Here is a 72,089-nt window from a genome sequence, read left to right on the forward strand (position 1 = left end):
CAAAATATTGAAGGAAAAAAATTGCCAGCCAGGAATCAAACCATAACCCTGGCCCTCTGGCCTTCTGGCCCTCTGGCCTTAGCCCTCTAACTCTAGCCCCTAAGCCCTGAGCCCCAAAGCCCCTAAGATCCTAAGCCCGTAGGTCCTAACCCCCAAGGCCCTAAACTCTAACCCTAACCCAAACCCTAACCCCTATACCCTAAAACCTACAACCTAAACACCTACACCCCAAAACACTACACACCAAAACCCTACACTCTAAACCCTATACTCTAAGCCCCAAACCGTAAACCCAAACCTCAAACCCCAAAGCCCAAACCCTAAACCTAACCATAAACCCTAAACCCTAACACCTAACCCTAACCCCTAACCTCTCTAACCCTAACAACCCTAACCCTAACCCTTGAACCCTAACCCTCTAATGCTAACCTGAAACCCTAACCCAGAACCCTAACCCTCTAAACCTAATCCTCTAACCCTAGCCCTAAAACTAACTCCAACCCCCAAACCCAGCCCCAAACTCTAAACCTCAAATCCCTAGCCCTAAACCTAACAATGAGCCTAAGCCTAATCCTATCACTTAACCCTAAACCCTAAACCATAACACTTAAAACCCTAACACCCTTAGCCCTAACACATTTAAACCTAACACCCTAAATGCCAAAACCCTAAATACTAACACCCTTAACCCCAACCCCTAACCCCTAAACTTAAACGCTTAACTATCTAACCCTCTAACCCTAATACCCTAACCCTAAACTCTAACCCCAGCCCCCAGCCCTCACTCTAAGCCTTAAACTCTAAACCTTAAGCCCTAAATCCTAGGCTCTAAGCCCTAAGCCCTAAAAGCTAAGTCCTAAAACCCTAAACTCTAAGCCCTAAGCCCTAAACCTAACCCTCTAACCCTAACCCTAAAACCTTACCCCAAACCCATCCCAAACCCCTAAACCTGAATCCCTAAACCCTAGCCCTAACCCCTAAACCTAAACCTCTAAAGCATACCCCTAATCCTCTAACCCTAAACCTCTAACCCTAACTCTCTAACCCTAACCACAACACCAATCCCAACCTCTGAACCCTGAAACCCTAAACCCCTAACCCTAAGCCTCTGAACCCTAAGCCTAAACCCTCTAACCCTAAACCCTAACATTCACCTCCTCACACCCTCACCTTCTCACTCCCTCACTCTATAATCTTCTCAACGTCTAACCCCCTCACCCTCTAACCCCTCACCCTCTAACTCCCTCAATCTCTAACCCCCAACCCTCTAAACCCCAACCCTCTAACACCCACCCTCTAACCTCAAACCACATATCCTAAACAAACCCAACACCAAACCCAACCCTAAACCTAAACTCTAACCCCTAAAACCTAACCCAAACCCTAATGACTAAACCCCAAAACCCTAAACCCCAAACTGCAACCCCTAACACCTAACCTGTAACTTCAAACTCTAACGTCAAACCCTAAACCTAACCCTAACCCATAACCCCAACCCCAAAACCCTAACCCTAAACTCTAACCCCAAACCCTAAGGACCCTAACTCTAACAACCCTAACCCTAACATCCCTAACCCCAAACCCTAACCCTTTTTGTTAGCAGCCGTAGCACTTAACCACTAGCCACCAGGGTTTCCATGAGCAGTCACAGGAATGGACATATGCACACCCGTGTTCACTGCAACGTTATTCACAGTAGCAAAAAGATGGAAACAACCTAAGTGCTCGTCCACAGAGGAATGGATAAACAAACTACGGTACACACACACAGTGGAACACTACACGACAATAAAGACCAATGATGAATCTCCGAAACATCTCACACCATGGATGAATCTGGGGCGCAGCACACTGACTAAGTCAATCACAAAACGACATATACAGTAAGAGACCACTATCATAAAAACTCATGAAAACATTTACGCACAGAAACAATCCTTGATGTTCACCAGGGAGACGAAGAGTGGGTAGAGAAAAGCTAACTAAACAATAACCAAAAAAACCAAACCCACCGCCGTTGAGTCGATTCCAACTCATAGAGACCCTATAGAACAGATTAGAACTGCCCCATAGAGTTTCCAAGGAGTGCCTGGTGGATTCGAACTGCAGACCTTTGGTTAGCACCGGTGGGTCTTAACCACTACGCCATCAGGGTTTCCAACCAAACAACAGATATGTGGTAACTCTGGCGAAGGAAGAGACGGTACACAAGACTGGGGAATGAACCTCAGCCTCACTCTAACCCTAACCCTAACCCTAAACCACTTGTGCCCTAGCCTAGTAACCCCAGCCCTAACCCCAACCACCTAAAACCTATACCCCTAAACCTAACTCCCAAACCTCTAACCCCCAAACCTGAACCCCTAACACCAAACCCTAACCCCTAACCCTAATCCTCTAACCCTTCTGCATCTCTGGGCCTCTCGACTCTCTGTCTATTTTCTCCCTCCAAATCCTACTAACACTCAGTGGAATTTTGAAGTTTGAGCTGTGCTTTGCTTCTTGGTGTCTCCACCGGTCCCATCAAGGCACTGCATCACTTCTTTGCTCTGCTTCACTATTCAGTTCCAAAACCATGGCTTAGAATCGCCTGACACTGAACTTCAGTGATTCGACGCAAGGCCGCGAGAGGGCGCGCGTACCGCCGGTTCTGTTCTGCCCACCAGGCCCTCCTGGACCTAAGCCGGGACGGACCTGGGTACCGCTCCAGTGGCGACAGCAGAAGCTTTTCTTCCTGAGGGACCCAACGCCCCAGGGCACTCTCTCAACACTCCCATTAATGCTTTGATTATCCTAACCCACTCCTTGTGCGAGACCTAGTGGGTCCTCTACCAGGCCCAGCCTTCACGACCCGCACTCCCCTGCCGTGGTCACGTAGAGGAACCTGCAGGGCCGTGCCCTCCCCGCCAAGCTCTGCCCCTCCACACCCTGATGCCCTGCAGGCCTCTACTAAGTCCCCGCCCAGGGGAGAGTTGTCGCCCCGCACGGGGTGGGGGGACACGAGGGAACATTCGGAAACCACTCCCCAGGCACGAAGCCCGCTGCCCCTATTGAGACCATGTGAGCAGGGCTGCCCCGCCAACTGGAGCCTGCAGGACATCACTCACGTTTGTCAGCTTCTCACCGCCCTCTGGGCTCGGGGTCCCAAGGCAGCCAATCCCCACGGGGGGGGGGGCGGGGGGGCGGTCCGTCCGCAGGGGCTGGAAGATCCGGTTGCCGCCCATGGCCGGAGCGCTTAAAACCCTTATAAACCCTCATAAACGGCCAGCTCCAGACCTTCAAATGTCAGCCCAAGAGACACCTAATCTCCAACCTAAAATAAAAACCACACCTGTTGCCATCGAGTCAATTCTGACTCATAGCGACCCTATAGGACAGAGTAGAACTGCCCCAGAGTTTCCAAGGACCGCCTGGTGGATTCAAACTGCCAACCTTTTGGCTAGCAGCCTCAGCACTTAACCACTACGCCACCAGGGTAACCCACCAAACCCACTGCCACCAGAGTAGAGGTTCCAAATCCCGCCAGTGTGAGGAACCCTCAAATCCCCTCAGCACCAGAGACCGCGTCCACAGCGACCGGTACACAGCGCCGCACAAACGTTTAAGTTAACAAACAACACGGTTGCTCAGGACCCCTTCCTGCTACCCCCACGCCCGCCACCCAGAGGAGGAGCGGGACCCGGCATCCACACTGTTAACAGACACTGAATCGCTGCTGCTTCCACAAGGAGTAGGGTCCCCGCGCCGCTCCACAGATTCCCAGGACCCTTTCCTTTCCCGGTTGGTCGCGGGCCGCGCCGACGCCCCAGCCCCGAGAGTAGACCAGCCGGGCGCGGGCGCGGGGGGCCTCAGCCTCCCAGGCAGAGAGCCCAAAACAGTAAGGGGCAGCGGGGCCTTGGGCGGGGGATCCCTCTCTCCCCATCCCTGGCACCCTACGGAGTCTGGTGGGGGTGGGACGACGAATGGGGGCGAGTGCCCCGCCCTCAGTGTGGAGTCTCACCCCCCCGGGCAAACTCTGGGCCTTGGTTTCCCCCCTGGCACAGGGAGCAGGTGGGGGGCGAGGGGGGGCAGGCGCCCATCCCCCAGTTTGGCCCGCAAACCTGCCCCGGGCAGAGTGGGGACCTTGGCGCAGCCCTGGACACGGCCTTTCTCCCCAAGCCCTTCAAGCCCCCAGGCCTGAGGGCACTCCGCAGCTGGATCCTGCGGCTGGACCCCCCCCCCCGCAAATCCATGGGGATGCAAATTTCGCGGACCAGCTGCGTCTCCCGGGCCAGAGGCTCACCCTGGCAGCCCCTAGAGTGGCTGCGTCCGCCTGCCCCCGCGCCGCGTCTGCCCCCTGGGGATCACTCGGAACGGGGTACGCTGGAGGGGGCAAAAGCTGCTAACCCAACGTCCGGACTCTCCAACCTCTGGAGCCCACAGGGTGCTGGGACTGAGACCTGCCCTCCCGGCTCCTTCCCTCCACGCCTTCGAGGGGCCTGGCTTGTTCAGTCTGGGAGCGGGTCCCTCCAGCCAGCTGCCGGAGTTTCATAACTTTCAGAAAACACAGCAGGGAAAGCAGCATGAACACCATCCTCTCTAAGGCGCGCCATCCGGCCCGGGCCCCTCACCACCCGTCCCAGCGCTTCCTGGAGTGACTGGCTGGACGGCGAGGAACATGGCTGCCGGCCCCGCCCAGCGGCCCGGGTGTGGGGCGGGCGTGGGGGGGTTGGGCCTCCAGAGGGGAGGGTGGGGTCTAGAAGCAAGACAACGCCAAGGTGCCTGGGGTGAGGAGACGGGAGACGTCAGGAGAGGGCCCTCTGGCTTGCAGAGTTAAGTGTTGGAGGTGCAACAGTTAAGTGCTTGGCTAACTGAAAGGTGGGCCGTTGGAACCCACCAGCTCAGGGGTTGAAAAGATCTGGAGATGGGCTCCCATAAAGATTCTAACCAAACAAAATCCAAACCAGTTGCTGTTGAATCAATTGCGACTCATAGTGACCCTATAGGGCAGAGCAGAACTGCCCCACAGAGTTTCTAAGACTATAAGTCTTTACAGAAGCAGACTGCCATGTCTTTCTGCCAAGAAGCAACTGGTGGATTCGAACTGCCCACCCTTTGGTAAGCAGCCGAGCTCTTAACCACAGTGCCACCAGGGCTGTGCCATAAAGACTGCAACCTAGGAAACCTTGTGAGGTAGTTCTAAGTTGTCACACAGGGTTGATATGAGTCAGAATCTCTTGATGGCACACAACCATGATTGTACTAAGAAAAATTCCTCCAAGCATCTGTCTACATGACCCCTGAAGCACACATGCATGCACGCTATCAAAGCAGTGCGGCCAAAGACAGGAAATTGGAATAGAGACATTATAGAGTGGACAGTGAAAAGTGATTTCTGAGGGGCATGCAGCTCAAGCGGAGGAGGTAGCATACAACTAAATGCCCTTCTCCTATTGTTCAATGTTCTTGAGAAAGAATGTGTCCCAGGAATTAACTGTAGCCCAGGATAACTTGAAGACAGCAAATACAGAGGACCGGTCAGGATGCTTCTGCAGTGGTCAGGATGAGGAGTGATGGTGGTAGTGCAGATGGGAACAGTGGGCAGGCTTGAGGTGAACTTTGGAGCTTGAGCTGCCAAGAATTGCTGGTCGATCAGAAGTATGGGATGAGGGGAATGGAGAATCAAAGGAGACTTCTAGAATTCAGGCTACCATGAGAGCATGGTCACCAGAGCCATTCTCTACCATGTGGAAAACCATGGAGGAACAAACTTGAGAAAATGACCAAAAGATTTTTTTCTGGACATGTTAGATTTGGATGTCTGAGGTCATCCAAGTGTGAAGAACAGTTCCCAGCTGTGGATACCACTCTGAGGTAGAGTAGTTTTCCGGGTTCTAAGAATTTGGAGATCATCAGCCTATAGCTGATTTGAAAGCCACTGGTGGTGCAGTGGTTATGCATTTGGCTGCTACCAAAAGGTCTGCAGTTTGAATCTACCAGTCGCTCCTTGGAAACCCTGTGGGGAAGCTCTACTCTGTCCTGTAGGATCCCTGTGAGTGAGAATCCACTCGATAGTGACTTTTTTTTGTTTTGTTTTAATACTAAGCTCAGAAAAGTTGTGTGTCAGGGTTGTATTTTTTCACAATACTTATTCAAGCAGTTCGAATCTACCAGCCACTCCTTGGAAACCCTATGGGTCAATTCTACTCTGTCCTTTAGGGTCGCTGTGAGATAGAATTGACCCAACAGCAATGGACTTAGAACTTGGATTTAGAGGAGCCCTTTCTTTGTCAAAGCTGAAAGTTTTACTTCATACTTTTTAAAAACTGCCATGTCTCATGCTATGCGGCTACCCTTACAGGAGCATTTTTGGTGCTAACTTGACTTGTCCTTGGTGAAGGGCTCTGTTTTCATTTTCTAGGGCTGCCGTAGTAAATTATCAAAAACTCAGTGTCTTTAAAAAAACATATAATCCATACAGTCCAAGAAGCTGGACTCTATGAAGAAGGGGCATCAGGATTAGAGGAAGACTCATTAACAGCCTAGACATGCAGATGACACAACCTTGCTTACTGAAAGTGAAGAGGACTTGAAGCACTTACTGATGAGGATCAAAGACTTCAGCCTTCAGTATGGATTACACTTCAACATAAAGAAAACAAACATCCTCACAACTGGAACAATAAAAAAAATCACAACAAACAGAGAAAATACTGAAGTCGTCAAGGATTTCATTTTACTTGGATCCACAATTAACGCCCACGGAAGCAGACTTCGAGAAATCAAATGACATATTTTATTGGGCAAATCTGCTACAAAAGGCCTCTTTAAAGTGTTAAAATTCGAAGATGTCACTTTGAGGACTAAGGTGTGCCTGAACCAAGCCATGGTATTTTCAATCGCCTCATATGCAACTAAAGCTGGACAATGAATAAGGAAGACAAAAAAACTGAAACTTGAATTATGTTCTTGGTGAAGAATAATGAATATGCCATGGACTGCTAGAAGAATGAACACACCTGTCTTGGAAGAAGTACAGCCAGAATGCTCCTTAGAAAGGTGGGTGGCAAGACTTGGTCTCACGTACTCTGGACATATTATCAGGAGGGATCAGTCCCTGGAAAAAGACATCGTGCTTGGTAAAGTAGAGGGTCAGTGAAAAAGACAAAGATCCTCAATGAGACAGATTGAGATGGTGGCTGCAACAGTGGGCTCAGACATAGCAATGAGAAAGACCCAGGGCTGGGCACTGTTCCGTTCTGTTGTACACAGGGTCGCTATGAGTTGGAACTGACCCAACAGCACCTAACAACAACATCATAAACTCACTGGATCTCCTGGGGATAGAATGTCATATTCAGTGTAGAATAGATAGAGTTTCTTTGTTTGTTTGTTTACCATATTTACTAATACTATGATTTACATTTCATAACTTCCACAATCTGTTGGATCGCTTTGCTTTGGAATGGACACAAACTTGCATCTCTTGCAGTCTGTTGGCCAGGTAGCTAGCTTCCAAATTTCTTTGCATGGTGGAGTGGGCATATACAGTGCTGCATCTGTTTGTTGAACCAGCTCAGTGGGTATTCTGTCAGCTCCTGGAGCCTTGTTTTTCACCAGTGCCTTCAGTGTAGCTTGGACGTCTTGCTTCACTACTACCAGTTCTTCATCATATGCCACCTCATGAAACGACTGAAAGTCGACCATTTCTTTTGGTACTGTGACTCTGTGTATTCTTCCCATCTTTTGTGTGTGTGTGCTTTAAGTGAAACTTTACAAATCAAGTCAGTCTCTCATACAAAAATTAGTATACAGCTTGCTATGTACTCCTAGTTCCTCTCCCACTAATGAGACAGCACACTGCTTCTCTCAGCCCTGTATTCCCTGTGTCCATTCAGACACTTCTGTCCCCCTCTGCCTTCTCATCTCCCCTCCAAACGGGAGCTGCCCACATAGTCTCATGTGTCCACTTGAGACCAGAAGGTCACTCCTCACCACTATCATTTTCTATCCTATAATCCAGTCCAATCCCTGTCTGAAGAGTTGGCTTTGGGAATGGGTCCAGTCTTGGGCCAACAGAAGGTCTGGGGACCGTGACCTCCAGGGTTCCTCTAGTCTCAGTCAGATCATTAAGTCTGATTTTTTTATGAGACTTTGAGGTCTGCATCTCACTGCTCTCGTGCTCCATCAAGAATGCTCTGTTTCGTTCCCTGTCAGGGCAGTCTTCGGTTGTAGACGGGCACCATCTAGTTCTTCTGGTCTCAGGCTGATGTAGTCTTGGATTGACGTGGCCATTTCTGTCTTTTGGACTCATAATTACCTTGTATCTTTGGTGTTCTTCATTCTCCTTTGCTCCAGGTGGGTTGAGAACAATTGATGCATCTTAGATGGCTGCTTGATAGTGTTTTTAAGACTGCAGACGCCACTCACCAAAGTGGGATGCAGAATGTCTTCTTAATAGAATTTATTATGCCAATTGACCTAGATGTCCCCTGAAAACATGGTCCCCCAACTGCTGCCCCTGCTACTCTGGCCTTTGGAACATTTGGTTTATTCAGGAAACTGCTTTTGATTTAGTCCATTTATGCTGACCTCTCCTTTATTGTATGTTGTCTTTCCCTTCACCTAAAATAGTTCTTGTCTACTATCTAAATTTTCGAATATCCCTCTCCCTCCCTTCCTCCCCACCCTCATAACCATCAAAGAATATTTTCTTCTCTGTTTAAACTATTTCTTGAGTGCTTATAACAGTGGTCTCATACAATATTTGTCCTTTTGCAACTGACTAATTTCACTCAGCATAATGCCCTCCAGATTCCTCCAAGCTATGAAATATTTCACGGATTCATCATTGTTCTTGATCTGTGTGAAGTATTCCATCATGTGAATGCACCACAATTTATTTATCCATTCATCTGTTGATGGGCACCTTGGTTACTTCCATCTTTCTGCTATTGTAAACAGTGCTGCAGTGAACATGGTTGTGCATATATCTGTTACATATAAAGGCTCTTATTTCTCTAAGATATATTCCAAGGAGTAGGATTGCCATATCCTATGGTAGTTCTATTGCTAGCTTTTTAAGGAAGTGCCAGATTGATTTCCAAAGTGGCTGCACCATTTTAAATTCCCACCAGCAGTGAGTAAGTGTTCCAGTCTCTCTACAACCTCTCCAACATTTATTATTTTGTGATTTGGGATTAATGGCAGCCTTGCTGGAGTGAAATGGTATCTCATTGTAGTTTTGATTTACATTTCTCTAATGGCTAATGATTGTGAGCATTTCCTCATGTATCTGTTACCTGCCTGAATGTCTTCTTCGTTGAAGTGTCTGTTCCTATCCTTTGCCCATTTTTTAAATGGATTATTTGTCTTTTTGTTATTGAGTTTTTGCAATATCATGTAGATTTTAGAGTTCAGGTGCTGATCGGAAATGTTATAGCTAAAAACTGTTTCCCAGTCTGTAGGTAATCAGTTTACTCTTCTGGTGAAGACTTTGGATGAGCATAAGTGTTTGATTTTTAGGAGTTATCTAATTTCTCTTTGGGTACTTGTACATTGTTAGTAATGTTTTTGTTACAATCCCACCCTAATCCTCTTTAACATAAAATTACAATCACAAAATGGAGGACAACTACAGAACACTGGGAATCATGGCCTAACCAACTTGATAGACACATTTTGGGGGGGGGGACATAATACAATCCATGACATCCACCTTTTAGTATATTTTGGGGACTGGCTCAGAAATAGGTTGAATAAAAGTGCTTACTTACCAGTAGTTTCCCAGCAGTGTTGGTGAAGGATCCCCAGTTGGATACACATCATCACACTGACTGCATTTGCGGTGCCTCAGCAAGTCCCACTTGCCTTCATAACACTGATCTCTAGAACAAAACACAGCTCTGTAAGCAAGTCAATTAAAAATAAAGGCATTGGATATTGAACATCACTAAAGACATAAGTGCATATTGGTTCTGTGTTGGTTGCCGGAATCTAATTCTCTTAATTAATTCATATTTTTTGTAGATATTTTTCTTGCTCCATATACCCAGAGTTCTGTGTACATATAATGAACATTCTACACGTAGTTTTCTCACAAATATTACCCAATGTCATTCATTTTTTTGACCATTCACTCAGTGTTCAAGAATAAATTGAAGTATAGGAAATATTCTTAAGGTTATTTAACTCTAAGGATGAAGAAATTGCATAGTGGGTCTTGGCTCACTTTAGAAATTCTCCACCTGATGCAGTTCCACACAGCAACACGGACCTTCATCTCAGCACAGGAAGAAAGACAGCTTTGTCTCAATATTTGCAAGTGCTCTTCATCTTCTACTAAGGTAAAAATTCTTCAGCCTGCCAAGAGCATTGTTCAAGAATTGGCTCCAAATCTCTCCTTGAAAAGTACAGTGAAAAATCTTATAAAAATGTTAAGTTTTATTATTAGGCAAACCACTATTTCATCAAATCATCGTCTCTATATAAATTTTTCACCACTATGTGGCTTAAGGCAACAATCAGGTGTGTAATAATGTGTATATCATTACATATCAAATTATAAAGTGATGTTCCAATGGTTTAAAGAGTTGGAGGGACTATTGTGGCTAGAGAATACTGAGTCAAAAAATATTTTGACATGAAAGTTTCAACAACAAATATGTTCCATAACTATAGGTGTACTTGTAGGTAAATGTTTAATGTAATAATTCGGATGGTTAAAAAAGACAAAAACAAATAAAAACACATTAAACAGCAGAATAAGTCAATAGATGTCTATTATCATGACAGATACAAACAGAAAACAAAGAATAAAAAATAAGTGCAGCAGAGGTTACCAGCATTATGTAAAAGAGCTGAGCATCTTGACACTGAAATAAAATAGCTAGATGCTTCAAAATGTGCATCCAGCAGCTTTTCTCTTTAGCAGGTATTGCAATTTCTGATTTATTGGAATTAAACTAGTTGTCCATGTCATTCAAGTATTATTTTAATGCAATAAATCATTTTACAAGTCTCATGCTGTAGAAAAAATGCTTAAATCATTACATAAACATAGCTTTGCTCACAACTCTTCCCATTCTGAATGCATTACTTTTCCCTTTACCACTTCCTAAATAGCTTTGAAAATCTTCGCAAAGCTGTAAACCCAAGTTCTAGTCCCACCACCATTTTATGTGATACTGATCACTCTGTGTCCCTGTGAAGTCTTTTTTTTTTTACATCGTCACTATTGTCGACTCAACATGTTTACTGCCTTATTGCACTCTTTACCTGTTGTTGAAGCCCTGTTATTTACTTTTAAATGTCTTTCTTATTTCTCTACCTTAACAGTTAAAACGGTGTTTCATTTTATTTGCTGTTGTTGTTTTCTTTTATTATATTTCTTCTTGTCCACTCAGAGTTCAGGCATGATTAAACATATGGGTAATTACATTTTTGTGGAGACAGAATGGGATTTAGAATCAAGTTTTAATTGCCTGGGTTTTACTTCCTTCATTGACTAGCTGTATATCAGCAATACTTACTGACTATAAAACTTAATTTCAACATTTGTAAAACAGGTTACAATCTATGCTTTTTTTAGATATATACATTTTTTAAAATTTCAAAATATAAATTCACCAAAAATGATGTCAACATTTAGATTTTTCTTGTGATAAAAAAACTAAACCAAACCTGTTGTCATCAAGTTGATTCCAACTCATACCGACTCTATAGGACAGAGGAGAGCTGCCCCATAAGGGTTTCCAAGGAGTGGCTAGTGGATTTGAACTGTCGGCCTTTTGGTTAGCAGCCAGGTTGGAATCCGCTACATCACCAGGACTCCTTTCTTGTAATAAGTCAGATAAATTGATAAGCTTATATTCCGGCTATGTGTTTAGTGCATGAAATATGTCAAAGAGAATTATGTAATGTTTAAAATTTTAAAATGTAAATTGATCAAAAATTATAATAAATTCCAAATAAGTAAGATAAAATGATTACCTCCAAATCTCAGTAGGGGTTTAAATGCCTTTGAGACCAGTTGGTGCTCCTGTTTTCACCCATTCTCAATGGCACAAACTCAGCATCAGTCTCTGAATAGTGATTATGATGCTAACCCTGTAGACAGTCAGGAGTGGTTAGGCTACTATTTTCACATGTTTTGCTGGCTAATAGATTTAAATTATCTTTACTGTCTGATATTTTTTATCTTTTACTTTTGGAGAATGAAGTCAATTGTTCATGTCGTATTATGTATGGTACAGCCCAGAGTGTTTGTAGTGTTCGATACTTTAAATTTCTCACCACTTTCATCATTACTTTTTTGTATAGGAAACTCAGGAATCAAATATTTTATACTGTCCAGCAATGCTTACATTGTAAGTATAAAGTGGGAGCCATTATAACGTTAAGGGAAATATCGCTGATACAATGTTGGCTTTTTAATTAGGCAGATTTGTCTTTGTAATCCCACTCCGCCCTTTATTGGCTGATGACTTTAAGTATGCTTCTTTACTTTCTGTAGCCTTGATTTACTCACCCACAAAATGGGACGATGACCTTCATCTGGAAAGAATATACATATATTATATACATACATATACATATATACAGACGTATGAAGCTTACTTCTGACAATACTAACAAATATTGCTATTTCTTTTTTTTTTTTTTTGCCTTCTTTACTCCAAGCTTCTAGACGGTTTACTCAGTTACATTTCCTTCCTTCCTTTCTTCTTTCTTTCTATGCTACCTCTTTTTGTTTCCCTTTCAGTTTCATTGTGAATTCATAAATGCTAGGTTGAATTTCAGTGTTTATATGCTATTGGGGGTATGCATGTAAGTGAGCAAATTTAGCTTCCTGAAATTGAAATGTAGATAATTCCTGCACTGTCTGCCCTCACATGACATGCGAAAGTTATTTAAAATAGTAAGAAAATATAAATATGTTACTTATTACCTATTGAATCCATACATCAGGCTAGATAATTTAACTGTCATGTTGAAGTGATAAATTTATAAATAGGTTAATGTTTTGTTATTAATGTAAGAAGAGTAAGTTAGAAACCTAATATGAAGAGCAGGTGAGGATTTCAAAAGGATTGGTTCTCAGAAGAGTAGGACTAGAACAGTAATAAACAAAAGGTAAAATATGTTCGTAGCAGGAACATACAGAAGGTTGCTTCTACAATGGTGTTTAAAATAGAATAATGTATATTTGATTAGACAATCATTTATGGGAATAAAAAGATTAAGAAAATTTATCCTTACCTGCAAAATCTTAGAACCGAAAAACCAAACCAAACCCAGTGCCGTCGAGTCGACTCCACTTCTACTCATGGCGACCCTATAGGACAGAGTAGAACTGCCCCATAGAGTTTCCAAGGAGCGCCTGGAGGATTCAAACTGCTGACCCTTTGGTTAGCAGCTGTAGCACTTAACCACTATGCCACCAGGGTTTCCACAAAATCTTAGAAGCAGCAACATATTCATCATATTTCATCCAGAACATTCCTGATGTCCTGCAGTCATGCATTTAAAGTCATTTTTGCAGAAACATTCATTTTTATAGCTACTTACCTTCCTGGTGATTACATCATTGGCTCATAAAGACGAGAAAAAGAACCAAATGCAATTTGGCTGTCTTGACTGGGTCCCAAAGAAGACTATTAAGTTAAACAAATGAATAGAAACATCTTAAATAAGCAATATCTTCTATGTGCAACTGCTTGTGTGTGGCACCTGGAAAATAATCACTAATCAAGGTAATTTTAATTCCCAGTGAAATGAAACCTCATATGGAAACACGGAGATTTTACTCTCCCTTGATAATTACATCATCTAGAATCATCTCATGTGAGATTTTTATCATAAAGGAAGGGTTCATGGAAAGGAAATGCCTGACTGGAGCCCGCTGTGGATTATTCTTAATTGCCTCTCCACTCTCGCATTCCCAAAAGGAAGGAGGATATCAGAGGTTAATATGACTCAAGTACAGCATGAAAAAATGGAATATGTTTACAAATGTCAACACAACTATTTGTAAAATAATTAGATATTTATTAAATCATTTTGTGAGAAATGAAGTGGCTCTGATCAGACTTAAATAAATGGGTTGACTAATTTTTTTTTGTTGTTAATATTTGAATGTACCATGCAACTAGGTTGATGGAAGTTGTATATAAAAGTTATCCAAATCACTCAGTAGGATCATTTCAAAGAATCTGAAAAAAGTTAGGAAAATAAATTTGAAATACCGTGGCACTATGAGTCAACCAGAATTATAGAGCATTCAGTAAATTGGAGTAAAAAAGAACTGAAGGTATCATTTTTAAATCGATTGTTTTTGTTAGGTGCCATCAAGTCTGTTCTGACTCATAGCCAACCTATGTATCACAGAACAAAACACTGCCTGCTCCTGTGCCATTCTTACAATCGTTACTTTGTTTGAGCCCATTGTCCCACCCACTGTGTCAATCTATCTCTTTGAGGGTCTTCCTTTTTTCCCGCTGATCCTGTACTTTACCAAGCATGATGCCTTCTCCAGGAACTGATCTTTCCTGACAACATGTCCAAAGTATGTAAGACACAGTTTCGCCATCCTTGCTTCTAAGGAGCATTCTGGTTGTACTTCTTCCAAGACAGATTTGTTCCTTCTTTTGGCAGTGCATTCAATATTCTTTGCCAACACCACAATTCAAAGGCGTCAATTCTTCTTTGGTCTTCCTTATTCATTGTCCAGCTTTCACATGCGTATAAGGCGATTGAAAACACAATGGCTTGGGTCAGGTACACCTTAGTCTTCAAAGTGACATATTTGCTTTTCAACACTTTAAAGAAGTCCTTTGCAGCAGATTTACCCAATGCAATGCGTCTTTCGATTTGTTTAATTTTTAAAATTTTGTTGTGCTTTAAGTGAAAGTTTACAAATCAAGTCAGTCTCTCACACAAAAACTTATACTCACCTTGTTACATACTCCCAATTGCTCTTCCCCTAATGAGACAGCCTACTCCCTCCCTCCACTCTCTCTTTTCATGTCCATTCCTCCAGCTTCTAACCCTCTCTACCCTCTCCTCTTCCCTCCAGACAGGAGATGCCAGCATAGTCTCAAGTGTCCACCTGATCCAAGAAACTCACTCCTCACCAGCATCCCTCTCCAACCTATTGTCCAGTCCAATCCCTGTCTGAAGAGTTGCTTCCTGTCCTAGGCCAACAGAAGGTCTGGGGGTCATGACCACCAGGGTCCTTCTAGTCTCAGTCAGACCATTAAGTCTGGTCTTTTTACGAGAATTTGGAGTCTGTATCCCACTGCTCTCCTGCTCCCTCAGGGGTTCTCTGTGTTCCCTGTCAGGGTAGTCATCAGTTGTAGCTGGGCACCATCTAGTTCTTCTGGTCTCAGGCTGATGTAGTCTCTGGTTTATGTGGCCCTTTCTGTCTCTTGGGCTCGTAATGACCTTGTGTCCTTGGTGTTCTACATTCTCTTTTGATCCAGGTGGACTGAGACCAATTGATGCATCTTAGATGGCCGCTTGCTAGGGCCGAAGACCCCAGATGCCAATCTCCAAAGTGGGATGCAGAAGGTTTTCTTAATAGATTTTATTGTGCCAATTGACTTAGATGTCCCCTGAAACCATGGTCCCCAAACCCCTGCACCTGCTACTCTGGCTTTCGAAGCGTTCAGTTTATTCAGGAAACTTCTTTGCTTTTGGTTTAGTCCAGTTGTGCTGACCTCCAGTTGTGTATTGTGTGTTGTCTTTCCCATCACCTAAAGTAGTTCTTATCTACTATCTAATTAGTGAATATCCCTCTCCTTCCCTCCCTCCCTCCCATCTCTCTTAACCATCAAAGAATATTTTCTTCTGTTTAAACTATTTCTCAGTTCTTATAGTAGTGGTCTTATACAATACTTATTCTTTTGTAACTAATTTCACTCAGCATAATGCCTTCCAGGTTCCTCCATGTTATGAAATGTTTCACAGATTTATCACTGTTCTTTATCAATGTGTAGTATTCTGTCGTGTGAATATACCAAAGTTTATTTATTCATTCATCCGTTGATGGGCACCTTGGTTGCTTCCATCTTTTTGCTATTTTAAACAGTGCCGCAATGAACATAAGGGTGCATATATCTGTTCCTGTAAAAGTTCTTATTTCTCTAGGATATATTCCAAGGAGTGGGATTGCTGGATCTTATGGTAGTTCTATTTGTAGCTTTTTAAGGAAGCACCAAATTGATTTCCAAAGTGGTTGTACCATTTTACATTCCCACCAACCGTGTATAAGTGTTCCAATCTCTCCACGACTTCCCCAACATTTCTTGTTTTGTGTTTTTTGGATTAATGCCAGCCTTGTTGGAGTGAGATGAAATCTCATTGTAGTTTTGATCTGCATTTCTCTAATGGCTAATGACCATGAACATTTCCTCATGTATCTGTTAGCTACCTGAATGTCTTCTTTAGTGAAGTGTCTGTTCATATCTTTTACCAATTTTTTAATTGGGTTATTTGTCTTTTTGTAGTTGAATTTTTGCAGTATCATGTAGATTTTAGGGATCAGGCACTGATTGGAAATGTTATACCTAAAAACTTTTCCTCAGTCTAGGTAATCTTTTAACTCTTTTGGTGAAGTCTTTGGATGAGCATAGGTGTTTGATTTTTAGGAGCTCCCAGTTATCTAATTTTTCTTCTGCATTGTTAATAATGTTTTATATACTGTTTATGCCATGTATTTATTAGGGCTCCGAACAGTGTCCCTATTTTTTCTTCCATGATCTTTATCATTTTAGATTTTATATTTAGGTCTTTGATCCATTTTGAGTTTGTTCTTGTGCATGGAGTGAGGTATGGGTCTTGTTCCATTTTTTTGCAGATGGATATCCAGTTATGCCAGCATCATTTGTTAAAAAAAAAACTGTCTTTTCCCCATTTAACTGTTTTGGGGCCTTAGTCAAATATCAACTGCTCATATGTGGATGGATTTATGTCTGGATTCTCAAATCTGTTCCATTGGTCTATGTATCTGTTGTTGTAGGAGTACCAGGCTGTTTTGACTACTGTGGCAGTGTAATATGTTCTAAAATAAGGTAGAGTGAGGCCTCCCACTTTATTCTTCTTTGCCAGGAATGCTTTACTTATCTGGGGCCTCTTTCCCTTCCATATGAAGATGGTGATTTTTTCTCCATCTCATTAAAAAATGTCATTGGACTCATTAGACATGGATTGGACTGGACAATGGATTGGAGAGAGAGATGATGAGGAGTGAGCTACTTGTATCAGGTGGACACTTGAGGCTATGTTGGCATCTCCTGTTTGAAGGGAAGATGGGAGGGTTAGAAGCTTACAAAATGGTCACGAAAAGAGAGACTGGAAGGAGGGAGCGGGCTGTCTCATTGTATAGTAAGGTGTATATAAGTCTATATGTGAGAGACTGACTTGATTTGGAAACTTTCACTTAAAGCACAATACAAATTATTTTTAAAAAGTTGGAATTTGGCTTGGAATTGCATTAAATCTATTGATCGCTTTTAGTAGAATAGACATTTTTATAATGTTAAGTCTTCCTATCCATGAGCAACATATGTTTTTCCACATGGGTGGGTCTCTTTTGGTTTCTTGCAGTAGCGTCTTCTAGTTTTCTATGTTTAGGTATTTTACATCTCTGGTAAGATGTATTCCTAAGTATTTTATCTTCTTCGGGGCTATTGTAAGTGGTATTGATTTGGGGATTTCCTTTTCGATGTTCTTTTCATTGGTGTAGAGGAATCCAACTGATTTTTGTATGTTTATCTTGTATCCCGATACTCTGCTGAACTCTTCTATTAGTTTCAGTAGTTTTCTGGAGGATTCCTTAGGGTTTTCTGTGTATAAGATCATGTCATCTGCAAATAGAGATACTTTTATTTTTCCTTGCCAATCTGGATGTCTTTATGTCTTTATCTAGCCTAATTGCTATGGGTAGGACCTCCAGCACAATGTTCAATAAAAGTGTTGATAAAGGGCATCCTTGTCTGGTTCCCTATCTCAAGGGGAATACTTTCAGGCTCTCTGCATTTAGGATGATGTTGGCTATCGGTTTTGTATCAAAGCCCTTTATTATGTTGAGGAATTTTCCTTCTATTCCTATTTTGCTGAGAGTTTTTATCATGACTGGTGTTGAACTTTGTCAAATGCCTTTTCTGCATCAACTGATGAAATCATGTGATTCTTGTCTTTTGTTTTATTTATATGATAGATTACATTAATGGTTTTTCCAATGTTGAACCATTCCTGCATACGTGGTATGAATCCCATTTGGTCATGGTGAATTATTTTTTTGATATGTTGTTGAACTCTATTGGCTAGAGTTTTGTTGAGGATTTTGGCATCTAAGTTCATGACGGATATAGGTCTGTAATTTTTTTGTGTGTGTGTGATGTCTTTATGTGGTTTTGGTATCAGGGATATGGTGGCTTCACAGAATGAGTTTGGGAGTATTCTGTCCTTTTCTGTTCTCTGAAATACCTTTAGTAGTAGTGGTGTTAACCCTTCTCTGAAAGTTTGGTAGAACTCTTCAGTGAAACAGTCCGGGCCAGAGCTTTTTTTGGGGGGGCAGAGTTTTTTGATTACCTTTTTCACCTCATCTTTTGTTATGGGTCTATTTAGTTGTTCTACCTCTGTTTGTGTTAGTTTAAGTAGGTAATGTGTTTCTAGGAATTCATCCATTTCTTCTAGGTTTTCAAATTGTTAGAGTACCATTTTTCAGAGTAATCTGATATGAGTCTCTTAATTTCAGTTGGGTGTGTTGTGATATGGCCCATCTCATTTCTTATTCGGGTTATTTGGTTCCTCTCCTGTTTTTCTTTTGTCAGTTTGGCCAGTGGTTTATCAATTTTGTTCATTTTTTTCAAAAAAACTAGCTTTTGATCTTGTTAATTCTTTCAATTGTTTTTATGTTTTCTATTTCATTTAGTTCTGCTCTAATTTTTATTATTTGTTTTCTTGTAGTGCCTGTGAGTTTCTTTTGTTCCTCTCTTTCTGTTTCTTCAAGTTGTAGAGATAATTCTTTCATTTTGGCCATTTTTTCTTTTTGTATGTGTGCATTTATTGATATAAATTGGCCTCAGAGCACCGCTTTTGCTGGGTCCCAAAGGTTCTGTTAGGAAGTGTTTTCATTCTTATTGGATTCTATCAATTTCTTTATTCCATCCTTATTTTTTTTTTTTTAATGTCTTCTATAATCCAATCTTTTTGGAGCAGGGTATTGTTCAGTTTCCAAGTGTTTGATTTCTTTTTCCTGCTTTTCCTGTTATTGATTTCCACTTTTATGGCCTCTGGTCAGACAAAATGCTTTGTAATATTTCAATGTTTTGGATTCTGCTAAGGCTTGTTTTATGGCCTAATATGTGGTCTATTCTAGAGAATGTTCCATGTGCACTAGAAAAGAAAGTATAGTTGGTTGCTGTTGGGTGGAGTGTTCTGTATATGTCTATGAGGTCATGTTAGTTGATTTTGGCATTTAGATCTTCCGTGTCTTTATTGAGCTTCTTTCTGGATATCCTGTCCTTCACCGAAAGTGGCGTGTTGAAATCTCCTAGTATTGTTGTGGAGCTGTCTATCTCACTTTTCAATGCTGATAGAGTTTGTTTTATGTATCTTGCAGCCCTGTCATTGGGTGTGTAAATATTTAATATGGTTATATCTTCTTGGTGTATTGTCCCTTTTTTTTTTTTATAACTTTTATTAAACTTCAGGTGAACGTTTACAAATCCAGTCTGTCACGTATAAGTTTACATACTTCTCACTCCCTACTCCCAATTACTCTCCCCCTCTTGAGTCAGCCCTTTCAGTCTCTCCTTTCTTGACAATTTTGCCTGCTTCCCTCTCTCTCTATCCTCCCATCCCCCCTCCAGACAAGAGTTGCCAACACAATCTCAAGTGTCCACCTGATATAATTAGCTCACTCTTCATCAGCATCTCTCTCCCACCCGCTGACCAGTCCCTTTCATGTCTGATGAGTTGTCTTCAGGGATGGTTCCTGTCCTGTGTCAACAGAAGGTCTGGGGAGCATGGCTGCCGGGATTCCTCTAGTCTCAGTCAGACCACTAAGTTTGGTCTTTTTATGAGAATTTGGGGTCTGCATCCCACTGATCTCCTGCTCCCTCAGGGGTCCTCTGCTGTGCTCCCTGTCAGGGCAATCATCGATTGTGGCCGGGCACCACCTAGTTCTTCTGGTCTCAGGATGATGTAGGTCTCTGGTTCATGTGGCCCTTTCTGTCTCTTGGGCTCTTAGTTGTCGTGTGGCCTTCGTGTTCTTCATTTTCCTTTGCTCCAGGTGGGTTGAGACCAATTGCTGCATCTTAGATGGCCGCTTGTTAGCATTTAAGACCCCAGACACCACATTTCAAAGTGGGATGCAGAATGATTTCATAATAGAATATTTTGCCAATTGACTTAGAAGTCCCCGCAAACCATGTTCCCCAGACCCCTGCGCTTGCTCCGCTGACCTTTGAAGCATTCATTTTATCCCGGAAACTTCTTTGCTTTTGGTCCAGTCCAATTGAGCTGACCTTCCATGTATTGAGTGTTGTCTTTCCCTTCACCCAAAGCAGTTCTTATCTACTGATTAATCAATAAAAAACCCTCTCCCTCCCTCCCTCCCTCCCTCCCCCCTCGTAACCACAAAAGTATGTGTTCTTCTTAGGTTTACTATTTCTCAAGATCTTATAATAGTGGTCTTATACAATATTTGTCCCTTTGCCTCTGACTCATTTCGCTCAGCATAATGCCTTCCAGGTTCCTCCATGTTATGAAATGATTCAGAGATTCGTCACTGTTCTTTATCGATGCGTAGTATTCCATTGTGTGAATATACCACAATTTATTTACCCATTCATCCGTTGATGGACACCTTGGTTGCTTCCAACTTTTTGCTATTGTAAACAGAGCTGCAATAAACATGGGTGTGCATATATCTGTTTGTATGAAGGCTCTTGTATCTCTAGGGTATATTCCTAGGAGTGGGGTTTCTGGGTTGTATGGTAGTTCTATTTCTAACTGTTTAAGATAACGCCAGATAGATTTCCAAAGTGGTTGTACCATTTTACATTCCCACCAGCAGTGTATAAGAGTTCCAATCTCTCCGAAGCCTCTCCAACATTTATTCTTTTGTGTTTTTTGGATTAATGCCAGCCTTGCTGGTGTGAGATGGAATCTCATCGTAGTTTTAATTTGCATTTCTCTAATGGCTAATGATCGAGAGCATTTTCTCATGTATCTGTTGGCTGCCTGAATATCTTCTTTAGTGAAATGTGTGTTCATATCCTTTGCCCACTTTTTGATTGGGTTGTTTGTCTTTTTGTGGTTGAGTTTTGACAGAATCATGTAGATTTTAGAGATCAGGCGCTGGTCGGAGATGTCATAGCTGAAAATTCTTTCCCAATCTGTAGGTGGTCTTTTTACTCTTTTGGAGAAGTCTTTAGATGAGCATAGGTGTTTGATTTTTAGGAGCTCCCAGTTATCGGGTTTCTCTTCATCATTTTTGGTAATGTTTTGTATTCTGTTTATGCCTTGTATTAGGGCTCCTAGGGTTGTCCCAATTTTTTCTTCCATGATCTTTATCGTTTTAGTCTTTATGTTTAGGTCTTTGATCCACTTGGAGTTAGTTTTTGTGCATGGTGTGAGGTATGGGTCCTGTTTCATTTTTTTGCAAATGGATATCCAGTTATGCCAGCACCAGTTGTTAAAAAGGCTATGTTTTCCCCAGTTAATTGACACTGGTCCTTTGTCAAATATCAGCTGCTCATACGTGGATGGACCTATGTCTGGGTTCTCAAATTCTGTTCCATTGGTCTATGTGTCTGTTGTTGTACCAATACCAGGCTGTTTTGACTACTGTGGCTGTATAATAGGTTCTGAAGTCAGGTAAGGTGAGCCCTCCCACTTTCTTCTTCTTTTTCAGTAGTGCTTTGCTTATCCGGGGCTTCTTTCCCTTCCATATGAAATTGGTGATTTGTTTCTCTATCCCCTTAAAATATGACATTGGAATTTGGATCGGAAGTGCGTTAAATGTATAGATGGCTTTTGGTAGAATAGACATTTTTACTATGTTAAGTCTTCCTATCCATGAGCAAGGTATGTTTTTCCACTTAAGTATGTCCTTTTGAATTTCTTGTAGTAGAGCTTTGTAGTTTTCTTTGTATAGGTCTTTTACATCCTTGGTAAGATTTATTCCTAAGTATCTTATCTTCTTGGGGGCTACTGTGAATGGTATTGATTTGGTTATTTCCTCTTCGGTGTTCTTTTTGTTGATGTAGAGGAATCCAAGTGATTTTTGTATGTTTATTTTATAACCTGAGACTCTGCCAAACTCTTCTATTAGTTTCAGTAGTTTTCTGGAGGATTCCTTAGGGTTTTCTGTGTATAAGATCATGTCATCTGCAAATAGTGATAACTTTACTTCTTCCTTGCCAATCCGGATACCTTTTATTTCTTTGTCTAGCCTAATTGCCCTGGCTAAGACTTCCAACACGATGTTGAATAAAAGCGGTGATAAAGGGCATCCTTGTCTGGTTCCCGTTCTCAAGGGAAATGCTTTCAGGTTCTCTCCATTTAGAGTGATATTGGCTGTTGGCTTTGCATAGATGCCCTTTATTATGTTGAGGAATTTTCCTTCAATTCCTATTTTGGTAAGAGTTTTTATCATGAATGGGTGTTGGACTTTGTCAAATGCCTTTTCTGCAACAATTGATAAGATCATGTGGTTTTTGTCTTTTGTTTTATTTATGTGATGGATTACATTAATGGTTTTTCTGATATTAAACCAGCCTTGCATACCTGGTATAAATCCCACTTGATCATGGTGAATTATTTTTTTGATGTGTTGTTGGATTCTATTGGCTAGAATTTTGTTGAGGATTTTTGCATCAATGTTCATGAGGGATATAGGTCTGTAATTTTCTTTTTTTGTAATGTCTTTACCTGGTTTTGGTATCAGGGAGATGGTGGCTTCATAGAATGAGTTGGGTAGTATTCCGTCATTTTCTATGCTTTGGAATACCTTTAGTAGTAGTGGTGTTAACTCTTCTCTGAAAGTTTTGTAGAACTCTGCAGTGAAGCCGTCCGGGCCAGGGCTTTTTTTTGTTGGGAGTTTTTTGATTACCGTTTCAATCTCTTTTTTTGTTATGGGTCTATTTAGTTGTTCTACTTCTGAATGTGTTAGTTTAGGTAGGTAGTGTTTTTCCAGGAATTCATCCATTTCTTCTAGGTTTTCAAATTTGTTAGTGTACAATTTTTCATAATAATCTGAAATGATTCTTTTAATTTCATTTGGTTCTGTTGTGATGTGGTCCTTCTCATTTCTTATTCGGGTTATTTGTTTCCTTTCCTGTATTTCTTTAGTCAGTCTAGCCAATGCTTTATCAATTTTGTTAATTTTTTCAAAGAACCAGCTTTTGGCTTTGTTAATTCTTTCGATTGTTTTTCTGTTCTCGAATTCATTTAGTTCAGCTCTAATTTTTATTATTTGTTTTCTTCTGGTGCCTGATGGATTCTTTTGTTGCTCACTTTCTATTTGTTCAAGTTGTAGGCACAGTTCTCTGATTTTGGCTCTTTCTTCTTTTTGTGTGTGTGCATTTATTGATATAAATTGGCCTCTGAGCACTGCTTTTGCTGTGTCCCAGAGGTTTTGATAGGAAGTATTTTCATTCTCGTTGCTTTCTATGAATTTCCTTATTCCCTCCTTGATGTCTTCTATAACCCAGTCTTTTTTCAGGAGGGTATTGTTCATTTTCCAAGTATTTGAGTTCTTTTCCCTAGTTTTTCTGTTATTGATCTCTAGTTTTATTGCCTTGTGGTCTGAGAAGATGCTTTGTAATATTTCGATGTTTTGGACTCTGCAAAGGTTTGTTTTATGACCTAATATGTGGTCTATTCTAGAGAATGTTCCATGTGCGCTAGAAAAAAAAGTATACTTTGCAGCAGTTGGGTGGAGAGTTCTGTATAAGTCAATGAGGTCAATTTGGTTGATTGTTGTAATTAGATCTTCCGTGTCTCTGTTGAGCTTCTTACTGAATGTCCTATCCTTCTCCGAAAGTGGTGTGTTGAAGTCTCCTACTATAATTGTGGAGGTATCTATCTCGCTTTTCAATTCTGTTAAAATTTGATTTATGTATCTTGCAGCCCTGTCATTGGGTGCGTAAATATTTAATATGGTTATGTCTTCCTGATCAATTGTCCCTTTTATCATTATATAGTGTCCTTCTTTATCCTTTGTGGTGGATTTAAGTCTAAAGTCTATTTTGTCAGAAATTAATATTGCTACTCCTCTTCTTTTTTGCTTATTGTTTGCTTGATATACTTTTTTCCAACCTTTGAGTTTTAGTTTGTTTGTGTCTCTAAGTCTAAGGTGTGTCTCTTGTAGGCAGCATATAGATGGATCGTGTTTCTTTATCCAGTCTGTGACTCTCTGTCTCTTTATTGGTGCATTTAGTCCATTTACATTCAGCGTAATTATAGATAAATAAGTTTTTAGTGTTGTCATTTTGATGCCTTTTCATGTGTGTTGTTGGCCATTTCATTTTTCCACATACTTTTTTGTGCTGAGACGTTTTTCTTAGTAAATTGTGAGATCCTCATTTTCATAGTGCTTGACTTTATGTTAGTTGAGTCGTTACGTTTTTCTTGGTTTTTATCTTGAGTTATAGAGTTGTTATACCTTTTTGTGGTTGCCTTATTATTTACCCCTATTTTTCTAAGTAAAAACCTAACTTGTATTGTTCTATATCGCCTTGTATCACTCTCCATATGGCAGTTCAATGTCTCCTGTATTTAGTCCCTCTTTTTGATTATTGTGATCTTTTACGTATTGACTTCCATGATTCCCTGTTATGTGTATTTTTATTTATTTTTTTAATTAATCTTAATTTGTTTGTTTTTGTGATTTCTCTATTTGAGTTGATATCAGGACGTTCTGTTTTGTGACCTTGTGTTGTGCTGATATCTGATATTATTGGTTCTCTGACCAAACAATATCCTTTAGTATTTCTTGTAGCTTTGGTTTGGTTTTTGCAAATTCTCTAAACCTGTGTTTGTCTGTAAATATCTTAATTTCGCCTTCATATTTCAGAGAGAGTTTTGCTGGATATATGATCCTTGGCTGGCAGTTTTTCTCCTTCAGTGTTCTGTATATGTCGTCCCATTCCCTTCTCGCCTGCAAGGTTTCTGCTGAGTAGTCAGAACATATTCTTATTGATTCTCCCTTGAAGGAAACCTTTCTTTTCTCCCTGGCTGCTTTTAAAATTTTCTGTTTATCTTTGGTTTTGGTGAGTTTGATGATAATATGTCTTGGTGTTTTTCTTTTTGGATCAATCTTAAATGGGGTTCGATGAGCATCTTGGATAGCTATCCTTTCGTCTTTCATGATGTCAGGGAAGTTTTCTGTCAGGAGTTCTTCAACTATTTTCTCTGTGTTTTCTGTCCCCCCTCCCTGTTCTGGGACTCCAATCACCCGCAGGTTACCCTTCTTGATAGAGTCCCACATGATTCTTAGGGTTTCTTCATTTTTTTTTAATTCTTTTATCCGATTTTTTTTCCAGCTATGTTGGTGTTGATTCCCTGGTCCTCCAGATGTCCCAGTCTGCCTTCTAATTGCTCGAGTCTGCTCCTCTGACTTCCTAGTGCGTTGTCTAATTCTGTTATTTTATTGTTAATCTTTTGGATTTCTACATGTTGTCTCTCTATGGATTCTTGCAACTTATTAATTTTTCCAGTATGTTCTTGAATAATCTTTTTGAGTTCTTCAACAGTTTTATCAGTGTGTTCCTTGGCTTTTTCTGCAGTTATCCTAATTTCATTTGTGATATCATTAAGCATTCTGTAAATTAGTTTTTTATATTCTGTATCTGATAATTCCAAGATTGTATCTTCATTTGGGAAAGGTTTTGATTCTTTTGTTTGGGAGGTTGGAGAAGCTGTCGCAGTCTGCTTCTTTAAGTGGTTTGATATGGATTGTTGTCTCCGAGCCATCACTGGGAAACTAGTTTTTCCAGAAAATCCGCTAAAAAAAAAAATGCAGTCAGATCCCTATCAGAGTTCTCCCTCTGGCTCAGGCTATTCAGATGTTAATGAAGCCGCCTGGGGAGGGTGGGGGAGGGAACAGAGAGATAGGAGAGTAGCACCTCAGAATATAGCCAGAGTTGCTTGTCTTGCTTGGAATGACTATTATATCTGAGATTCCCGCGGGCGCGTCGCCTATGTGTGCTGGCTGTGTGGAGATTGCCCCCGGGGGGTTTGGCCCGCTGGAGTCACGGTCAGATCCTCCACTTCCAGCCCCACGCCCAGCGTCAAGGCTCCCCTACTGGGACGGTGCACTCTCGACTCCAAAATCAGTCGCTGCCTCCCGGGGACTTCTCGTCCCTCCAGCCGCGTGGCCGTGCCGCCCCTAGAACCAGTTGAGCCTCCTCCCAGGGTTAGTTCAGATGGGTGGAGCAGGTCCCCGTGCTTGTGCCGTGACCGAGTGTCCCAGCTGGGATGCTGTTCTCCCTGCTCCAATACCAGTCGCTGCCTCCCGGGGACTTCTCCTACCGGCTGCGTCCCACGCCGCCCGCGCGACCCGGCTGGTCCCCTTCCCGGGGTTAGTTCAGGGGGGTGGAGCAACTCTCCGTGTTTATGGCATACCTGCGTCCAGTCCAAATCCCTGCGGGACGGTTCCCCGGCTCGGATGCTGCTCTTTCTGCTCCAAGACCAGTCACTGCCTCCCGGGGACTTCTCCTACCGGCTGCGTCCCATGCCGCCCGTGGAACCGGCTGGTCCCCCTCCCGGGGTTAGTTCAGGAGGGTGGAGTAGGTCTCTGTGCTTGTGCCGTACCTGACTGGTACGCTGGCTCCAGGCTCTGGAAACAATCGCTGCTTCCCCGTATTAGTTCGTTCTCCGTCTCTAAATCTGTGTTTGTTGTTCAGGGTTCGTAGATTGTTATGTATGTGATCGATTCACTTGTTTTTCCCTGTCTTTGTTGTAAGAGGGATCCGAGGTAGCGTCTGCCTAGTCCGCCATCTTGGCTCCGCCCCTCTGTATTGTCCCTTTAATCATTATATAGTGTCCTTCCTTATGCTTTCTGACGTATTTAACTTTCAAGTCTATTTTGTCAGAAATTAATATTGCTACTCCTGCTTTTTTTGATTGTTGTTTGCTTGATTTTTTTTTTCCATCCTTTGAGTTTTAGTTTGTGTTTCTAATTCTAATGTATGTTTCTTGTAGGCAGCATATAGACGGATCTTGTTTTTTAATGCATTCTGCCACTCTCTGTCTCTTTATTGGTGCATTTAGTCCACTTACATTAAGAGTAATTATGGATAGGTGTGCATTTAGTGCTATCATTTTGATGTCTTTTTTTGTGTGTTGACAGTTTCTTTTTCCCACTTGATTTTATGTGCTGAGTAGATTTTCTTTATCTATTGTCTTTTCCTCATATTTGTTGTTGTTGATTTTGTTTCTGCTGAGTCTGTATTTTTCCCTTGTATTTTATTTTGATGAGTAGGATAGTTTGTCTCCTTTGTGGTTACCTTATTGTTTACCCCTATTTTTCCAAATTTAAATGTAACTTCTATTTCTTTGTATTGCCATATTTTCCTCTCCATATAGAAGGTGTATGATAACATTTCTTACTCCCTCTTTATTATTCTAATGTTGTCTTCTTTTATATGATAACATTGCTGTTACCCTGTTTTGAGCTTTTTTTTTTTTTTTTAATAATCTTGCTTTGTTTTTTTGGATTTCCCCATCTGGGTTGACTTCTGGTTGCTCTGCCCAGTGTTCTAGTCTTGGGTTGATACCTGATATTATCGATTTTCTAGCCAAAGAACTCCCTTTAGTATTTCTTGTAGTTTTGCTTTGGTTTTTATGAATTCTCTAAACTTCTGTTTATCTGGAAATGTCTTAATTTCACCTTTATATTTAAGAGACATTTTTGCTGGATATATGATTCTTGGTTGGCAATTTTTTCCTTCAACTTTTTATATGTCATCCCATTGCCTTCTTGCCTGTGTGGTTTCTGCCTAGTAGTCCAAGCTTATTCTTATTGGCTGTCCTTTCTAGGTGACTTTTCCTTTATCCCTAGCTACCCTTAAAATTCTTTCTTTATCTTTGGTTTTGGCAAGTTCAAGTATAATCTGTCTTGGAGACTTTCTTTTGACATCTGCCTCATGTTCAGTTAGATGAGTATCTTGGATAGATATCTTCTCATCTTTCATGACATCAGGGAAGTTTTCTGCTAAAAAATCTTCAACAATTTTCTCTGTATTTTGTGTTATCCCTCCCTGTTCTGATACTCCAATTACTCGTAGGTTATTTCCCTTGATACAGTCTACCATGATTCTTAAGCTTTCTTCATTTTTTAAAAATTCTTGTATCTGATTTTTCTTCGAACATATGAGTGCCAAGTGCTTATCTTCAAGTTCAGAAATTATGCCTTCCATATGCTCAAATCTGCTTCTCTGGCTTTCTATTGGAGTTGTTTATTTCTTTAATTTTATTGTTAATTTTCTGAATTTCTGATTGCTGTCTGTCTATGGATTTTTCCAGCTTATGAAATTTTTCATTATGTTCCTGAATAATCTTTTTAATTTCTTCAATTGCTTTATCTGTATGTTCCTTGGCTTGTTCTGTGCATTGCCTTATTTCCTTCTTGATGTCTTGAAAGGTTCTGCATATTAATGTTTTGTTTTCTGCCTCTGGTAATTCCAGGAATGCACTTTCATCTAGAAGATCCCTTGATTCTTTGTTTGAGAGTTTGTTGAGGTGATTATGGTCTGTTTCTTTATGTGACTTGAAATTGACTGTTTTCTCTGAGCCATCTATAAGTTATTGTATTAGTTTATTTTATGTTTGCTCACTGTGTCATAGCTTCTTGCTTTGGTTTGTTTTGATATGCCCAGATGGGTTGCTTGAGTGAGCTAACTTGATTATTTTCACTTTTGGAGCTCTGATGTCCTCTCACCAGATGGTTAGAGCTGTTATCAGGTAGATCAGTCTAGGAGTGCATTCAGTTTTCTAGTATGAATTCAGCTCAGGTGTCTAGGTAGCTGATCATCAAGTGTGTGGTGCAGACTGTGTCCCACACCCTTAGAGGGGCAGGGGTGATTGGTGCAGGTACCTGTATCTGGTTGTAGCAGGTGGTCATACTCTGAACAAGGCAGGGGGCTGAGAATCATCCCCCAAGTGTCTCTGAGGAAAGTGTGCCCCTATTCCCTAGAGTGTACAGGTGGGTGGGTTCTTTAGACGGACCATGAGCACCCAATATTTTTGGTTGTAAGGACTGAGAAGTACCAGTTATCCTCGGACCCGTTTTGCGGGTGGCTGGGTGACCTGAGTGGAACCATCTGTCCTTAGGCCCCTGATATGGGTAGGTGAGGACCCTGTTTAATAGGCAAAGCAATGTCAAACATCAAACACCCACCTTTCCACTGCACAGCTGAAATAGTTGCTGTCTGCCAACAGGGGCCTATTCTCCTGAAATAGGCCCAGGGAGGTCCATGCAGAGGGGAAAGGTTGTCAAAGTCCATGGACCGCTTATGTCTGATCAGGAGCTGCTTCTGTCCTGAGCTTCCCTGGTTAATGGAGCTGGTAAATTAAGATTTTCCCCAGTTGCAAATTTACTCCTTCTCAAAGCCCGTGAGGATGGGTCTAGGCTCTCAACAGGACCTATCTCAGGCCCAGGGAAGTCAGTCACTGAAGCCATCTTGGGAGTGGGGGGGGGCAGAGTGGGGGGTGCAGTGAAATATATGAAGGTAATTAGCTTTTGCTGAGAGCGCCATTCTTCTCTGGTTCCGGAGGTCTGAGTAGGCTGTATGGCTGGCTGTTTCTCCCTGAGGAAACTGTGGCCGAACGCTAGTACCAACCCACCACTGCAGCTCCTGGGAATGGTGCCTGAGGGCTCCCCATGATTCAGGTCTGGTAACTCCTCTCCACTTCTGAACCATCTCTTCCTCCCCCTCTCCCTCAGTTCTTTTTCTAAGCTTGCTTTTGATACTCAGGGCTCCTAGCTTATCATAAATATACTTGTTTCACTTGTTTTTTTCAGGTGTTTGTTGTAAAGAGAGCTCGCTGGAAGCGCCTGTCTATTCTGCCACTTTGGCTCTGCCTCTGGAAATAGCATCTTTTGATTTCTTGATTGCTGCTGCTATGGGTATTGATTGTGGATCCAAGTAAAATGAAATCCTTGACAACTTCAATCTTTTTTCTGTTTATCATGGTTTGGCTTATTGGTCCAGTAGTGAGGATTTTTGGTTTTTTATGTTGAAGTGTAATCCATAATGAAGGCTGTAGTCTTTGATTTTCCTCAGTAAATGCTTCAAATCCTCTTCACTTTCAGCAAGCAAAGTTGTGTCATCTGCATAATGCAGGCTGTAATGAATCTTCCTCCAATTCTGATACCTCATTCTTCTTCATATAGTCCAGTTCCTCAGATTATTTGCTCAGCATAGAGATTGAATAGGTATGGTGAAAGGACACAACCCTGACACTCACCTTTCTTGTCTGTAAACCACTCAGTCTCCCCATATTCTGTCTGAACAATTGCCTCTTGATCCACGTACAGGTTCCTGATAACACAATTATGTGTTCTGGAATTCCCATTCTTCACAATGTTATCCATAATTTGTTATGATCCACACAGTCAAATGCCTTTGCATAGCCAGTAAAACACAAGTAAACATCCTTCTGGTATTCTCTGCTTTCAGCCAGGATCCGTCTGACATCAGCAATGATATCCCTGGTTCCACTCCCTCTTCTGAATCTGGCTTGAATTTCATGCAGTTCCCTGTTGTTATACTGATATTCAAATCTATTAATGTCCCGTTTATCTTACCATTAATAAGGACCAGTTATAAAAATATATAAATGGTCCCCTAATGGTATTAAAAATATGATATTCAAGTCAGCTATTATAGAGACATCTTTGGTTTAGGGTCTGTCAAAACCAATATGCCTATTGTTCATGGGAGACATCCATGATATCTCACTGGTTTCTAGTCATGCTTGTAGAGCAAGTCAAAATTTCACCCAAGCTCCTGTCAGTATTAATTATATAAAATACATATGGGTTGGGACGGGTGTATATCATCGCCATTATTATCAGCAACAGCACTTTTTTTGCATTATCACTAAATCAGTTAAAATTTGTGTTAACTGGGTTAAAAAAAAAAAACCTGAGTTCAAACTTGTATAATAATTACAGGTGCATGAACCCCTTCTAGAATAAATAAACAACTGACCTAATTAGGCAACATCTGGTTTAATTCATGCTCCAGACATAATCATGACAAATGGGATTACAGTTATTGGTGAAATGGTTAAATTATATCCTTGGAACTGGGCTTGAACTCTATCCTAGTTGATTGACAATCCACAAGCTTCGTTGACTTAAGATGTGGGGATATTTCTCATTTATAATACCTCTTGGATGTGAGTCAAGTGCAGATCTGCTCTGTATTATCATCTTTCCTATTTCATTTCTGGTTAGCAGCTCTTATGTTAGCCACTATCATGGCAAATGCATAGGAATATGGATGGAACCAGATAAATGGCACTTAATTCTTCTGCTTGAATGTGGAATCCTTCACTTCACTCATATTCCATTTGCCCAGCAAGTCATATGGCAAATCCTGACGTGAAAGAGATGAGAAATACCCCGCTACTCAGGATGCACCAAGGATAACCCTCTCCCTTGTTTCTAGGTATAGTGAATTAATCATATATTTCATATACCATTAGGCCTGTATTTGGCTTCCATATCATGTTCTTATATTAGTCGTGGAATCGACTCGAAGGCACTGGGTTGGGATATTAGACAGAATTTACTACAATAATGCATGAAAGACAACCACAGAATCTTAGTGACATATAATAAAAAGTATTTCATGTAACTCTACAGATCAGCTAGGTTTTGAGTTCAGGTTGTTTCCATGCATCTGTTAATTTTCTTGGACAAGTTGAAGGGGCAGCAGACACTTGAGGCATGTTCATCTCACGGTAGAACTTCAAGATTTCAGAGGAGAAGTCTCTTACAGACTAGGCTGGAAAACACCACACTCACACTCATATCCACATTCCATTAACCAAGCACCACGGCCAAGACTAGTGTCAATGGGTCAGGAAATATACTCCTCCCATGGAGACAGTGTAGATCTATGTGTGTGGGGGCAAGCAGGGGAATAATGTCAATATTTGGTGACTAATAGAATAATCTAATCTACACAAGTTGCATTCACTCATCCAAGAAATACTTTCTGGACACAAATATTTTTTTCGGATACCAAAGCAGGATGTCAAAGTATATGCATTCTAGTTGTTGTTAGCTGCCATCAAGTTGGTTCTGAGTTATGGTGACTTTATGCATAATAAAATGAAAGATTGACACGGCCTGTAACATCTTCATGATCTTTGGTATTTTGAGTCCATTGTTGCAGCTATTGGGTTAATCCGTCTCACTGAGGGTTTCCCCCATTTTGGTTGGCTCTCTACTTTACCAAACATGGTACCTTTTTCTAGCAATTGGTTTTTCCTGATGACATGTCCAAAGCAAGCAATTTGAAGTCTCACCATCTGTCATGGATTGAATTGTGTCCCCCCCAAAATATCTGTCAACTTGCCTAGGTCATGATTCCCTTGTACGATTCTATGATTGCCTATCATTTTACAATCTGATGTGGTTTCGCTAAGTGTTGTACACCCTATCACTATGATGTAATAAGATGGATTAGCAGAAGTTATGTTGACGAAATGTATAAGATCAGGTAGTGTCTTAAGTGAATCTCTTTTGAGATACAAAAGAGAGAAGAGAGACATGGGGGCCTCATACCACCAAGAAAGGAGTGCTGGAGCAGAGCATGTCCTTTGGGTCTGCACTGAGATGCTCCCAGACCAAGGGAAGATTGATGACAAGGACATTCCTCCAGAGCAGACAGAGAGAGAAAGCCTTCCCCTGGAGCTCACGACCTGAATTTGGACTTGTAGCCTACTAGACAGTGAGAGAATAAATTTTTCTTTGTTAAAGCCATCCTCCTGTGGTATTTCTGATATAGCAGCATTAGATGACTAAGACAGCATCCTAATTTCTAAGGTATATTTTGGTTGTATTTCTTCTAAGACTGAATGAGTAAACATTCATTCTATTGGGAGTCTATGGTATATTGAATATTCTTCATCAATACTGGAGTTTGCATGCATCGATCCTTTTTCTAGTAGTAGATAGACAGAAATAGATACACATAATTACATATATATAGTTAGATGGTGCCTTGCTATCTGAAGAAAAATTTAAAAAGCAGGGTAAAAGGACAAGATAGTAACTGGTTCAGGGATGAAGTCTCTCTATCATTTCTAGAAGCAGACTGCTCAAAGCAAATGAACTGGCTAAAGTCCTAAAATAAGAGATGAGTTATTATCCAAAGAAGAAACCTCAGCAAAATATAGCTGTAATACAATGAAAGAGCCCAGTGAGGTAATAGGAATTGAGAAGCATACAATAATGGAGGCCATGTGGAGTTGGGCCTTGAGTTTAATTTTAAAAGCTTTCCATTCAACTCAGGTTTTTGTAAAATTGAATAGAACCTTAATAAAATCTAACATACTTTAAATGGATTATTCCATGTGCTTTATGGTACAAAGATGGGCACAGTAAGACCATTTAGGTAGATATTACAAAAGTACAGGTGAGTAAGTATGATGACTTAAACCATCAAGTATGGAAAATAGCAAAAGTAGCAAAGTCCTGAAGACAATGAGGAAATGCTGAATAATGCATTCTTTGAGAGAACAGTGGAGTCAGGGATGCTACTAAAGCTTTGGTTGAATAAAGGCATCATTTAACGATAGGGTGAAGATTGAGCAGGAAAATATCCTGGAGAGCGTAATCAACCTTTAAACTTCAAATATGTCAATTCTGAATACTTAATATATCCTCATGGAGATATTAACTTGGAAGTTGATATTCAACCATGGATTTCAGGGAAGAGATTCTGTTTGGAGATATAAATTTGGTAGTTGTAAACATAGAGATAGAAATTAAACAATGACATAAACTAGATTTAGTCAAATGAGAAGTCTGTTTATTTAAATAAGGACACAGCACTGTTCACTTATTACAAAATGTCAGGTATCTGGTAGGGGCTGTTACTTATTTTTTAGTACTACTCTGGCTACTATTGGGCCTTTACGTACCTACGTAAGTTTTAGAACTAGTTTGTCATTTTCTTTACAAATTTTGTTGTGATTTTTATTAGATTTGCATAGAATATATAAACAGTATTGGTGGAATTTAGTCTTCTTAACCATTAACTTTCTATTTCTCAAGAATTATTGAGATCTACCTTCATGTCAATATTATAATTTTATCCGTGAAATCCTTGAGTGGATATGTGTGTTCATGAGTGTAGGAGTGTGTGCATGCATGTGTGCGTTCATATACACGTGTGTAAGTCTGTTTACAGATATACATTAACAAAATATAATCAATAAAATACCAAAAAAACACTGAATAGAAAATACCTAAACTAGAAAGCTACTGAACCATTAAAATCCAAAGCAAATTGCTGTCATATAATTTTTATGTTACTTTTATCAAAATACCAAGAAAGTTGCAATTCTTATACTTTGTAGTATATTTCAGACACAGGGCATAGTGAGGGTAAGGAGTTTCCAGGGGCAATCTCTAAGTTCAGCCTTTCCCTATCCCAAATTTCAAGATGAATAGATGTTGATGAGTCAGCAGAAATGTCTTCCCCCCTCTTGTCTGGCTTTCATATATGTGGCGCCTAAAAGCATTCTGTACCTTGTCTGCTGCACCCTTGGACTTGGACCCTGGTGCATGTGCCCTCCTCTGCCCCCCTTTTGCTATGCTTCTGTTTAGACAATGGAGAATATAAAATAGAACAAAACCATGTGATTAATAATAACCATACAAATTCTAGTTGCATGACCAAGAACAAGTTACTTAACCTCTCTGAGCCTCAACTTTGTCATCTGTACAATGGCAGTAATAACAGTAACAGATTCAATAGAAGTAATAGGTTTTGACGTTGTGAGGATTAACTAGTTGCCATCCAACTGATTTCATCTCATGGCAAACCCATACTCTGTAGGGCTTTCAATTGCTGTGAACTTTTGGAGGTAGATCACTAGATCTTTCTTCTGAGGTGCCTCTGGGCAGATTGAAACCACAAATATTTTGATTAACAGCAAAGAGCTTAATAATTTGTGCAACTAGGGACTGCCTGTGAAAGTTAAGTGACTTATTATAAACAAAATGTGTAGAACACTGCTTGGTATATTGTAGTTGCTACTTAATTGTTATCAGAAATTGTTATCAATATATCATGAATATTTATGGCATTATTACTGAAACATTTGATAACAAAGAGAACAAAAATATAAAGTTGGACAAGTCTCACTTATCCATATTATTTAATACCATAAATAAAATCCCAGAAAATGAATGCTATCAGTAGATTAAAAAAAAAAATACCGTATTTTAAACATATATTTGTGATTACAAAACTCCTAAGATGGCCCTAAAATAGGACCAGTACAATAATCCATTCATTAAAAAATGTTAAGTAGAGGCGGGGCCAAGATGGCGGACTAGGTGGACGCTACCGCGGATCCCTCTTGCAACAAAGACTCGGAAAAACAAGTGAATCGATCACATACATAACAATCTACGAACCCTGAACAACAAACACAGATTTAGAGATGGAGAACGAACAAATACGGAGAGGCAGCGATTGTTTTCAGAGCCTGGAGCCAGCTTACCAGTCAGTGGATTTTCTGGAAAAACTAGTTTCCCAGTGATGGCTCGGAGACAGCAGTCCATATCAAACCACATAAAGAAGCAGACCATGACAGCTTCTCCAACCCCCCAAACAAAAGAATCAAAATCTTTCCCAAATGAAGATACAATCCTGGAATTATCAGATACAGAATATAAAAAACTAATTTACAGAATGCTTAAAGACATCACAAACGAAATAAGGCAAACTGCAGAAAAAGCCAAGGAACACACCGATAAAACTGTTGAAGTACTCAAAAAGATTATTCAAGAACATAGTGGAAAAAGTAATAAGTTGCAAGAATCCATAGAGAGACAGCATGTAGAAATCCAAAAGATTAACAATAAAATTACAGAATTAGACAACGCAATAGGAAGTCAGAGGAGCAGACTCGAGCAATTAGAAGGCAGACTGGGACATCTGGAGGACCAGGGAATCAACACCAACATAGCTGAAAAAAAATCAGATAAAAGAATTAAAAAAAATGAAGAAACCCTAAGAATCATGTGGGACTCTATCAAGAAGGATAACTTGCGTGTGATTGGAGTCCCAGAACAGGGAGGGGGGACAGAAAACACAGAGAAAATAGTTGAAGAACTCCTGACACAAAACTTCCCTGACATCATGAAAGACGAAAGGATATCTATCCGAGATGCTCATCGAACCCCATTTAAGATTGATCCAAAAAGAAAAACACCAAGACATATTATCATCAAACTCGCCAAAACCAAAGATAAACAGAAGATTTTAAAAGCAGCCAGGGAGAAAAGAAAGGTTTCCTTCAAGGGAGAATCAATAAGAATAAGTTCAGACTACTCAGCAGAAACCATGCAGGCAAGAAGGGAATGGGACGATGTATACAGAGCACTGAAGGAGAAAAACTGCCAGCCAAGGATCATATATCCAGCAAAACTCTCTCTGAAATATGAAGGCGAAATTAAGATATTTACAGACAAACACAAGTTTAGAGAATTTGCAAAAACCAAACCAAAGCTACAAGAAATACTAAAGGATATTGTTTGGTCAGAAAACCAATAATATCAGATACCAGCACAATACAAGGTCACAAAACAGAATGTCCTGATATCAACTCAAATAGGGAAATCACAAAAACAAACAAATTAAGATTAATTAAAAAAAATAACAATACACATAACAGGGAATCATGGAAGTCAATAGGTAAAAGATCACAATAATCAAAAAGAGGGACTAAATACAGGAGGCATTGAACTGCCAGATGGAGAGTGATACAAGGCGATACAGAATGATACAAGTTAGGTTTTTACGTAGAAAAATAGGGGTAAATAATAAGGTAACCACAAAAAGGTATAACAAATCCATAGCTCAAGATAAAAGCCAAGAAAAACGTAACGACTCAACTAACATTAAGTCAAACACTATGAAAATGAGGATCTCACAATTTACTAAGAAAAACGTCTCAGCACAAAAAAGTATGTGGAAAAATGAAATTGCCAACAACACACATGAAAAGGCATCAAAATGACAGCACTAAAAACTTATTTATCTATAATTACGCTGAATGTGAATGGACTAAATGCACCAATAAAGAGACAGAGAGTCACAGACTGGATAAAGAAACACGATCCATCTATATGCTGCCTACAAGAGACACAGCTTAGACTTAGAGACACAAACTAAAACTCAAAGGATGGAAAAAATATATCAAGCAGACTGGGACTGGGACTTCTGGAGGACCAGGGAAACAACACTAACATAGCTGAAAAAAAATCAGCCAGGGAGAAAAGAAAGGTTTCCTTCAAGGGAGAATCAATAAGAATAAGTTCAGACTACTCAGCAGAAACCATGCAGGCAAGAAGGGAATGGGACGATGTATACAGAGCACTGAAGGAGAAAAACTGCCAACCAAGGATCATATATCCAGCAAAACTCTCTCTGAAATATGAAGGAGAAATTAAGATATTTACAGATAAACACAAGTTTAGAGAATTCGCAAAAACTAAACCAAGACTGCAAGAAATGCTAAAGGAGATTGTTTGGCCGGATGACCAATAATATCAGGTACCAGCACAATACAAGGTCACAAAACAGAACGTCCTGATATCAACGCAACTCAAATAGGGAAAGCACAAAAACAAACAAATTAAGACTAATTCTAAAAAATAAATAAATAAACAAAATAATACACACAACATGAAATCATGGAAATGAATAGATAAACGATCAAAATAATCAAAAAGAGGGACTAAATATAGGAGGCATTGAACTGCCAGATGGAGAGTGATACAAGGCGAAATAGAAGGATAGAAGTTAGGTTTTTACTTAGAAAAATAGGGGTAAATAAAAAGGTAACCACAAAAAGGAATATCAATCCCATAACTCAAGAAAAAAGCCAAGAAAAACTTAACGACTCAATAAACACAAAGTTAAACATTATGAAAATGAGGATCTCACAAGCTACTAAGAAAAACGTCTCAGCACAAAAAAGCATGTGGAAAAATGAAATGGCCAACAACACACATGAAAAGGCATCAAAATGACAGTGCTAAAAACTTATCTATAATTACGCTGAATGTAAATGGACTAAATGCACCAATAAAGAGACAGAGAGTCACGGACTGGATAAAAAAACACGATCCATCTATATGCTGCCTACAAGAGACACACCTTAGACTTAGAGACACAAACAAACTAAAACTCAAAGGATGGAAAAAAATATATCAAGCAAACAATAAGCAAAAAAGAAGAGGAGTAGCAATATTAATTTCTGACAAAATAGACTTTAGACTTAAATCCACCACAAAGGATAAAGAAGGACACTACATAATGATAAAAGGGACAATTGATCAGGAAGACATAACCATATTAAATATTTATGCACCCAATGACAGGGCTGCAAGATACATAAATCAAATTTTAACAGAATTGAAAAGTGAGATAGACACCTCCACAATTATAGTAGGAGACTTCAACACACCACTTTCGGAGAAGGACAGGACATCCAGTAAGAAGCTCAGTAGAGACAAGGAAGACCTACTTACAACAATCAACCAACTTGACCTCATTGACTTATACAGAACTCTCCATCCAACTGCTGCAAAGTATACTTTTTTTTCTAGTGCACATGGAACATTCTCCAGAATAGACCACATATTAGGTCATAAAACAAACCTTTGCAGAGTCCAAAATATCGAAATATTACAAAGCATCTTCTCAGACCACAAGGCAATAAAACTAGAAATCAATAACAGAAAAACTAGGGAAAAGAACTCAAATACTTGGAAAATGAACAATACCCTCCTGAAAAAAGACTGGGTTATAGAAGACATTAAGGAGGGAATAAGGAAATTCATAGAAAGCAACGAGAATGAAAATACTTCCTATCAAAACCTCTGGGACACAGCAAAAGCAGTGCTCAGAGGCCAATTTATATCAATAAATGCACACATACAAAAAGAAGAAAGAGCCAAAATCAGAGAACTGTCCCTACAACTTGAACAAATAGAAAGTGAGCAACAAAAGAACCCATCAGGCACCAGAAGAAAACAAATAATAAAAATTAGAGCTGAACTAAATGAATTAGAGAACAGAAAAACAGTTGAAAGAATTAACAAAGTCAAAAGCTGGTTCTTCGAAAAAATTAACAAAATTGATAACCCATTGGCTAGACTGACTAAAGAAATGCAGGAAAGGAAACAAATAACCGAATAAGAAACGAGAAGGACCACATCACAACAGAACCAAATGAAATTAAAAGAATCATTTCAGATTACTACGAAAAATTGTACTGTAACAAATTTGAAAACCTAGAAGAAATGGGTGAATTCTTGGAAAAGCACTACCTAAACTAACACATTCAGAAGTAGAACAACTGAACAGACCCATAACAAAAAAAGAGATTGAAAAGGTAATCAAAAAACTTCCAACAAAAAAAAAAAAGCCCTGGCCCGTACGGCTTCACTGCAGAGTTCTACCAAACTTTCAGAGAAGAGTTAACACCACTACTACTGAAGGTATTTCAAAGCATAGAAAAGGACGGAATACTACCCAACTCATTCTATGAAGCCACCATCTCCCTGATCCCAAAACCAGGTAAAGACATTACAAAAAAAGAAAATTACAGACCTATATCCCTCATGAACATAGATGCAAAAATCCTCAGCAAAAATCCTCAACAAAATTCTAGCCAATAGAATCCAACAACACATCAAAAAATAATTCACCATGATCAAGTGGGATTTATACCAGGTATGCAAGGCTGGTTTAATATCAGAAAAACCATTAATGTAATCCATCACATAAATAAAACAAAAGACAAAAACCACATGATCTTATCAATTGATGCAGAAAAGGCATTTGACAAAGTCCAACACCCATTCATGATAAAAACTCTTACCAAAATAGGAATTGAAGGAAAATTCCTCAACATAATAAAGGGCATCTATGCAAAGCCAACAGCCAATATCACTCTAAATGGAGAGAACCTGAAAGCATTTCCCTTGAGAACGGGAACCAGACAAGGATGCCCTTTATCACCGCTCTTATTCAACATCGTACTTGAAGTCCTAGCCAGGGCAGTTAGGCTAGACAAAGAAATAAAGGGTATCCGGATTGGCAAGGAGGAAGTACAGTTATCACTATTTGCAGATGACATGATCTTATACACAGAAAACCCTAAGGAATCCTCCAGAAAACTACTGAAACTAATAGAAGAGTTTGGCAGAGTCTCAGGTTATAAAATAAACATACAAAAATCACTTGGATTCCTCTACATCAACAAAAAGAACACCGAAGAGGAAATGACCAAATCAATACCATTCACAGTAGCCCCCAAGAAGATAAAATACTTAGGAATAAATCTTACCAAGGATGTAAAAGACCTATACAAAGAAAACTACAAAGCTCTACTACAAGAAATTCTAAAGGACATACTTAAGTGGAAAAACATACCTTGCTCATGGATAGGAAGACTTAACATAGTAAAAATGTCTATTCCACCAAAAGCCATCTATACATATAACGCACTTCCGATCCAAATTCCAATGTCATATTTTAAGGGGATAGAGAAACAAATCACCAATTTCATATGGAAGGGAAAGAAGCCCCGGATAAGCAAAGCATTACTGAAAAAGAAGAAGAAAGTGGGAGGCCTCACTCTACCTGATTTCAGAAGCTATTATACAGCCACAGTAGTCAAAACAGCCTGGTACTGGTACAACAACAGGCACATAGACCAATGGAACAGAATTGAGAACCCAGATATAAGTCCATCCACGTATGAGCAGCTGATATTTGACAAAGGACCAGTGTCAATTAATTGGGGAAAAGATAGTCTTTTTAACAAATGGTGCTGGCATAACTGGATATCCATTTGCAAAAGAATGAAACAGGACCCATGCCTCACACCATGCACAAAAACTAACTCCAAGTGGATCAAAGACCTAAACATAAAGACTAAAACGATAAAGATCATGGAAGAAAAAATAGGGACAACCCTAGGAGCCCTAATACAAGGCATAAACAGAATACAAAACATTACCAAAAATGATGAAGAGAAACCTGATAACTGGGAGCTCCTAAAAATCAAACATCTGCGCTCATCTAAAAAAAAAAAAAAAGACTTCGCCAAAAGAGTAAAAAGACCACCTACAGACTGGGAAAGAATTTTCAGCTATGACATGTCAGACCAGCGCCTGATCTCTAAAATCTACATGATTCTGTCAAAAGTCAACCACAAAAAGACAAACAACCCAATCAAGAAGTGGGCAAAGGATATGAACACACATTTCACTAAAGAAGATATTCAGGCAGCCAACAGATACATGAGAAAATGCTCTCGATCATTAGCCATTAGAGAAATGCAAATTAAAACTACGATGAGGTTCCATCTCACACCAACAAGGCTGGCATTAATCCAAAAAACACAAAATAATAAATGTTGCAGAGGCTTCGGAGAGATTGGAACTCTTATACACTGCTGGTGGGAATGTAAAATGGTACAACCACTTTGGACATCTATCTGGCATTATCTTAAGCAGTTAGAAATAGAACTACCATACAACCCAGAAATCCCACTCCTCGGAATATACCCTAGAGATACAAGAGCCTTCACACAAACAGATATATGCACACCCATGTTTATTGCAGCTCTGTTTACAATAGCAAAAAGCTGGAAGCAACCAAGGTGTCCGTCAACGGACGAATGGGTAAATAAATTGTGGTATATTCACACAATGGAATACTACGCATCGATAAAGAACAGTGACGAGTCTCTGAAACATTTCATAACATGGAGGAACCTGGAAGGCATTATGCTGAGCGAAATGAGTCAGAGGCAAAAGGACAAATATTGTATAAGACCACTATTATAAGATCTTGAGAAATAGTAAAAACTGAGAAGAACACATACTTTTGTGGTTACGAAGGGGGGAGGGAGGGAGGGAGGGAGGGAGAGGGTTTTTTATTGATTAATCAGTAGATAAGAACTGCTTTGGGTGAAGGGAAAGACAACACTCAATACATGGAAGGTCAGCTCAATTGAACTGGACCAAAAGCAAAGAAGTTTCCGGGATAAAATGAATGCTTCAAAGGTCAGCAGAGCAGGGGCGGGGGTCTGGGGAAAATGGTTTGAGGGGACTTCTATGTCAATTGGCAAAATAATTCTATTATGAAAACATTCTGCATCCCACTTTGAAATGTGGCATCTGGGGTCTTAAATGCTAACAAGCGGCCATCTAAGATGCATCAATTGGTCTCAACCCACCTGGAGCAAAGGAAAATGAAGAACACCAAGGTCACATGACAACTAGGAGCCCAAGAGACAGAAAGGGCCACATGAACCAGAGACCTACATCATCCTGAGACCAGAAGAACTAGTTGGTGCCTGGCCACAATCGATGACTGCCCTGACGGGGAGCACAACAGACAACTCCTGAGGGAACAGGAGATCAGTGGGATGCAGACCCCAAATTCTCATAAAAAGACCATACTTAATGGTCTGACTGCGACTAGAGGAATCCCGGCGGCCATGGTCCCCAGACCTTCTGTCGGCACAGGACAGGAACCATCCCTGAAGACAACTCATCAGACATGAAAGGGACTGGTCAGTGGGTGGGAGAGAGATGCTGATGAAGAGTGAGCTAATTATATCAGGTGGACACTTGAGAGTGTGTTGGCAACTCTTGTCTGGAGGGGGAATGGGAGGATAGAGAGAGAGGGTAGCTGGCAAAATTGGCACGAAAGGAGAGACTGAAAGGGCTGACTCAATAGGGGAAGAGCAGGTGGGAGTACGGAGTAAGATGTATGTAAACTTATATGTGACGGACTGATTGGATTTGTAAACGTTCACTTCAAGCTTGATAAAAGTTAATAAAAAAATACAAAAAAAATGTTAAGTAAGTGCATATTGTTTGTCAACTGCTGTTTCAGGTCCCATAGAAACAGAAGTAAACCATCAGACAAATTCTCTGCCCATCAGAAACTTACAGTCCAATGTAGAAATACACAAAAAATGCATATACAAATAGAGATACAGTAAAAATCAAAGTGATGCTAATGCTTACAAAATGAGCAAGGCATTGAAGTAGAATGTTAATTTATAGGTTAAATTAGTTGGTCAGCAAAGTCCTTTCTTAACAGTGATATCTCAGCAGAGATCTGAATGAAAGGGGAGAGCCAAACAGCAGGAAAATATGCAAAAAAAAAAAAAAATACTAGGAGAGAGAACCAACCCCAGTCCAAAGGCCTAGAGAAAATGAAACAAAACGAGCAGGATGCACAGCAGAAATCAAGGGAGAGAGGGGTGCTCTGCAGTGAGGAGAGAGATATGTCCAAAAGATTATCATGGCAGCCTATAGGACTTGGATTTATTTCAAATCTTTGAAAAGATTTGATCAGAGAGACATGTCACCTGAGTAATGTTTTAAGAACTTCCCCCTGGTTGTTGTCTGATTAGACTCTAGAGGGAAAAATTGAAGGTTGGGAGAGCAGCTAGGAGGCCCTTACAGTGTCTGAGCAAGCTGTAGTGGCAGCCAGGCCCAGGGTGTTGGCAAGGGAGTAATTTAGAAGGGGGCAGATATGGAATCTATTCTGAAGATACAACCAAGAGAAAGTGTTGTGTATAAGATGTTAGAGAAAGAGAGAAGTCAATGATGAGTCCAAATTAGAGGAAAACCCTGACATCACATAAGTGGGGGATAAACCTTTTTGGTAAAAAATAATACAAATTCCCATAGAACACTAAATACAAACATACTAATTTTTTTTTGATAGTCTAGAAGAGGCAGAAAAAAAATCTGTAATATGATAAAATGCGTACATAGTTTAAATGGAAAATAAAACACTGTTAATGTTTTCCATCAATGTTACAATCAAACATTAAGGATCAAATACTCAACATTTTTCTTGGAAATCGTAGACCTGGATATCATGGCAAACAACACTGGAACCAAAAATATCTTACCTTTGAAAAGCTAGCAAAAACGAATGGTATTTACGTATGATATAATCAACCTGAAACACTATTAGACTCAACTGAAAAATCATATGAACTAAAAAGAATGCTCAGAAAGTATAATTGGCACCCCATTAATATAGATAAAGTATAACCCTGAAGAGTTATAAATTTTATTTTCTCATAAATAAAAAATGCAACAAAATTTATACATTTCCTAAATCTAAATTATCAATTTAGATTTAGGAAATGTATTTTGTGATATTTATATAAAACATTTTTTCCTTGAACTCCACTTAAACCAAATGAAACCCATTGTTACTGAGTTGATTCCAACTTACAGCAACCCTATAAGAGAGATGTAACTGCTCAGTAGGATATTCTTGCTGTACTTCTTCCAAGACAGATTTTTTTCTCCTTTTGGCAGTCCACGGTACATTAAATATTCTTCACTAAAACCATTATTCAAAGGCACCAACTCTTCTCTGGTCTTCCTTACTCCTTGTCTAGCTTTCACACACGTATAAGGCAGTTGAAAACACCATGGCTTGGATCAGGCACTCCGTGGTCCTTAAAGTGACATCTTTGCTTTTTAACACTTTAAGGAAGTCTTTTGCAGCAGATTTGCCTAAAGTAACACGTCATTTGATTTCTTGAATGCTGCTTCGATTGTCAGTCCAAGTAAAACGAAATCCTTGACAAGTTCAATATTTTCTCCTTTTATCATGACGTTTCTTAGTGGTCTGGTTGTGAGGATTTCTGTTTTCTTTATGTTGAGGTGTAGTCTATAATGAAGGCTGTGGTTTTTGATCTTTATCACTAAGTACTTCAAGTCCTCTTCACTTTCAGTAAGCATGGTCTTGTCATCTGCATATCACAGGTTGTTAATGCGTCTTCCTCTAATCCTGATGCCAAATTCTTCTATACAGTCTGGCTTCTCAGGTTACTTGGTCAGCGTACAGATTGAATAAGTATGGTGAAAAGATACAAACCTGATGCACATCTTTCTTAACTTTAAACCATGAAGTATCCCCTTGTTCTGTTGGAACGATTGCCTCTTGATCTATGTCCAAGTTTCTTATGAGCAAAATTAAGTGCTCTAAATTCCCATTCTTTGCTATGTTATCCATAATTGTTTATGATCCACACAGTCGAATGTCTTTGCATAGTCAATAAAACACAGGTAAACGTCTTTCTGGTATTCTCTGCTTTCAGCCAGGATCCATCTGACATCAGCAATGATATCCCTCATTCCATATCCTCTCCTGAATTCATCTTGAACTTCTGGCAGTTCCCTGTCAATACACTGCTACAGCCACTTTTGAATGATCTTCAGGAAAATTTTGCTTGTATGTGATATTAATGATATTGTTCAAGAATTTCTGCATTTGATTGGACCTCCTTTCTTGGGAATAGGCATATATATTGGCTCTCTTCCAGTTGGTTGGCCAGGTAGCTGTCTTCCAAATTTCTTGGCATAGACAAGTGAGCACTTCCAGTGCTGCATTTGTTTGTTGAAACATCTCAATTGGTACTCTGTCAGTTCCTGGACCCTTGTTTTTTGCCATTCCTTTCAGCATAGCATGGACTTCCTGCAGTACCGTTGGATCTTGATCATATGCTACATCCTGAAATGTTGAACATTGACCAATTAGTTTTGGTATAATGACTCTGTGTATTCCTCCCATCTTTCTCTTGATATTTCGTTCAATATTTTGCCCATAGAATCCTTCAATATTGCGACTTGCAGCTTGAATTTTTCTTCAGTTCTTTTGACTTGAGAAATACTGAGAGTTTTCTTCCCTTTTGATTTTCTAGCTCCAGATCTTTGCACAGTTCATTACAATATTTTATTTTGTCTTTCAAGCTGCCCTTTGAATCTTCTGTTCAGCTCTTCTACTTCTTAATTTCTTCTATTCCCATAGCTACCGGATATTTTAGAGCAAGTTTCGAAGTCTCTTTTGACATCCGTTTTGGTCTCTTCTTTCTTTCCTGTCTTTATGATACATATAAACCAAAACCTATTGTCATTGAGTCAATTTTGACAGAGTAGAACTGTCCCATAGGGTTTCCAAAGAGCACCTGGTGGATTCAAACTGCCGACCTTCTGACTGGCAGTCATAGCTCTTAACCACTATGCCACCAGACCAGGGTTTCCTATTTCCTATAGCACTCCTCAAATCAACATGAAAGTATAAAAATTAGCAAAATATATGTCAGGAGAGTCCAGTAGAAGATAAGAAGACACTACTATATTCATGGAAATTTATCTAATTTCACTAAAAAATAAATTTAAATTAAAATGGCAGTTGGAATTCATCATTTTTCCAAATGGTTTACCAGATATTGGAAGATTTAAAAATAGTAATAGTAATGGTCCAAGGGAAAGCAGGTGCCCTCAACCATCGTTGCAAATATGGATTGTGAAACTTTGTGATGATATATTTGCAGTTTTTTCAATATTTATATTTATGCTAGAAATAATCCAAGTTAGGAATTCATAAAATGCAAATAGACAACTTTACATACTTTTCTTCATTACATTTTATAAGAGGATTTTTTGAATCAAAAAAAAAAAAAAAAAAAAGGAAAGAATTCCCATGACTGTGAATTTCCATCAGTCAGGCATGAGAACATAATGTCTACTTTGAAAGCATGAGGAAAACTTATATTCTAACCTAGAAAAATATCTATCAAATATAGCTAGACAAGAATGCATCAGATGCAGGCAGGGCCAAGACAGTGGAGTAGTCAGATGCTTCTGATAGTCCCTCTTACAACAAAGACCTGAAAAAACAAGTAAATTGATTATATATATGACAAGCTAGGAGCCCTGAACATCAAAGGCAAAGTTAAGAAATTGGACTTAGCAACAGAGGGAGGGAGATATGGTTCAGAAGCAGCAAGAAGTTGCCGGACCTAACTCAGTGGGAACCAGCGCCCCTCATCCCTGATCTGCTGGAGTGACTGCAGAGGGGCTGGCAGTAGCTTTCTGTACACGGTTTCCCCAGCCACAGAGAGCCAGTGGCAGAGTCTACTCACACCTCCAGAATCAGAGAAGAACAGCGCTCTCTGCATAAGTGCTAGCATTTAATTCACTGCACAGATCAAATACCTCCCCTTTCAAAAAAACTCTCCCCCATTTAACTGATCCATCACCCCTCTGTCCCAGGCCCCCGAGCTGGCTTCAGTGACATTCGATTTCCCTGGGCCTGAGATAGGTCCTGGCATGCAACCAGAGCCACTGGAGAAGGAGTAAATTAACAAACAGGGAAAAAATAATCTGATGGCTCCTCTAAGCTGGAAACTCAGGGCAGAAGCATCTCCTGTCCAGGCACAAGTGGTCCATAGACTTTGAATGGCTTTCACCCCTGCATAGAACTGTGTGGCCCATTTCAGGAGCTGGGTTCTTGTTACAGTGCATGGGCGTGTGGCCTAAGGTCTGACTTTAACGGTTTCAGCTGTGCAGTGGCGAGGTGGGTTCTTGATGCTTGACACTGCTCTATTAAGCAGGGTCCTCAACTACCCACATCAGGGGCCTGAGGACTGGTGGCTCCACCTATGCCACCTAGCCACCCATATCAGGGATACAAGGATAAGTGGTGTCTCCCAGTCCTTACAGTTAAAAGTATCGGGTGTCAATGGTATGGCTGCAGAGCCCACCCACTTGTGCACTCTAGAGAACAGGGGCGTGTCTTCCTCACAAACACTCAGGGAAAGGTTGTCAGCCCCCTACCTTGCTCAGAGTGTGACCACCTGATGCAACAAGAGACCTGTGCATACACCAATCACCACTGCTCCTCAAAGACAGTAGGTGAGAGCCTACACCACACACTTGGTGACCAACTACCTGGAAATATGAGCTGAATCCTTACAAGAAAACTGAATGGACTTCTAGGCTCATATATCTGATAACAGCTCTAGCCATCTGGTGACAGGACATTAGAGCTTCAAAGGCTCCATTAATCAAGCCAACTAATTTGAGCAGCCTATTAAGTATTTCAAAACAAAACAAAGCAAGAAGCTAGGACACAGTATGCAAACATACAGAGACAACAGTCAATATAAAATCACATAAAGAAGCAGACAATGATCATGTCAGCAAGCTTCCAAAGCAAAGAATTGAGGAATCTTCCAGAGGAAGATATATTCCTAGAATTACCAGAGATAGAATACAAAATATTAATATACAGAACTCTTCAAGATATCAGGAAAGAAAAAAAATAAAAAAGAGATCAGGCAAAATGCAGAACAAGGCAAGGAACACACAGATAAAGCAGTTGAGGGAATTAAGAAGGTTATTCAAGAGAATAACAAAAAATTTAATAGGCTTCAAGAATCCTTAGAGAGACAGCAGTCAGAAACTCAGAAGATCAACAATAAAATTTCAAAATTAGACAACTCAGTAGAAAGTCAAAGGAGCAGAATTCAAGAAAGTGAAGTCAGAATTAGTGAGACTGAAAACAAAATACTTGGCACCAATATATTCAAAGAAAAATCAGATAAAAGAATTTTAAGAAATGAAGAAATCCTAAGAATCATGTGGGACCCTATCAAGAGAAATAGCCTACGAGTAATCAGAGTACCAGAACAGGGAGGAAAAACAGAAAATACAGAGAAAATTGTTGAAAATTTGTTGGCAGAAAACCTCCCTGATATCATGAAAGATGAGATATCCATCCAAGATGCTCATCTAACCCCACAGAAGGTAGATCTCAAAAGAAAGATATCAAGACATATTATAGTCAATCTTGCCAAAACCAAAGATAAAAGAGAATTTTAAGAGCAGCTAGGGATAAACAAAAAGTCACCTGCGAAGGACAGTCAGTAAGACTAATCTCGGACTACTCAGCAGAAACTATGCAGGCAAGAAGACAATGGGAGGACATATATAAAGACTTAAAGGGAAAATAATTGCCAGCCAAGAATTATCTATCCAGCAAAACTGTCTCAAATATGAAGGTGAATTATGGCATTTCCAGACAAACAGAAGTTGAGGGATATTGCCAAAACCAAACCAAAATTACAAGAAATTCTAAAGGAAATCCTCCAGTTAGAAACTCAATAACATCAGATAACAATCCAAGACAAGAACAGAGAACAGGGAAACCAGATATCATCCAAGACAAAGAAATCACAAAACTAAATCAAAGCTAAAATGCTCAGAACAGGGAAACAGACATCAGGAAGTAAAAGATGACAACATTAACTCAAAAAAGAAGGACTAAAAGATGTAGTCATAGATCTTTCATATGGAGTATGAAAATAGGGGTAAATATCAAGGTAATCACAAAGGAAAATAACAATGCTGCACATCAAAATAATAATAAAAAAAGAAAAACATGAAGACAGCAAAAACAAAAGCAAAAGCAATAGAAAAGAGGAAAAGACAATACATAAAGAAAAATTACTCAGCACAGAAAATTCAGTGGAAAAAAGAAACTGTCAATAACCCCAAAAAAGGCATCAAAATGACAGCACTAAACTCATACCTAGACATAATTACGCTGAATGTAAATGTACTAAATGCACCAATAAAGAGACAGAGAGTGGCAGAATGGATTAAAAAAAATGATCTGCCTATATGTTGCCTACAAGAGACACACCTTAGACATAAAGATACAAACAAACTAAAACTCAAAAGATGGAAAAGAGACACCAAACAAACAACAACCAAAAAAGAAGAGTGGCAATATTAATTTCTAACAAAATAGACTTTAAAGTAAAATCTACCACAAAGGATAAGGAAGGAGCCTTTTGTGCACCCAATGACAGGGCTCCAAAATACATAAAATGAACTCTAAAAGCACTGAAAACAGAGATGGGTAGCTCTACAATAATAGTAGGAGGCTGGATCCAACACACCATTTTGGTGAAGGACAGAATATCCAGAAAGAAGCTAAATAAAGACAGTGAAAATCTAAATGCCACAATCAACCAACCTGATCTCATAGGCACATACAGAACACCCCACCCAACGGCAGACAAGCATATTTTCTTTTCCAGTGCACATGGAACATTCTCCAGAATAGACCACATATTAGGTCATAAGCAAGTCTTAACAGAATCCAAAACATCAAAATATCTCGAAGCACCTTTTCTGACCGTAAAGCCATAAAAGTAGAAACCAATAACATAAAGCAAGTGAAAAAAAAATCGAACACACAGAAACTGAACAACACCTTGCTGAAATACTACTGGGTTATAGAAGAAATTAAGGATGGAATAAAGAAATTCATAGAATCAAATGAGAATGAAAACACTTCCTACCAAGACCTGTGGGACACAGCAAAAGCAGTGCTCAGAGGTCAATTTATAGCAATAAATGCACACATCCAAAAGAGGAAAAGGTCAAAATCAAAGAATTATCCCTACAACTCAAAGAAATAGAAAGAAAGCAGCAAAAGAAGTCCTAGGGTACCAGTAGAAACAAAATAATAAAAATTAGAGCAGAATTAAATGAAATAGAAAAAAGAAAAACAATTGAAAGAGTTAACAAGACCAACAGCTGGTTCTATGAAAAGATCAACAAAATCGATAAACCATTGGCCAAATGGAAAAAAGAAAAATAGGAGAGAAAGCAAATAACCCAGATAAGAAATGAGATCGGCAATATTACAACAGACCCAACTGAAATTAAAAGAATCCTAACAGAATATTATGAAAAATTGTACTCCAACAAATTTGAAAACCTAGAAGAATTGGATAAATTTCTAGAAACACACTACCTACCTAATCTAACACAAACAGATGTAGAACAACTAAATAAACCTATAACAAAAGAAGAAAAGATAATTAAAAATTCCCAATAAATAAAAGCCCTGGCCCTGATGACTTCACTGGAGAATTCTACCAAACTTTCAGAGAAGTGTTAACACCACTACTATTAAAGGTATTTCAGAACTATCCAAAGGATGGAATACTCCCAATCTCATTCTAAAAAAAAAAAAGACACCACAAAAAAAAATTACAGACCAATATTCCTCATGAACTTAGACACAAAAACCCTCAGCAAAATTCTAGCCAAGAACATATTGAAAAAGTAATTCACCATGACCAAGTAGGATTCATACTAGGTATGCTGAGATGGTTTAACATTTAAAAAACAATCAGTGTAATCCATCATATAAATAAAAGACAAGAACCACATGATCTTATGGATTAATGCAGAAAAGGCATTTGACAAAGTCCAACACCCATTCATGATAAAGACTCTCAGCAAAATAGGAATAGAAGGAAAATTCCTCCACATAATAAAGGGCATTTATGTAAAGCCAACAGCCAACAGCACCCTAAATAGAGCAAGTCTGAAATCATTCCCCTTGAGAACGGGAACCAGACAAGGATGCCCTTTATCATCACTTTTATTCAACATTGTTCTGGAGGTCCTAGCCAGAGCTGTTAGTCTAGGGAAAAAAAAAAAAAAGCATCCAAATTGGTAAGGAAGAAATAAACTATCTCTATTTGCAGATGATATGATTTTATACACAGAAAACCCTAAAGAATCCACAAGAAAACTACTGGAACTAATAGAAGATTTCAGCAAAGTATCGGGACACAAGATAAACATACAAAAACCAGTTGGATTCCTCTATATGAGCAAAGAAAAAGTCGAAGAGGAAATCATGAAATGAATACCATTTACAATAGCCCCAAGAAGATTAAATACTTAGGAACAAATCTAACCAGAGACATAAAAGACCTATACAAAGAAAACTATGAGACACTGCTGCAAGAAACCGAAAGAGACCTACATAAGTGAAAAAACATACCTTGGTCTTCAATGGGAAGACTCAAGATTGTGAAAATGTTTATTCTACTCCAAGCAATCTATAGATAAATGCAAGCCTGATCCAAACTCCAATGGCATTTTTTAATGAGATGGAGAAACAAATCACCAAGTTCATATGGAAAGGGAATAGGCCCTAGATAAGTAAAACAGTACTGAAAAATTAGAACAAAGTGGGAGGCCTCACAGTACCTGATTTTAGTACATATCATAACACCAGGGTAGTCAAAACAGCCTGGTACTGGCACAACAACAGGTACATAGACCAATGGAACAGAATTGAGAATTCAGACATAAATTCATCCATGTGTGAGCAGCTTGTATTTAACAAAGGCCCAAAGTCCATTAAATGGAGAAAAGACAGTCTCTTTAACAAATGGTGCTGGAATAACTGGATATCCATCTGCAAAAAAATGAAACAAGACCGATACCTCTCACACCATGCAGAAAAACTAACTCAAAATGGATCAAAGACCTAAATATAAAATCTAAAATGATAAAGATCATGGAAGAAAAAATAAGAAGAACTCTAGTAGCCCTCAAACATAGCATAAACAGTATACAAAACATTGCCAACAATGCACAAACACTGGAAGGTAAAGTCGATAAGTGGGAGCTTCTAAAAATGAAACACTTATCCTCATCCAAAGGCCGCACCAAAAGAGTAAAAAGACTACCTATAGACTGGGAAAAAAAATTTTGGCTATAACAAATCCGATCAGTGTCTAAATCTTTAAAATCTACAAGATACTGCCAAACTTCAACAACAAAAAGACAAATAAACCAATTAAAAAATGGGCAAAGGGTATGAACAGAAACTTCACCAAATAAGACGTTCAGGTGGCTAACAGCTACGTTAGGAAACGCTCATGATCAATAGCCTTTAGAGAAATGCAGATCAAAACTACAATCAGATACCATCTTACCACAACGAAGCTGGCTCTAATCTAAAAAACACAAAATAACAAATGTTGGAGAGGTTGTGGAGAGACTGGAACACTTATACACTGCTGGTGGGAATGTAAAATGGTACAACCACTTAGGAAATCGATTTGGCATTTCCTTAAAAAGATAGGAGTACCATATGATCCAGCAATCCCACTCCTTGGAATATAGTGTAGAGAAATAAGAGCCCTACAAGAATAGATATATGCACACCCATGTTCACTGCAGCACTGTTACAATAGCAAAGGGATGGAAACAATCAAGGTGCCCACCAATGGATAATGGATAAACAAATTATGGTATATTCACACAATGGAATACGATGCAACAATAGAGAAAAACAATGAATCCATGAAACATCTCATAACATGTAGGAATCTGGAAGGCATTATGCTGATTGAAATTAGTCAGTTGCAGGACAAATATTGCATGACACCACTATTATAAGAACTCAGGAAAAGGTTTAAACACAGAAGAAAACATTCTATGATGATTATGAGAATGGGGAAGGAGGAAGAGGGATATTCACTAATTACGGAGTAGACAAGAATTATTTTAGGTGAAGGGAAGGACAACACACCATACAGGGGAAGTCAGCACAACTGGACTAATCCAAAAGCTAAGCAGTTTCCTGAATACAACGAAACACTTTGAGGGACAGAGTAGCAAGGGTGGGGGTCTGGGGACCGTGGTTCAGGGGACATCTAGGTCAACTGACATAACAAATTGTGTTAAGAAAGTATTCCACATCCCACTTTGATGAGTGGTGTCCGGGGTCTTGAAAGTTAGCAAGCGGCCATATAAGGTGCATCAATTGATCTCAATCCGCCTGGAGCAAAGGAGAATGAAGAACACCAAAGACTCAAGGAAATAACTAGATGGTGCCCGGTTACCACCAATGACTGCACTGAAAGGGAACACGACAGAGAATCTCTGATGGAGCAGGAGAAAAGTGGAATGCAGACCTCAAATTCTAGTAAAAAGACCGGGCTAAACGGTCTGACTGAACACTGGAAGGGCTCCAGAGGTCATGGCCCTTGGACTCTCTGTTAGCCCAAAACTAAAACCATTCCGAAGCCACTTCTGCAGACAAAGATTAGACTGGACTATAAGACATAAAATGAAACTGGTGAGGATTGTGCTTCTTAGCTCAAGTAGACACATTGTGACTGTGTGGGTAGAGCCTGTCTGGAGGCGAGATGAGAAGGCAGAGGGGGACAGGAACTGGATGAATGGACACAGGAAATACAAAGGGGAGAAAGAAGGAGAGTGCTGTCACATTGCAGGGAGAGCAACTAGGATCACATTAACCATGTCTGTATAAGTTTTTTGTATGAGAAACTTACTCAAACTGTAAACTTTCACTTAAAGCACAATAAAAAGAATACTTAATATTAAAAAAAAGAATTGTTATCCATACACATTTGCTAAATATTTACTTCTGAAAAACTTCCATATACCATAACTTCCCCATTACCCTCACTCTGTTTATGATTTTTAAACTAAGCTTAAAAATTTCAAATTAGAACAATTTTGTATCTTGCTATTATTATTTCACTTAAAGTAAATTTATTGCCAATCATAGCTTTTATAACAAAATATTAATTCTTTTTCCCTTGCAAATAATTCATTTGATTGGACTATATATATATATATATATATACATTTTTTCTCAATGAGTCCATGTTTCAATTTCTTGTTTATAATTTCTTTTCTTATCCACTCCAAGCCTGTAAATACAATTTACAGAATGTAGTAGCAAGTTTTGATATAAGACCCTGGGTTCACTTTGGAAACCCTGGTAACATAGCGGTTAAGAGCTACAGCTACAAACCAAAAGGTTAGCAGTTCAAATCCACCAGGTACTCCTTGGAAACCCTATGGAGCAGCTCTACTCTGTCGTGTAGGGTTGGTAGGAGTCAGAACCCACTCGATGGCAACGGGTTTTAGGGAACTTACTTTATGCTACATAAAAAAAGAAAATACAGCCACCAATTTACATATTATTTAGATCAACAGTTAGGTTATCAAACACTTATCATTTATTAGTCACTGTGCAGGTCATGGTGCCACGAATAGTGATGTTTATGGTCTTCAGATACCAAAAGAAAAATGAGTAGTGATGGTGAACATTTAGAAATTTATTTCATCTAATAAAAAGTAAATATTTTTTTTCTGATTTTTGATGCTCTACCCACTATCATCTGATGCCTATAGCCATGTTTTCTTAGCATTAGAAATATTTGTTTTTCTGTGAAAGTAATTTACAAGTGAGAGCAACTTTCATGAGGAAAGGGATCATGTGCATCCTCTGAAGGAGGCTGAGGAATATACTCAGCATTGCATAATCCAGTATATTGGCTGATGCCTTATTGTTTTCCTTGGCAATTTTATTGCATACTGACAGAAACAAAACGAATTAAGAGAACAGTTTATTGTGATACACTCAGTGACTATTTTTGAAAGCTGGAAGGATATATTTATTTTTACCTTTCAAATATTTTTGATATGAAAATAAAATGGCAGAAATCTTAATGAAAAGTATAATTTCTGGGATTATATCCTTCTCTTTGGGACTCCTAATTAATTCTATAAAACATGAGAAGAACAAAAGAATTTATTTTGTATTCTCCTGTGTAATTTCCATCTATCCTATATCAGTATTTTTGAAGATTGGGTTACTTCAGAGTTTATGTCTTATTTTGTTAGAAAAAATTTAAAAAACTACCAAATTGTTTTAACATTGGTCTTTACCACTTACACAAATCTAATTCCCCTTCAACATTGAAATTTTACCCTCTTTGTACTTAGCTACATTCCCAAATTTCTCACTGGAATGACAAGATTTTGTTAATTTTAGATGAGTAGAATCACAAACATGAATTTTTGTCTAGAATGTGGGCAATTAGTTATAATATTCTAGTTTATGCTGTAGTATAACACCAGTGATTTAAAAAAATCTCTGTCATAAAACCACAATAGTGGATTTCTGGATCACGCTGCATGTTATCTTGGGATTTGTCCTCCCTCAGGGACACAGGCTGATGGTGCTTCCCTCATTGTGAAGCAACAGCAATTTATGGAAGATGTAAAACCCAAAACCCAGTGCCGTCGAGTCGATTCCGACTCATAGCGACCCTATAGGACAGAGTAGAACTGCCCCATAGAGTTTCCGAGACGTAAAGAACATGGAATTTCACTCACTGGCTCTTAATTCTTGCCATGGGTTACACACGTCACTTGCACTGATGTTGCACAGTCCACACCTAACTTCAAAGAAAAAGGAAGTGCAATCTAAACTTGAGCCAGGAAGGATGAAGATCAGATGACTAACCCACATTCCTAATCAAGTAGTTCACCCTTCTGGGTCCCAACTCCTCTCCAAAGGAGACAACCAAATGTCCCATTCAGTCATGGAATAAGCTCAAAGCCCAGGATCTCTTGGTGATAAGCAGTCACCAATAAGGTCCATCTTTTATCTGATGACCTGTGAATTATCTAAATTTCCCAGTTATCCAAATATCCAGCATGTCTTGGTTGGACAGGGACAGGATATCAGAAATAAACACTGGTATTAGGAAAGAATGAGATACCCACAGGAATCATGGGCCCCCAGAAATTCTGAAATTCCATTAGGCAGACATTTAAAGGCCTACTATATTTCAGATGAGGAATAGTCACTGATAAGGCCACTTTTCTGCCTCCTTGGAGTAGTTTTCTCATTTATTTTTTATAGCATTGCCCCGGGTCTTCTCTCTGAGATATGCTTTTTAAAAGATTCATATTACCTTATCTGCCGTGACGAAAAACCCAACAAAAAACCCACTGCCATTGAGTTGATTCTGACTCATAGTCACCCTATAGGACAGAGTAGAACTGCCCCATAAAGTTTCCAAGGAGTGCCTGGTAGACTCGAACTGCCAAGCTTTTGGTTAGCAGCCGTAGCACTTAACCACCACACCACCAGGGTTTCCTATCTACCATGATAATTGTGGAATATGCTCTTATGGTTGCTAAAGAGTTTTTTCAACTAACTTTCTGCCCATGGTGATTGGAGTCTGTGATAAAGAGACTACCATTTGACAAATATTTACTGCCTTCTGCTGATCACATGAGGAGCACACTTCTTCACTCCATCACACATTAACCTAGTTATGTGATAAAGTTTGCTCAATAGCATGTGGCTCAAAGTGTCTGTATACCACTTCCAAGCCTAGAGTTTCAGTGATATTATATTTTCACTTTTCTCTATTCATCATCATGAGAAGAAAATGTCTCCAGTAGGTTGTCTCTTTCAAAAACTTATTTAAGTTTTCTAAGCCCAATTTCCTCATCTAAAAACCAGTTATCAGGAGAAAGATCACTAGCTATTTCAAAAGAGAGAACGAAATTCAGATAAGTACTTCAATAGGAGATGAAGGAATCAAGGAACCAAACAAGGGAAGCTGAATCAACCTAGAGACTCCCATCAGTATGTTGTTCCCAACACCCAGGAAACCGCCAAACAGCAGGACAAGATGGCTTCCAGGACCCCATGGGTGGGGCCCTCATGCAGAACCCAGAACCAAGGTGAGGACCAGCAGACAATATTTGAAACCATGGAGAGTGTGGCTATCTCATTGGAAGTGAAATCATGGCGAGCCATGGTTACTTCCAGAAACTATAGTTGAAGTGGGGAAAGAGAGAAGGAGAAATTTGCTGACTTCTGTCCTATAGCGTTTCTAATCTTCTGACAGTCTTACATTGTGATTTCCTACAAGAAATATGCTGGCAAAGGATCTTGGGAAATGTAGTTCTCCTTGGTATAGAGTCAAATAAAGTCAGTGAAAGTATCTGAAAACCAAGGAGCATTACAAAACATGCTGGCTAGTATGACAAAATAAAAACCAATCATGTTGAGTCAATTACAACTCATAGGAACCATATAGGGCAAAGTAGAACTGCCTTGTAGGGTTTTCAAGGAGCAGCTGGTGGATTTGAACTGCCAACCTTTTGGCAAGTGTCAGCTTTTAACCACTGCACCACCAGGACTCCAAGGTAATAATCCAAAAAATAGATCCTGTCTTATATGGTGTGTGTGAGCATCTTCATATGTAGAGATTTTTTTTCTTTAAAATCTGCTTTGTTTAATATTTTATAGCTAAACCATCTTTCCTTTTAATTAATATTTGTCTTATGTATCTTTTTGACCTTTTAAATTTCATATATTCTTTGTCTTTATATTTAAATATGCCTCCTTAAAATTTCACTCAAGTAAAATTTTGCTGAAGATAATTAAAAAATGGCCGCAGCAGTACATCAGCAGGAAACTGCCAGAAATTCAAACTGATTCAGAAAAGGATGTGGAAACTAATGGGCTGTGCAGCTACCACAGCCTCCACCAGACTGAGTCCAGCACAACTAGATGGTGCCCAGCTACCAACATCGACTGCTCTGACAAGGATCACAATAGAGGGTCCAGGACAGAACTGGAGAAAAATGCAGAACAAAACTATAACTTACAAAAAAAGACCATACTTACTGGTCTGACAGAGACTGGAGAAACCTCAAGAGTATGCCCCCTAAGCGTCCTTTTAAATCAGTACTGAAGTCACTCCTGAGGTGCACCCTTCAGCCAAAGGTTAGACAGACCCATAAAACCAATCAAGACTAAATGGGCACACCAACCCAGGGGCAAGGATGAGAAGGCTGGAGGGAACAGGAAAGCTGATAATGGGGAACCCAAGGTTGACAAGGGTAGAATGTTGACATGCTGTAGGGTTGGCAACCAATGTCACAAAACAATATGTGTATTTATTGCTTAATGAGATATTAATTTGCTCTGTAAATCTTCATCTAAAGCATAATTTAAAAAAAAGAGAGAAAAATCAAAATATCCACCTGATAGCATTTGGGAATTACTATTATTTCCATCATTGCTATCACATAATAACAAAGACCTGTGCATTGTTAATTATAATTACAACGTTTATTGTGCACTGTCAGGAACAGTACCAAGTACTTTTCATACATTGTTCATCCCATGCCCATATTAACCCCATGAAGTAGGTGCTATTATCACATCCAGAGTCCTGTGGATAGTAATGGGTAGGAATGTAAACCTAGGTTGAAATTCTTAACCACTGTTACATTAACTTCAGTTCTACTTCTGGCCACGGTGGTTCTGTTTTTGTATATTAATTGATTAAATGTATTGAGGAAGACTGAAACTATAAACCCAGAGAGATAAATATGAATATGTAAGTATATAGCCATGGAAGGATTTCAAAGGATAATGAAATCAGGGTATTGTAATGAAGAAAGATCTGGATCATTAGGATGGCAGACCAAAGAGTAAGAAACACCAACTCTTCAGATGAACTATGTGAGCACTACCCAACTGGCACAATGGTAAGTTCCATCACTTGTATTGTCAAAGAAGATATGACATACTGAAGCCATATACAGCTGTATTTCTGTATGACTTGATTCTGATCCATTGGGCAGACAACCATGTATAATGACTCTGATCTACAAGAAATATGTGCTGTGTGTACTAGGCTTTGGGTACACAGATATATGTTCCCTTTCTTTTCTTTTCTTTTTTAAATAAGTTGTGGTTAAATACATATTAAAATAAAAAAATCCTGATTTAAAAGAAAAAAAATAAAGAAAATGACATGGAAGGAGGGATATAATTGCTGATGTCCAGTGGATCTTGGCGAAAAGCTGAGAATACCAGAAAGATGTTTATTGTTGTTGTTATTAGGTGCAGTGGAGTTGCTTCGAACTCATAGCAATCCTATGTACCTCAGAAAGAAACACTGTCCGGCCCCGTGCCATACTTACACTTGTTGTTATGCTTGAGCCCATTGTTGCAGACACTGTGTCAATCCACCTCATTGAGGGTCTTCCTCTTTTAAGCTGACCCTGTTCTTTGCCAGGCATGATGTCCTTCTCCAGGGACTGATCTCTTCTGACAACACGGCCAAAGTATTTAAGATGCAGTATCACCATCCTGGCTTCTAAGGAGCATTCTGGCTGTACTACTTCCAAGACAGATTTGTTTGTTCTTTTGGTATATTAAATATTCTTTGCCAACACCACAATTCAAAGACATCAATTCTTCTTCAGTCTTCCTTATTCGTTGTCCATATTTCACATGCATATGAGGCAATTGAAAATACCACTAATGCTTGGAACCGGAAATATATGAAGTATGAATCTAGGAAAAACGGAAATCTTCAAAAACGAAATGGAACACATAAGCATCGATATCGTAGGCATTAGTGAGCTGAAATGGACTGATATTGGCCATTTTGAATTGGATAACACATAGCCTACTATGCCAGAAATGACAACTTGAAGAGGAATGGTGTTACATTTATCGTCAAAAAGAACATTTCAAGGTCTATCCTGAAGTACAGTGCTGTCAGTGATAGGATAATATCCATAGGCCTATAAGGAAGACCAGTTAATACGACTATCATTCAAATTTAGGCAGTAACCACTAAGAACAAAGTTGAAGAAATTAAAGATTTTTTTCAGCTTCTGTAGTCTGAAATTGAGTGAACGTACAATCAGGATGCATTGGTAATTACTGGTGATTGGAATGTGAAAGTTGGAAACAAAGAAGAACAATTGGTAGTTGGAAAATATGGCCTTCTAATAGAAACAATGCCGGAGATTGAATGATAGAGTTTTGTGAGACCAATGACTTCTTCATTAAAAATACCTTTTTTCACCAACATAAACGGCGACTATGCACATGGACCTCGCCAGATGGAATACACAGTAACCAAAACGACTACATCTACGGAAAGAGACAAAAGAAAAGCTCAATATCATCAGTCAGAACAAGGCCAGGGGCTGACTGTGGAACAGAAAGATTTTTATGTGTTAATTATTGACTATTCAAAGGCATTTGACTGAGTGGATCATAAGAAATTTTGGATAACATTGCAAAGAGTGGGAATTCCAGGACAGTTAATTTTGCTCATGCGGATTCTCTACATAGACCAAGAGGCAGTAATTGGAACACAACAATGGGACACTGCTTAGTTTGAAATCAGAAAAGATGTGCGTCAGGACTGTATCCTTTCACCACACTTGTTCAATCTGTATGCTGAGCAAATGATCTGAGATGGACTATATGAAGAAGGCAGCATCAGCATTAGAGAAAAACTCATTAACAACCTGCAATATGCAGAACACACAGCCTTGCCTGTTGAAAGTGAAGAGGACTTGAAGCACTTGCTGATGAAGATCAAAGACTACAGCCTTCAGTATGAATTACACCTCAAGATAAAGAAAACAAAAATCCTCACAACTGGACCAGTAACCAACCTCATGATAAACTGAGAAAATACTGACGTTGTCAAGGATTTAATTTTACTTTGATCTACAATTAACTCCAATGGAAGCAGCAGTCAAAAAATCAAAGGATGTGTTGAATTTGGCAAATTGGCTGCAAAAGCCCTCTTTAAAGTGTTAAAAAGCTAAAATGTCGCTTTGAGGACTAAGGTGCACCTGACCCAAGCTATTGTATTTTCAGTTGCCTCTTATGCATGTGAAAGATGGACAATGAGTAAGGAAGACCAAAGAAGAATCGATGCCTTAGAATCACGGTGCTGGTGGAAAATATTGAATATAAAATGGACTGTCAAAAGAATGATCAAATTTGTCTTGGAAGAAGTACAGCAAGAATGCTCCTTAGAAGCGAGGATGGCGAGATTTTGTCCCATGTAATTTGGACATATTATAAGGAGGAACCAGTCCCTGGAGAAGGACATCATGCTTGGTGAAGTAGAGGGTCAGCAAAAAATGATGGATTAACACAGTGGCCGCAATAATGGACTCAAACATAGAAATGATAGTTAGGTTGGGCGAAATGGGGCAGTGTTTCATTACGATACACATAGGGTCGCTCTGAGTAGGAACCGACATGAAGGAACCTAAGAACAACAATTTAAAATACTAAAAGGTTTTCTCCAGTCTAGATTCTTTGCTTGGAACATTTCTATTTACATTTGCTGAAAAACTTGTGTTTTTCAGCTTATTAGTGTTTTTATTTTAAATTAAAAAAATCTTTATATTATTCAATGTAGTGATTTTTAGTTACCTATCTTCTCCGTGTCCCCCCTTCATCTCATTCTTGTCTTCTTTGGATTGATTATTTTTTGCATTTCACAATTTCTTTGTATCATTTAAGGCAATATGCACTTTACTTTTTTATGTTCAGTGATAATCTAGGATAATGTACCATACACTTAATTAATCAAAAACTAATTTTATTACAACTTCATCTACTCAAACAATAAAAGGTATTATATATTTTAACTCGTATCTTCACAGGTATTGCTGTCTAAGAAACCACCACGAAACCTGGCAGTTTAAAACAATAAGTTATTATCTCCCCAGGATTCTGGGTTGAGTGGTTTGGTTCTTTGCTGGAATGTCCATTTTGAAGTTGCAATCAGATACTGGCTGGAGTCATCTGAAAACCTATTGGGCTGGATGTCCAAGAATACTTCTTCACTCCCATGTCTAGTGCCGCAATGCTGCTCCATGGGACCTCTCTCTCCAGCAGACAATTATGGGCTTTTTACGTGACCTACAAGTTCTTGACTGAGTTCTCAGCCACTCTACTTGGTGCCATTCACTGAGAAAGAATTTTCTGCAGATTTCCTGGACCTACTTGAGGAGCTGGGAGGTTAATTTCTAGCTAACTCAGACAGAATTGTGTTGTCCCTTACATTCCCTGGTTTATTCAGAGTTCTTCTGAATCCTCACCTTTAGGGGCCTTGTAGTTTATCTCCTGTTGTCCATGAAACACAGAGCCATGAAAGTTGATACAGCATTGTTTTTTTTATTTCCTTTGACTAATATTCTGGTAAAGAAGCTACTTCCTTCTGCCTTATTTTTCTAATTACTGTTTTTATTTGTGTATGTGTGTGTCTGTGGTATATATGTGCAGTTCTTTAATGCGTGAAAGAAAAACTTAGATCCACATGCCTGTAATCTGTTTCCAAGTCTGTCTATCTATCTGTTCAACTAGCTCTGTGTGTTGGTTATGATACCTCATCTGCCATGTTTCCAGGCACTGAAGTCTCTGTCATGTTATTTTCACATTACTAACTTAAATTTAATCTTGATTATATACATATTTTTAATTTTAGGAATGCTGTTTTTACAGACAGAATAGCTGTATATCAGAGAAGCTAACTTACCCAAGGTACCTGTTCTTAGTTGACTGATCCCAGACGGCAACCCCGGCCTTCTCACAGAAAAATCTAAGTGGTTTTTCCTCAACCACATTGTTTTTGATTTTTCACTTCTAGAACATCTTAAAACTTTAATCAAAGCCAAAGTGGTAAGACTTCTCTGTAATATAAAAGAATTCTAAACAGATAATAATATTATTTTCAGAACAATGGTTCCAGATTATATGAAGTAGGGAAAGGGAATTATAACCCCTTTTATTCAAATGTAGTTGATATCTTTATTATGGGTTTTAGGTAACACATATATTCACCTAAGCACTATTCCAGTGTGTGTGTGTGTGTGTGTGTGTGTGTGTGTGTATCCACAAAGCACAGCAGTTTAAAACAACAATTATTTATTTTGCAAATGAATTTGCAATTTCAGCAGGTTTCATCAGGGACAGCTCATCTCTACTCCATGCAACATCAGTGGAAGTGGTTCAACTGGAAGCTGAAAGATACACTTGCATGATGTGCCACCAAGGACTGAAAAAAATGGCTTTGAGTTTGGCTGGGCTCTCAGCTGGGGATGTGCACTAGAAGTCTTGGTTTCTCTCTTTGTCACAGCATGGGGATTCTATAATTGCACCAACACAATTACTCTTCAGACACTTCTTAGAACAGGGAATGGGGCGGCATACAGTCACTTGCAATTCTGCAATTCTGGTAGAAGTTGTTGCCAGCTCCTTAACTAAGATTCAGTGTGATTCTCTGGGAATTATTCTACATGATTTTTGCCTCTGCTTTCTGAGTCACCCTTGCTCTACCATGAGAAAACTGAGTAGTCACCTCAATCAGCTTACTCCTTAGACCAAACTAGTGATATTTCTGTCAGAAAAACATGCTTACAAACATTGCGAGTTTTCCATGAAGCTTACTGGAATTTACTCCATTAGACAAAACCCACAACTACCAACCTTGGGCTTCCTGTGACTCTGCTGCACTACAGTGCCCTAAAACATTTCAGTAGTCCTGTATATTTTTAATTAAAGAGAACCTACAAGACTCTCAAGATTTATAGGTCTTTTGTCTCTTTGGATGTTTATTTAAGGCACTGTGTCTTAAATCGTCCTGAAGCCTTAATAAATGATTTTAGAGTCACAACTTGTGTTGGATCTTTGGCCTGAGGCCCTTTCTTAATTTGAGACTTCTTCGCTGAAAGTTTTATTTTTGAATCCACTGTGTACTGACTCCTTTGTACACAATATATTTTTTTCTTCAGCTCATCTCTCTGCTCTTACGTTTTAACACAGGTCATGAAAAGCCCATTAGCATTTTTATATTCTGTCTGGAAGTTTCTTTAACAAATCTTCCCACAGCAACATTTTGCAAATATTTCTTGATATCTTCTTACGTATTTTATGTTTGATGGTCACATTGGGCCCTTATTTCATGTAAATTTATTTTATCTTTATTATGTGATCTAGGATCTACGTTTTGTTTTCAAAAGGTATTATCCCCATCAAAATTAATGATTTCCATTATTTATCAAAAAATACAAATTATACACGTATCATATGCTATTTATAAACTCAATCAATCATACTTATTGTCAGAGCCCTAATTTCAGAGTAAAAACACCACTGCAAGTTATGACAGGAGGACAAATATAATTTTTAATTAATTTACCATATATAAAAAATAATCATATAGGAACAATGCAGCCAGATTGGCAAAGTAAGAGCAAAATAACTTGATACAACACAAAAGAAGAATTTAAATGGGATGAACAAAATAACAAAACAATATTTTAGAAACGTAACCTGTAACCAGTTTGGTTGCTGCCATTTTGGCAAATTATGCTCAGCATTGATATCACATAAAATGTTTTTCCAGCCGCCTCCTCAAGGCCCCCTTGACTTCTTTGTTTCTCACACTGTATATAAGGGGGTTCAAGACAGGTGTGAAGATGGTATAAAAAGCTGAGACCACCTTATCATGGTCCTCTGAACCGTTAGATTTGGGCCTCATGTAGATGAACATGATGGTGCCGTAGAAGAGTCCCACAACCGCCAGGTGAGAGGAGCAGGTCTTAAAGGCTTTTTTCTGCGCTCCAGCTGACTGCATGCGGAGCACTGCAGCCAGGATAAGGCTGTATGAGGCCAAAATGAGAGACAAAGGGATCAAGAGCATCAGAATGCAGCAGACATACATGAAAAACTCAAAAATTGTGGTGTCAGCACAGGCAAGGCATACCAGTGATGGTGCTTCACAAAAAAAGTGATTGATTTCCCGTGAGTGACAGTAAGGGAAGCTCAAGGTGGCACCAGCCTGCATCAGCCCATCGATCCCTCCCAGGAGCCAGGAACCTGATGTCATGAGTAAACAGAGCTTCTGACTCATGAGAATGGGGTAGCGCAGTGGGTGACATATGGCCACATAGTGGTCATAGGACATGGCCGTTAAGAGGAAGAATTCACTCCCTCCCAGAGTGAGAAGAAGGAAGATCTGGACTCCATAGCCAGTGGGAGAGATAGACCTAGTGTCTATCAGGTAGTTGGCTGCCATTTTGGGAACGATGGTGGAGACCAGCGGCATGTCCATGAAAGAAAGCTGGCTAAGCAGGAAGTACATGGGCATATGGAGTTGAGGGTCCACATGAATGAGAATGATCATAAGGGTGTTGCCCATCAGTGAGGTGATGAAGATCATAAGCACCATGGCAAACAGGAATAGGTGGATCTGTGTGTGGTTAAAGAGCCCTAGAAGAATGAAGTTTATTCCTGTGGTGCCCTTGGCATTGACCATGGCTCTACTGGTGCCTGAAAGATGTAAGAATGATGCAGAAATGAGATTTGTTTAAAAGGAAGCTTGTACATATCTTTATGAAAACTTGATCAAATGACTTGGGAAATCTCAGACTTGGAGGACTAATTACTACTTTAATCTTCCACTTACAAACAAGATTTTTGCCATAGCATACTACTATCCATCTCTGCTGTTACTATACATTATTTTTTATTCACACAAAATTAGATAACATACATATACAGTGGTACAAATTATACCTCTATTGTTTTTTAATAATTTGTCAGTATGCCACACATAATTTACTCATGGCGTTACGAAATGTTACTTATGCAATCCGAGTTCTTTACACTTTTGGTATTTCTATATTGAAGGAAATTCAGGTTTATGCACTTTAGTAGGTATTGAGGAGATATGCCTATAGTTATTACTTTTGCATGTGTTTTAGATATTTGCTTAATGTATTCTCACATGATTTTCTTCAATATCAAGACAAATTAAAATTTCAAAAGTTTCAAAAAAATTACAACCAATAAAACTAAGTTTGATGGGGAAAAAACAAAAGCAAAAATTCTCTATTCCACACTTACATGCAGCCTGTGCTCTAAACACACTAGGCTTTCAGCCACCACAGATACTGCTGTACCCATCACCACATCATTTATATTATCATGACTTGCATTCCGGATCATGGTGCCTACATCTCGTTAAGTTTAGAGCCCCCTCAACATTTAGACTTTTATGTATTATGTTCTTAAACAATGCTGCTGGTTTTAATTTATATATCCATTCTAAGGGAGCCCTGGTGGCACAGTGGTTAAGCTTTCCGCAGCTAACCAAAAGGTTGGCAGTTCAAACTCACCACCCACTCCTTGGAAACTCAATGGGGCAGGTCTACTCTGTCCTATAGGGTCAGAATTGACTTGACAGCACAGGTGTTTTGGTTTTATCCACTCAAAAAAAGTTAATAATTTCATAAATGAACATAATTCATATTGCATGCAATTTTCATGTAAATTTGGACATCAATAATCTTATGCTTTTAAAAGTAGAAGACAAAAACTAATCCATTAATTATGACTTATCCAAATGATATTCTCATATAATGAACCTGAGGTCCAACATCTCCCACAGGTAAAATACACAGGTACTCATTCACTTTCAGAATAGCTTCTCTTTTCACTAGAATCTATAACTTCCATTTCTTTTACGTCTAAGTATTTTTGGTGGTAGGAATGGATGCACATGTAAATGGATTCACCTATTATACTTAGGTAAGTGGTGTCTTTTGCTCACAAATTCAAATTGTCAAAGAGAGCTGTGAATTCAGGATTACCAACAGTATTATGTTTGGACTTCATTCATAATCTGTGGTGTAGTAAATCCTTTTTTAGTTTTTCTGTAACTTATTTGGAAAACTTTGCAAATTTTGTGAATGGTCTATGATCTTCAGACCTTTAATACGTATTAAATTTTTTTGATTCTTAGTATATACCAACAATGACTTTCATATCATTAAAATATGTAGACGTTCCATTTTTCAAAATTGATATAAATATGCTATAATAGTGAACATATTCTTTTATGCTTTGTTCCCTCAAATATATATATTTTGAGTGAAACATATATGTATTCAGTTTAATATATTGTTAACTACTGCCAAATTTTATTACATCATATATATGCAATTTATATATATAAATATTCATGTATATATATGCAATGTTTATTTAAGAATACTTAGCTTCTTTCCAGTCTTTTGTTAGTATAACCCATATCCTTGTGCATGTGGCGATATTTTCTCAAGTAAATATTTTACTAGAATATTTTGGGTTTAAGATAATTGCATCTCCACCTTTTACACTCCAGTCAACTGTCAATTTGTGTGATAATTCCTCCACATATTTTACTGTTAGATGCGATAATTAACAGCAATCAAATAAGTGTGAAAATAAATTTAAATTGCATGTCATTTAAGTTACATGGCAGAAACTCTTTTAATCTATTCATCGACCTCTTGGATTTCTTCTGCAAATTCTCTGTGAATATCTCTTATTCATGGTTTCTAGATTGTTTGGCTTTTTCTTAATAATTTAAAGAATTTCCCATGTATTTTGTAATTTATGTATTTAATTATATATATAATTTATGTATCTTTATAACTTGTTATTTATATGCATTGTGAATATCTTCTCCAGTTGATTTTATATATTTGACATTTTTGTTATTTTGGACTGTAGTTTTGTATTTTACATTACATATATTTGGGATACTTATATGATATTAATAATTTAATATTAATGTTCTGCGTTTCATTAATAGGCTACCATTTTAAACAATTTCAATGTTATTTGGATCAACTTGTTATTGGTATATAAGTTGTTTGAATCTATGTTCATTGTTGATTTAATATTACATTGTACTGTCTTTGCATGCATGAATATTAAACATATTAAACTCACAAAATGTATTGCTATAGTTCATCTTTTAATGTGTAGTCTCTGATTTTTTTTTTAAATAAAATAAAGGCCTTAAAGGCCACTAAAACATAGGTGTAAAGTAGTCTGTGTCTGTAGATTTTTTTTTTTTTAAATAATGTATTCACTTTCCTATTAGTTTCAGGTAAGCTGTGTTTTCCTATTACTTTTTAAATTCATATGACTTTCTATTTTTAAGGAAACATTTTCCTTTCCTAATCTATTTTCTTTGTTAGCGTTTCTTACTGCATTGGGTGGATGGACAGGTCTGTGTCTCTGGCTGCTGCTGAACTGGAGGTCATGACATGCAAAGTTCATTCACTTAAGCTGGCCCTGGGTCAGGGCACACTGGGTATAGACATACGAGTTACGAGTTGCTTAAATAACACGAAGACTAGGAGTCAGAACTCTAAAGACCTGTCCATATTTTGTTCACAAATACGTGTGAGATTTGGGGAAGGTCACTTACTTTGCTATGAGCCACTCTCCTTGTTTCTAGACTGGAAAATTCGCAGACTGTGGTAGACAGCTGTACTGGAGCACTGGTTTCATTTGTTTCCAGCGGGGCTCATTCTCTGCTTCGGCCATTTGATAACCACCTGCTAAGGCCCTGAGCTTAAGGGCAGCTTTCCAATGTTTCTCAGATGCCAAGATTCAATGAATATGATTTTGAACGTCTTCTGTAGATTTAAATTTAAGATGAAATTATTTTAAACTAAGAGTATTTGAAATATTATCATATCAGGCATTTTATTTGCTGGACAGTTCATATAATGTGAAATAAATGTATATTTCACATTTAGTCGGCATGAATTACGAAGTTCAGAAAAGTTACATGACTGATCTAATAGTAAACATTTAAACTGGTAGCTGCATTCATCTGAAGATTGTCTGAATATAAAAGTACATATTTAATGGCCAGGTTTCTTGAGTTTGAATACCTATGCCACTGTTTAGTAGTTGGATAAATTTGAGCAATATGCTTAAACCTCAGTTTCATTATGTACAAAATGAGGTGACATAATAGTATCTACTATAGGATTATTTGATAATTACAAAATAAAATGCATATAAGTACACTGGAGAATGCATGCACAAGAAGGTAGCTCTATAAAGTTATTGATTATTATCATTATTATATTATTATTGGTCATCTATAGATGTTTCCTACCAAAATATTTTGAAAGTAAAATTAGTATTTTCCCATAACTCACATGTAATGTAATGTTACTTATTTCATATCAAAGAACAAAAATATCATTATGTATCAGTCTTCATTTTTCAGCATAAGTGACATGTTTTCTCTGTTCCTTTAGATTTTTCTGTCTGTCCTCTGTCTACCGTCTATGAATTTATTTTGAACATAGAGGAAACACTCATGACCATGGTAAATTTAATTATTCCAAGGCTATTAGGTTATTTGATTACTAATTTTGCAATGTGTTCTCATGCCTTTAATATTCAATGTGTTATAAGAATTGTAACAGATATCATGAAACTTGTCACAAATTCAATAATGTCTCAAAATTCAATCAAAAAATTTTAAAATAGCAGGTAAAAAGAGAAAATATTATCTGTATTTCACATCAAAAAGGCAGTTGTTCCCAAGTGAATTCAATTCTTTGTAATTCCACACTACCAAAGTAGAAGAGGGATATGCAGGTCAGATAAACTTCTAGTTGTCTATAATATCTCTGTACAATTTAAAATAGGATAAAAAATTGTTCCCATTTATTTTCTAGTTGTATAAAGTGGGTAATTGCAGAGAGCTCAGAGTACTTTTAGATCCATTGTCACGTTTTTCTGTCTACCTTCAATGTGGTGTTCCCAGAATTAGCAAAGCTTCCCCTTTCTCAAAGGTACACTCTGTGTTACATACCCACCTGTCCAATATTCTGGCCTGGCACTAGTATGTTCATTTCTTCAATTCAATCCAAAACAATTCCAAGCCAAAATGACTCTTACTTCACATCTGCATGATATAGATGGAGTAACTCAGACATAACAAGGATTTTTACAACTGTAGCAAACAATGTCCTAAGTACTATGTTAACCTTGGATGTGCATTGCCTCATGGAATGTCACAGCAATTAAATGAGGTAAACTGTCACTGTTTCAGATTTGCAGATGAAGGAATGGAGGGTTAGATTAATTTATTTTTCCCTGGTCTCAAAAGTAGGAAGCATGGGTCCAAAATCCTAGTCATGAAAGTAAACTCCCCACAGTTATTTTGGGCTTGCCAGCCAGTTTTTTGTTCCAATTATTATCTTAATAGTGACAAAACTTTTTGAATAAAGCAAACAGCATAAAGAATGGGCTCTCAAACACATCGTTGTTGTTAGATGCCATTAAGTCACCTAACACACGGCTACACCGGGCAAAATGCTGCCCAGTCCTGCGCCATTCCCATAATCGGTTGTTGATTGGACTATTGCCATCCATTGGGTTCACTTCGGCTGACTTTTCAGAAGTAGATCGCTCGCCTTTTCTTCCTAGTGCATCTCAGTCTGGGAAATCTGCTGGAGCTCACTGGAGCAACTGTGAGTTCTGTGAAGTTAGGCAGCTCTCTTATAAACTGTGCGTCTCAGGTTAGTGTATTTAAAATGGGTAACTGTCTTACTTTGTAAAAATGAAAAAAGATAGTGCATGTAGAATGTTTAATTAAATTATTTATATTTAGTATGTTATCAATAAAAGATAGCCAACCTAAATTTTATCTCTACACAAACTTTTCCCCAAAGAGAAATTCATGAATAGAGAATTTAATAGAATCAGATATATGCATCCATTTACCTTAGAGTCAGAGTGTTAACTAAGACTCAACTTTCCTAAAAAGCTTAGTACAGATTGTCCCCGACTTAAGACATATTTGAGTTACAACGAACTGCCCTATGACTGTCCTTTTTTATCTTTGTACATCTTATTGTTAGTAATATGTACTACGTATAACGTTGTAGCACGTAATTTGTTGATGTTATCATTCTCATGCCAATCCCAAAGATAAATAAAGATTGGATTTATAAAGATATTGATAATAGGAGGCAAAAATAATGAATATTTTTTTAAAAATAGATATTCTACTTATATCAGAACTGACATGACAGAGTCTTCAGAATGGAACCCTGTCTTACACTGGGAAATACCTGTAATATTATTTTCATAATTATAATTTGATAAAGATACGTTAGTGCAATATAAGTATGAAAGGATGTTCTTTCTCACTGGAAATTAATACATAGCTTAAACTAAATTTTTATAATTTTTATGCATTCAAACATTATACACTCAATGTTTCTTTATGATATGCATTACTGGTAGGAATGCAATGAAAATTAATCTCAGGGTAAAAGTGAAAAATCCTTTATTAGTCAATTTGGCAATTCGGAGTGAGAGCCAGAGAGCTAGTCTTGTCCCTTGAAGCATTGCCATACCTTGTGGATATCATTCTAAAATATGACTAAAAAAGAAGGGATGGGAGGAGACCCTGTAAACACAAAGGGCTTATTTTGCAAGGTTTTCCACAACGTGCATCCTGAACTATTACAGAACTAATAAATTTCCCATGGAGCACAATATAACAGCTGGAACACTCTTAGATATCATGCTAATTGTATAAACAAATTATAAAAAATGTCTATGGAAGAATATGAAAGGAATAGTTATGATGTTATCAAGTGCAATCCAGGTGCTTTA

Source organism: Loxodonta africana, chromosome 13 (genome assembly GCF_030014295.1).
Source record: "Loxodonta africana isolate mLoxAfr1 chromosome 13, mLoxAfr1.hap2, whole genome shotgun sequence".
In the NCBI taxonomy this organism is placed as follows: domain Eukaryota; kingdom Metazoa; phylum Chordata; class Mammalia; order Proboscidea; family Elephantidae; genus Loxodonta; species Loxodonta africana.